We start from the raw sequence: 72,089 nt of genomic DNA on the forward strand, positions 1-72,089 counted from the left end.
TGGTAACCTTTACAAAATTCCTCTTTAGCTCTGAGAATGCTTTTCACCTGACATTGGTATTTTACAGTGGTTTATGTATACAATTTTTTTCAAAATGTCTTCTAATGATACAGGATTTTCTTTTTCTACTTTCAAATTTTCCATATTCTCGTCTCCATTTAGCCAGATTTTTAAAATCTAGAATAACAATCTTTGTCTTTTTGTTGACATATTTTATCTATTTACATTTAACAGAATTTTTATTTGACCTGTGTCTTCTATATTCCTTTTTCTATTCTTTTTTTTATTTTTTTCAGACTCTAGTATTCATTGAGCTAATCATACATTCAGATCAGTTGTGAGCAATGTTAAAATATAGAAGGTCCTTTATACACTTTGCCGTTTTCTCTAAAAACATACTGCAAAACTATAGTATAAATTTCACCACCAGCATATTGACATTGATATAATCCAATTTTATTCAAATTTCCATATTTGTGCTCATTTGTGTGTATGTGTATTAAGTTCTATATAACTTTATCATTCATGTCAGTTCATATATACACTACAATCCAGATAATGAACAGTTCCAAAACTACAAAGATCATCCATGTTGCTCCCACCTCCATCCTTAATTCCTAGAACCCATTAATCTGCTGTCCATTTCTAAACTCTTGTCATTTTATTTTTATTTTTTTTAATGTTTATTTTTGAGAGAGACAGAGACAGAATGCAAATGGGTTAAGGGCAGAGAGAGAGGGAGACACAGAAGCAGCAGCAGGTTTCAGGCTCCGAGCTGTCAGCGCAGAGTCCGATGCGGAGCTTGGACTACAGTACCACATAATAAGCCTTAACACTGGGTAAACCACCGCCCCCCAACACATACACACACTTCATTCTTATTTTTGTTAAAAAATAAATTGCTTTAGCTATCCTAGAGTCTGTTCCTTTCCGCACGAATTTTAAAATAAGTTTGTATTTATACAAAATGCTTGAAGGGGTTTTTAATAGGAACTACACTAAACCTACAGATCAATATGAAAGAATTAACATCTTTACTAGGTCCTCTACTCAATAAATAAGACAGGACTCCCCATTTATTTAGATCTTTGAGTTCTTCCAACAGAATTTTGTAATTTTTCAACAAATACTATACTTGTTTTATTGTATACCTATTTCATTTGTAGTGATTGTAAATGGTATTTTTTTAATTTCAGTCCCGCATGCTCATTGATAGCATATAGAAACAAGATTTTTTTTTAAATAGGATATAAAACTTGCACAGAAATCAATCTTAAGAATTTGCTGAACTCACTTATTAGTTCCTAGGTATTTGAATTCCTTGGTATTTCCTGCGAAGACAATCATGCCATCTGTAAAGATAGTTTCTTTTTTTTCTAATCTGTAAGCATTTCTTTCTATTTAATTGTTCTAGTCTTATATTGAGTAAGAACAGCAACAGTAGACACCCTTACTTATTTCCACTCCAGGGGAGGCCGCAGGGAGCATTAAACCTTTCATCAATAAGAATGATGTTAGCTGTAGGTTTTTTGTAAAGGCTTTTAATCAAGTTTGGATAATTCCTCTCTATTCTTGTAGAAAATATTGCCATGATTAAGTGATTTTGTCAAATTCCTTTTCTGCATCAACTGATAGAGGATTTTTATTCTTTAGCTTGTCAATCAAGGTAATCCACCATAATTGTAGAGTTTTTTCTCATTTCGGGTCTGTTAGTTTCTGATTCATGTATTTTTGAGGTTCTGTTGTTCAGTACATATTTAGAACCATTATGCTTTCCTGATAGGTTGATCCTTTTACCATTATGTCATATCTTTTTCTCTAGTAGTTTTCTTTGCTCTAAAGTCTATATTAATATAGCCACTTCTCTGTAGTTGGGTCATGTTTTCTTTATTTGCTCTGCCAATTTTTTTTTTTTTGGTAAGTAATCTTTACTTAAGCAGTTTGTCTTTTCATATATTTATGAAGCAATTTAATATAAATGTAAATATAAAACATTTACAAAGCAATATAAAACTTATAATTTATAAATAATTTTACTTAAGTTGGGAAAGATATTTTAATTTCTATTTCTGTAAATACTAGTGGTTTCGAGCATCCCTCATATACATATCTTTTCTGTGATTATTTATTGATATCTTATCTTTTCCTATTCGTAAGCAGGCATTTCTATACATTTTCAATCAGACTATCTTATCATTTTTAGACATTATATATCTTTCTGCAATCAGTCATTAGTTAACTTCATTCTTCATTGGACAGAAACCCTTCATATGTGTATTCATACCCATTGGCTTTTGAATTGTATGGATTGTACTTTTAAGGTCTTATTTAAGTAGTCCTTCACTCCTTAGTAACAAGCATGTTCTCCTACACCACCTTCTACTAACTTTACGATTTGATCTTCACCATTAGGTCATTCATCTGGATACTGTTAAATCAAAGACCAGATTCATCATCATTTATGTATTTAGATTACTTAGCTTTAAGGGTAATTATTGATAAATTAGCAACTGTATCTTTTTTATGTTCTACTCTTTTCTCTGATTCTTGTCCCTCCCAACCACCCCCCCTTTTGATTTCCTGTGGATCACTTGAACTTACCTGAGGATTTCACCTTAACTTATGGTGTTTTTAAGTGTATTTCACTGTAAACTTTTTAAGTGGTTACTCTGGATACTATAATAGCTATATGTTACACTATTCAAAAAACACTGGTTTGCACCTTAGTCTGGAAGGAAAGGAAATAACTGATTTTAAACCTTCAGTTAAACTTATTTTCTATTTTACAAATTGTCACAAATATCAGTCTACTGATACCAACATTTTACTACTTTGTGTGAAGTGTGGAAACTTGACTTCCATTTAGGGCTCGGTTTTCTTTGCTTTTAAATATCATTATCTTTGGCATACGATGATATTAGAATTTTTGGTTTAATCATCAAAGGGAATTTATAAAATTCACAAGAGAAAAGACAGTCTATATTTCACATATTTCTGTTATCCCTTCTTCCTTCATAGTGTTCCAAAATTTCTTCTTTTATCATTTCCTTTCTGTCCAAAGAACTTCCTTTAGCTAATCGTTAAGAATAGGTCTGTTAACAGATTCACTTACTTTCCTTTTGAAAATATTTTTTTCCTTTTCATTCCTAAAAGATAATTTTACCAGATATAGAATTCACGATTGAGAGTTCTTTTCTTTCAGCACTTGAAAAATGCTGTGGGTCTGGAAGCCAAGCCTAGAGGCCTTCAAGTCCAGCAGGTGAGTGAGACAGCCCCCTAGGGCAGGTGTGTGCCAGAGGTAGGGATCAAGACCGGGACCACTGAACTGCACCACACCCTCAAGACCTGGCCAGGCCCATCCTCCTTGCACAGTTGGGAAAACTGGCTTGGAAAGAGATGACCTTACCTGGGTCATTGTTGATGATGTGTGGAGCTGGGAGGGAGACTGGACCCCTGACTTCATACCTCAGTTCCTCCCAGGGTAGTGCTCAGGTGGACAGAGTCAAGATGATGAGTCTGTCTGACTGGGACAGTCCCTAGCTTCTAGTTGGGTAACCTCAGGCAAGTCACTTCTCCTGGAGCTCTTTTCCCTCCTTGCTTGTGTCTAAAGACATGGTACTTAACACGTATTCAACAAACACTGGGTTAGACCTTGGTCTGGAAGGAAAGGGAATAACTGATTTTAAATCTTCATTTAAACATATTTGTGACAAATTTGAAGGCTTTGGCATACTGAGCAAAGCCAAAGGAGAAATAAATCTCAAATCCAACACAACACAAAATGAGATCAACTCAAACACCTGCACATTAATATGGTCAAACTAGGGGCGCCTGGGTGGCGCAGTCGGTTAAGCGTCCAACTTCAGCCAGGTCACGATCTCGCGGTCCGTGAGTTCGAGCCCCGCGTCAGGCTCTGGGCTGATGACTCAGAGCCTGGAGCCTGTTTCCAATTCTGTGTCTCCCTCTCTCTCTGCCCCTCCCCCGTTCATGCTCTGTCTCTCTCTGTCCCAAAAATAAATAAACGTTGAAAAAAAAATTTAATATGGTCAAACTATATGTAATATTAATTTAGTCTCAATAAAAAAAGAAAAAGAACTATTTAAAACCACAGATCCAAGTACACCAACCAGAACTACAGAAGCTACACACACACACACACACACACACACACACACACACACACAGCCTCAGACAGATCATATTCAAAAAAAAGAAAATCTTGAATACAGCCAGAGGGGAGGAAAAAGATATTATAGAGGAACAAATATAAGAAAATCAACAGACTTCTCTCTAGAAACCATGCAAGCTAGAAGATAATAGAGTGACAGAGAACTTTTAAGTGCTAAAGGGAAAAGAAAAAAACCTTTCAGCCCAGAATTCCATACCCATTGAAAGCATCTTTCAAAAATGAAGAATAAAACTTTCTCAGAAAAACAAAAAATAAATAAATAAATAAAATAAAAAAATAAACTTATTTGTGACAATTTAAATACAAAAGAAAAAAAAATGCTGTGCCCCTTAAGACCTCCATGGTTGCAGATGTGAAATTGGCCATCATATAAATTGGTGTTATCTCCTAGGTAATGCACTGTTTCCTTCTGGCTGCTTCAAAAATTTTTTTAGTTTCTGGGGCGCCCTGGGTGGCTCAGTTAGTTAGGCATCCGACTTCAGCCTAAGTCATGATCTTTCCAGTCCCAAGTTTGAGCCTGCTTTGGGCTCTGTGTTGACAGCTCAGAGCCTAGAGCCTGCTTCAGATTCTGTGTCTCCCTCTCTCTCCGCTTCTCCCCTGCTCACACTCTTTCTCTCAAAAATAAACACTTAAAAAAAATGTTTAGTTTTCAAAAGTTTAAGTATGAAGGGTCTTAGCATCAATTTCTTTGGGATTACACTATTTGAGACTTACTAAGCTTCTTGGATCTACAGGTTTGTATCTTTCACCAAATTTTGAAAATTCTAGCTGTTATTTCTTCAAATACTCTTTCAGCCCCACTCTATCCATTTCCAAGATTGCAATGATACAAATATTGTATCTTTTGTCATTTTCTCACAGGTATTTCATCTCAGTGTTGGCATCAATTGACTTTTTCAAGTTGTAGTTGTTGGGTGGGGTTTTTTGCTTTTTTTTCTTGCTATGACAGGTAATTTTTTATTGTGTAATGGACATTTCGTCTAATGTGTTAGGAGACCCAAAATACTACTTACAGCACTTATTTTAGAAGGCAGTCACCCTATTTAGGTTTAGCATATGGGTCTTGGCCTACCTTTGGGTACTGTGATTCCAACGCCAGTTTAATTTTAAGGTCGTTTTCAGTGTGACCTTGGTTTCCCTGGTTTGTCTGAGGCTACTGGGGCATGCACTAGGGTCCGGTGGTACTGCCAGATCTGGCAGAAAGGGATTCTACACTCCAGGCTGCCAGGTGCCCCCTGGTGGACAAGAGATATACTGAGATCCCCCTTCTGGTGCCTGCCCCCGCATGCCCATAGAGGTAGATTGTTTTTTTTTCTTTTCTTGGCTTTTTAGGATCCCTTGGTTGCCAGTTACCCTAGAGATTACAAGATTCAACCTTCTCTGATTAATGTCTATAAATTAGTACTTTTATGACCTAAGAACCTTAAGACTCTTTCACTGCAGTCACCTTATGACTCCCATGCTTTTCCATTTTGTAATTCCAGATATGTGCTAACCCCTTAAGACAGTATTTGTACTTTTACAGTAAATATTTGTTTACATTTGCCAAAGTTTCACCTTTTTACTTTTATACAGCGCTTTTTGGTTTTGTTTTGTTTTTTTCTTTCTGAAGAACACACTTTATTATTTCCTTCAGTGTTAGGGTTACAGTGAATAATTCCCTCAGATTCTGTCTGTCTGAAAATGTCTTTATTCCACCTTTGCTTTTACAGAATATTTTTGCTAAATATAGCATTCTAGGTGGCATTATGTTTTCTTTCAGCACTCATAATGTACTATTCTATTGTCCTCCAGCTTCCATTAAGTCATTAGAGCACTGAAGTGTTATCCTTACTCCTTTGCACTTGGTGACAGTTGGTAACATTATCTCCCCAGTCATTACCAGATGCAGAGATTTATCATAATCTCAATGATCTTATTTTATATTTTGTCATTTTAATAGTATTCCATAGATTTTTATCTCTGGCTTATTTTTTCCAATTTCATCTTTTATTTAATGTTATATGTAATTTTTTATATGGTCTTTCAGATAATTCCAAAATCTGAAGCCCATACATACATTATTTACCCTACCCTAACTCATCACTTGTTTCTTTCTTTTTTTTTTTTTTTTTTTTGGTAATTCATTTTTTAAAGTATCTCTTTTGAGAGAGAAAGACAGTGCCAGGGACAGAGAGAGAAAGAGAGAATCCCAAGCAGGCTCAGAGCCATCAGCACAGAGCCCAATGCAGGGCTCAGACTCATGAACCATGAGATCATGACCTGAGCCAAAGTCCCACACTTAATAGACTGAACCACCCAGGCACCCCTGATTTTTTTATTTTAATTTGTAGAAATCTATACAAATCTGAGTCTAGGATGCTTTTCTGTAAAGAGGCTTGTGTTTGCTTCTATTAGATACCAGATTACCTTTTCTATCTGGAATGATCTTTATTCAGCATATTAGAGCCGGGGGTTTGTAAATTACACTGGTAATATAAATTTGGACTCCAGGACCATTGGAGAATAAGTAACAGATTCTCATAATTCTCCTGAGAGACTAGGTGGAGAAAAATCAGTTTAAATTTTGCCTTGAGCAAGCAGATTTTTTTTTAATAGCCACATTTTCCACTGAGGATTTAGATTTAGTCCCTTCAAGAGTCTCAAGATTATGTTAAGGTCTTAAATTCAGCTAATTTCCTTCCAGATCCACATGGCTTCTCCCATTCTCTCTCATGTCCATTAGTATCCCAGACTCTAAGTCCCCGATTTTGACTTTTTCTCCCAAAGTAGTTCAAGCTGCTGCTTCTACATACCACTCTTGTTGCAGCTAATTTATGCTTACTATATTTGCTTTCTTCTTTTTTGTGTGCTTTGGGGGTTTCTCTTCCTTGTGATGTTAGCAATAGATATAAAAGTATTTTTCTTTTAATGTTGCATATCCAGAACCTACATATTTCTCAGTGTGAAGATTTTTTAGAATATGTAACCCATCCATACTGCTGAAAGGAATAAGTTATATGTGACTTATAACTTATCGAATATCTCAACATCCCTTTAAATGACAAGTTTTAACTTGGTTCGTCTTGTCTTACTAATGCTTCAGAAAAACAATGGCATAGGGAAAATCCTTCTGCCCTCTAGGTTCGATTTAGAACACTAGGAAAGGAATCCAGCTTCAACTCTTCCAAGTGATACCATAAAGGACCTAATACAAAGTGAGGGGGAACAAATAGTATCCCCAAAATATCTCCATGTGAAGACACTCCTAATCTTTCTAAACACCTCCAAACCAGACTATTTCTAGGGCTTCCACTTCAGGTTCTTCAGATGGTGAAACAACATGCAAGGATTACTCATGTCAACTTCATGAGTGAAATTTCTGACTGACAGAATTTCTTTCCATTTGCTGGCCACATTGTTCTTTCCTCACTACTATTATAGATTCCACATGATGGACAAATATCCATTACACAGCTCATTTAGATACAAATTCTTGGCATTACCAATGATCCCTTTATAGATCATTGTTCTTGTTGTTTTTTCTCTCATTCTAATTGTCTTATTTGTTCCTTTCATAGACCCAATAATTTACTACCTATAACTACATACAGCTTACCAAAAGTCATTCCTAAAAACCAAGTAAATCTGGCTAGGATAACTTCTGTAACCGCTTATGAAGCAGGCAAAATAAAATGCAAAGCTTCTTTCTTGTGTGTCTTTTGCAATGACACAGAAGGAAAATATACAAACATCTGCTACAGTTAGAGAAGTTGGAAACCTCTAGAGATGAAGTGTATTAGACACCAACTTGGAAAAATATCAGTATGATATGTTTAGAAAAATGAAATCTTGAATTGCTACCCAGCTTCTCTGAGAAAATGTTTTGCCAATTCAAATATAAATACATGTGGTAATAATCAACGTCTATGGCTTTTCTAGATTACCATTAAATACTTATTCTAACATTAACGCATTTCTTTTTATTGGTGTACTTAAGTTAAAACTTCTATTGTTTAAAATTCTACTTGTTACAATATAGACTTTAAGGCACTACAAATAAAGAATATTAGCAGAATATAAAGAGTAAAGGTGAAGAGGAAGGTGCGAAAAAAGAGGAAGAGTAAAAATATGAAAGAAAGCATAAAATGGGAAAAAAGAATTGGGGGCAGAGAAGTGGTCTCAATAAGACAAAGTTGGAGGTTTAGAAACAATAGACATAGTTAAATTATGTTGGGAGTGCAAATTGGTAAACTATATATGTAAATCACCGTCAAATCTATTTCTAAAAATTATGCCTTTAATGTGAGCTCCATATTGACGTTTGTAATACTTCCTACACTGTCCCATTGGATAAATCAGGGAAATCTCAAAATCAACAGACTGAAAAAAATCAACCCACCATCTATCCCTAACTCACTCTCCTCCCCCAAACATATCTAAACCTGACGCATCCAGTATTTCTTATCAAAGTATAGAGTACGCCCTAGTCACCTCTGGGTCCATTGTGGCAAATCCCATTTTCTCTTTTTTTTTTTTTTTTTTGCAGTAAGGTATGGCCAGGTGACCAATTCTACCAACTGAACGAGAACTAAAATGACGTATGCCGCTGCCAAATCTTAGTCCTGCACATTCTCACTCTTCCTTAGTCTGACAGCCTGATGCACAGAACCCAGTGGAAGACTCAGAAGCTTTAGGATGGCAGAGGCACTAAAAGGAAGAAGCGTGGATCCCTGAATGACTGCTCAAAATAGAGTCCTTCCCTAGGGCAGACTCTTATTAAACTGACACATGAGCAAACACTAAACTTTTATTGTATTGAGGCATTGAGATTTGGGAGATTTTAATTACGCAGGCTTGCCTACCTGATTAAATTGACATCTTGAAGTGAGGAATTCTGATAAACGCCAAAAAGGCCTGGCATTGGCTTACCAGTTGGAAACCAACAGTATGAAAGAAATAGTTAGCATGGGTTCAAGAAAAGATGGTAACACACTGGATTACACGACTGGCAAAATAATGAAACTGTTGCCTATTTTCCACATGACAACAAAATCTCAAGATCTAGAAGTAGCCAGAAAGAATCAGAATGTTGTGTGCTAGCCACTACTGGCTTCCTTAGGCAAGGTTATTACAAGAAAGTCATGCACTTTAAAAAAAAGAATTGGATGGGGCGCCTGGGTGGCGCAGTCCGTTAAGCATCCGACTTCAGCCAGGTCACGATCTCGCGGTCCGTGAGTTCGAGCCCCGCGTCAGGCTCTGGGCTGATGGCTCGGAGCCTGGAGCCTGTTTCTGAATCTGTGTTTCCCTCTCTCTCTGCCCCTCCCCCGTTCATGCTCTGTCTCTCTCTGTCCCAAAAATAAAAAAATAAAATAAATTAAAAAAAAAAAAAAAAAAACGTTGAATAAAAAAAGAATTGGCCTGTTCTGAGCAGAGATAGAATAGAGTATAGCAGTTTAGAAAAGTCTGCTACTGCAACTAGACCCTTAATAAAAGATAGAGAAAAGCTTTAAGGAAAAAAAAAAAAAAAAGTCCAGTTAAAACTTCCCAGTTAAACAAAATAACTCTACCTTGTAGCAAAGATTAAGAGTCCTAACCTCCTATCCATGCTTACTGTCACAGATAGTCTCAGGTTGCTTCTATTATGTTCAGGGAGAAAAATGGGAGAAATCACTTTAAAAGGAAAAATAAAAGCAAATATGAGAACTAGTACAGAAAAGAACTAGGAAAGAGTATGGTTATTGGCACAGAAACTGACTGAAAACAACAAGATCAGTAGCCTACTACTTTGAGGGAGTTGTACTGACAGAGAAATTGCAAACCTGGTCTTAAAAAAAATGCATGTAAGTGTTCAGTGAGCCTTAAGACATCCTTCAAGTGAGAATGAGCTGTAAAAGCCGTATCTCCTTCAAGGCATACTCCCCAACATCAACTTCAGAGGTGGTCAAGGAAGATAAGGACAGGTGACCACAAACCAGAGGACAACCAGGGATCATGAGCCAGGGGGTTGTCTAAGAGAACAGAATTGGGATTCACCAAGGAATTTCCTCTACCTCCAGAACAGGGAACCTTTCATAATATCTATTCAGTGAATTTCAGAGTTGCAATATACCAGGGACTGTGTGTTAACCATTTTGACTCTTTATTAGTGAGAGTGCTTAAGGTGCTTACTTAATCTCTGTTACACCATTCAGGGGGCGGAGGGTAGAAAATTTGCTACTTTAAACCATAAGTCGCCAAACTATAAGGAGTCACATCTCTCACTATAAATCATCTGGGAGATTCTGCACTTAGCAGGATAATGGGACTTCAGGCTGTCTCACTTGCAAAAAGGAGGTCTTCTATACAAGAAAGGAATAGCAAAAAATACACCTGGTAGCCAGAAAAGCAGATTGTGCTGGTATCTTCAGCAGAGTTCACTTTCTTCTGGACACGAAGAGACTACGTTCCACAGGATCCTTTGCAAATAAGTGTGGCTATATGAATCTCTTTGGACCAATGAAGTATGACAGAAATGGGATACATACAATTTCCATTACTAGAATCTAAAAATCTCCTCATGATCCTCCACACACTCCTTCTGTTTCAAGCTGGATAGAGGATCAGAGGAGGATTCTGAGGCCCTTGGGGATTGTACAGCCATGAAATGAAGTAGACTGTATGGAACAGTTACACCGCAACCATTACCAAAATGCATTGCAAAACATAAACCCTTATTAGGTTCCCAACACTGAGATTTTGAAGTTGTTACAAGCAGTTAATCTACTTTGACTAAAATGGATTTCAAGCTGAACACTGAAAATTAGTGTCAATCTTTCATGTTCTCTCCCCGTTTACATAAGATAATTTATATAATAGGTCTATTTTGGTACCTAAATATCTTTCAAGTACTTCTCTTTCCCACTGTCCCTATTACCACTGCCTTCACATCCTCATAATCCTACATCAGAATTATTGATAGAGTATTCTAATTAACGCCCTTACATTCCACTTCATTGCCTAGATCCCTAATTCATTCTGGACACAGCCTCCAGAAAATTTTGTTAAATGCACATCTCTTTACTCATAATCTTTCAGTGTCTTCTAAATACCTGCAGAGAAATTTCAAACTACTTATCACAGACTAAAAGAACTTCACAGTTTTATCATGGTCTACCTCTCTGGCCACATTTCCCCTCCCAGCCAACACATGCTCTCAGAACTTCTTCCGTACAAAAATGTACTCAAGAGCTTCCAAGTATGCAGGTCCCTTACCTAACTACCTATAGCCTGCTTTCCTGTGTAGAGTATGAGTAAAAAAAAGATTCTTGCTCTGTCTTATTCTGAAATGCTCATGCTTTATCCACTGGAATCCTTATTCTCTGCCTCTTACTCCTCACTCTTCATCCATGACCCCAACTTCTCTCCGTTCATTGCTGAATCCGGGGCCCACTTCATTGATCTACTTTCTGTTAATGTCTAGTTTTACACTTACATTCAGAATAGTGAATAATCCTATTTTCCCCTCATACTAGCCTGACTCCACTTGACTTCATTCTTTAATTTTATATTCCCACGGATGTCTTTCAGGACAATTCCCTCCATCCACCAACATCTACTCTCCCTGCTACTTCCCAGGACAATTAAGCCTCCAACGTTTCTCCTATTTCCCCAACAATGGAAGCCTTATCCATATTCTCTTCCTTCAAGGGGTTGAAAATAAGACTGGAACACAGGCTTCTTCAAACTTCCATCCCAGTGTCCATACTCTTTACTCCATTTAGAGTACATCCTCCTATTTGGCCTGGAGATTCCAAGTCATCCTGAAATACCAGTTCAAATATTACCTCTTCTGTGAAATTGTCCTTGAAACTCAAAGCAGAGTTTTACCTTCTCTTTGCCATACTCCCATAACACCTTCTAATACCCCATTACTAATTTCACTGTATTTTAACATTTTGTTTACCGTTCATCCCTCTCTAGAGAGTAAGGTCACTGAGGCCAGAACTGTTAATTCGTGGATCCCTGATTCCTAACATAAGGCAGGTGTTTCCTTGATTAAACCCATAAAAATCACTGATACCCAAAACGTAGCTGAGGAGGAACAAAAACAGTAGCATTCAGCCTGGCAACGCGGATTGGTTAAAAACACACTAAGCTGGATCAAAAGACCTAATTCAGTAACTATTCCCAAGAGCAATGAACGAGGCATCTTAAATTCTCTACATCATGGACTCGCTAGATCAATAAGGATTTTCCATCTCCAAATTCTAGATATCGCCCAGACATATTCTTCCCATGCCAGAAGTGGGAGATGGGTGCACATAAGACAGATCGCCATGGGTAACACCAGACTCTGCACAGAACTTTAGAGCTTGGTGTGGTCTGTGACCGCCGTATTTTTTTTTTTTTTTTTTTTTTTAGAGCACACACACATGCAGGGGAAGGGCAGAGAGAGGGACAGAGAGAAACAGCACACAGGGGAGGGGCAGAGGGAGAAAGAGAATCTTAAGCAGGCTCCACGATCAGCGTGGAGCCTGACGCAGGGCTCAGTCTCACAGCCGTGAGATCATGAGCTGAGCTGAAATCAAGGGTCAGACGCTTAATCAAGTGAGCCACCCAGGGGCTCCGTGACCTTACTTTCTCACACAGTAGTAGCAATACTCTGTCAAATCAGAATTTTATCAACTATCATCTTTTCTCCCTAGTAAAATAAACTTCTTGGTTGCCTTCTCTAAACTACATTTTTTATGACCACATTTTTTATTTTGTCTGATTACTGTCCAGCTTCCAAGTTAGCAAGAGCATCTTCAAAGGTTTTGCCATTTCACTGAGAGTTGCCACCAAATATGTAAGCAGAAATACACTGTTTTTGAAATAATTATTTCGAAGTCAGAAGTTAGCGGCTTCATAAGAACGATCTTACTCATCGGAGAAAATTGCCAGTGATATCTGGCTTGGTTTAGGCCAACTTGGATAAAGGGCCAAATCTGTCATAACTGATACTTGCCCAAGCTCGCATTCAGGGAGCGAGGAACATATGCGTGTTATCAAGTCATTATCTCATTACTGCCATCAGCTCTGTGTGTGTGCTGGGCAGCGGTGCGTCTGTCTGCCCTGAGCCTGAGAACCAGACCCTAGTGCCAATAGTTATCAAGCTTCTGGGGAAATGGCAAAAGCTCGACTGTGGTAAGATTAAGATGCAATTGGCTATGCAAAGATGTTACGGTTTGAGGGAAAAAAATTGGCTTGGTGAACAAATTGCTTTTATGCTCTTTTAACATATTTAGAGGTTTTAGTAGTCACACACAAATAGAACAGGTTTTGGTTTTTTTTCTCCCCCAGAAACGGACATCTCGCAAACCTACTAAACAAAAACAAAAAACAAAACAAAACAAAAAAATTCATGTAGTTCTAATTACTGATGACAGTTAGACATAGATTTCAAAGTTCCCATTATAACTTTAAATGTGTCTTGAAGTTCTGGGAAAGAAACTTTATCTTGTTTCCTTTTTGTTTTTGGAAAAGTTTTAAGATCAAAACAAGGTCAGAAACATGTAGAAAGGGGATTTTGAATAGTTTTCTTTCTTTCCCAAAGGGTCTTCATTATCGGGGATCCTAGATCCTTTTTCGTCCTACATCAGCAGGGAGTTGCAGAAATGACACTAGCCAGACTGTGGGAACAAAGACCAAAGTGTGAGTTGTCCATGCATTTTTCTCTATTAAGCCAGAACCATATAAGACTATGATAGTTTCTGTGCTTTTTGGCTCCATTTCCCCACATACACGCTATCTGCGGTTTAAGATATAAACCCTGTATTTCTCTGAAATTCAGGAAAAGCCAGACACTCCGTAAAATTCATCAGCCAGCTGAGCAAATATCTCATGTCTTCATGCCTAGGAACATTCAGCAACAAATGTGATAATTGAATTTGGATATTCTGGTAACCCAATTTCCCTTCCTTTAAATTCAGTACCAGAGCAAAACTAATGAATACGTATATACATTTTGATAGCTTTAAAAACTCTACAGCAGTCTCTACCCCCTCATTGACCCCTCAAATTCCTGAAAGTAGGCTTTGCAACACAGCATAATAATGTACTCAAGGACAAGTGATAAAAGGTAAATATGGCCTGAATACCTTTAGCATAAATAAAATTCTAAAATCTGATTGACCACCCAAACCTCTCAACCCTTGAATTCTTGAGGTCTTCAACAGTGGCAGCAAATTCTTTGCTACTCTTCCCATTGAGAGGTCCAGTCTAATTCCCCTCTTTCTGAATCTGGGCTGGGCTTGGTATGTTGATTGATCAGGGCAGATGGGTTGTTCTGGCACTTCTGAGACTGGGTGACAGGAAGCCTTGCAACTTCTTCCCAGACCTCTCAGAACACTCCATGTGGGAGCCCCCAATCTACCACGTAAGAAGTCAGACCATCAGGATCTAAGGAGATCAAGCCGTATGAAGAAGTCCTGGAGACAGCACACGGAAAGCAAGAGACACCAAAAAGCAATCGAATACGTGACTGAAGAAGCCATCTTATTAAGTGGCTTCTCTGATTCTAAATGCCTCAGATGATGCCACAAGAGATCAGAAACAAACATCCCACTGAGCCTTGCTCAGATTCCCAGATCAGAAAATCCCCAGCAAAATGAAATGGTTGTTCTAAGTCATCACGTTGTGTAGTGATAAATGAACTAGAATGGAATTTGGTACCCGAAATGGGATGTCATTATAAACAAAAACCTAAAATGTGTAACACTGGCTTGTGGACCCAGCAGTGAGCAAAAGTTGGAAGGGGCTCACTGGACTTGAAGGACTATGAGGAAATAGGAACCAGAGCCTGGGGGAAAGGCCACCTCTATTCTGTAGTGGTAGGAGATTTGGCAACATTATGCCGCCCCACCCTCCACCCCCCATAATTTGCAACAAACAAAAAAACCTGATGAAATGATTTATTTATCCAAAGAGATTTCCAGATACAATGCTGAAAGTGTCAATTAGCTCATTATAGCTGGGTAGGATAATGTTCAAGAGAATTTAAAAACAAAAACAAAAACAAAAACTGTTCAGCTTTCAAACAAAATTGAGAAGTATAAAAGAACCAGGAGTTGCTGGATTTAAAAATAAAACTTTTTAAATCCTAGTTTCTCTAATTAGCAAAAGGCTCTGAAAATAAGAAATGGCCTCCAGGCAAATACTAAACCTCCAGCGCTACCAGTAAAGCATCCTTAGGGTAACCATATCAGAGTACAGCGAAGAATGACTGAAGGATGTGTACACTAGGGCTTCTAAAAATCTTAGGGTCCTGTGCCCTTCAGATCCTCTCTCCTAGACAAAAGTGCCTCTAAAAATCTTAGGGATATTTTCTGTAAGCATCCAGACTCCCGGTTGTAGGTTTAAAAACAAACAAAGCACCTATTTCAGAAAGAAGGGTGGTCTGGCTTTGAACCAACGGAGTAGATTATAATTTGATACACAAACCCACAAAGTTTTTAAAGGAATCATATTAGTTTGAACTGAAATTACAAAATGAAAAGAAGCCTTTGAACGTTTGAATGTCTTTGCAAAGACAGCAGGGCTAAGTAAACTAGTTAGCTGGAAACAAGGACCATTTCTCAAGGAGAAGGAAGCATGACTCAGTGACAGAACCAAGAGTCCAGAGGGCAAATAGCCAGGGAGAAGCATTCTCATGGGGCAGGATTGGGCCCTAATCAAGGAAGTGGCATCACATGCCCAACTAGATTTCACCGCTGCTACAAACCAATGACTGCTCAGAGATGACTTCTGTTTCCCCCTTTTTGCACCGGTGTCCATTGTGGTTCTCCCGTCCAGTTCCACCATTTTATGTTGTGTGTTGGGGAAAAGGGAAAACTCATCTCTGGCTCACAAGTCTTCAGAACTATACTCAAACTTCATCTGAGAAGCTTACATCTGGACCTGATGTAACTGATCAGATCCCAGACTTCAAGCCAATGTTGAAAAAAAAGAGGAGACTGGGGGGGCTTTGGAATATGTGAATGTCTTGTGTGCTTTGGGGAAATGGAAGTAACTTTTGGCCAAAAGGCAGACTGTAAGGTTAAATGTGCCTACAAATTCCTAGCTACTTTTTCCATTGAATCTTGACTGGCGTTAGTGATTTGCTTGACCTGTATATAGAACACAGTATAGGTGACATACTAGGACTTCTGAGGCCAGATTATGGAAAGCCTTCCAGTTTCTGTCAGGGTCCCTTGGAACATGATCTGAGAGCCCTAAGCCACCAAGTAAGATATCTGAGCTTCTTAAAACCACCAAGCTGTGAGAAGACTAAGTCCTCAGCAGAGGCCCTATCGGATGAGACGCGGTATGGAGAGAAAGGCCGAGGAGCACGGAGGCGCCAAATATGTGTGTAAAGAAGCCATCTTGGAAGTGGATGCTGCAGCCTGAGCTGCCCTTGATCACACCATCTGGAGCCATTCCCAAATTCCTGATCTGTGTTATTGGCAGGGTGGGGGCAGGGGATGGTTCCTTTAAACCACTAAGTTTTGAGAGTTTGCTGCACACCGGTAGAGAACCAGAACATTTTCTCTGCTTATTTTCCCCAACATGTTTCCTCCCAAGTTGAAATCTATTTTAGAATCTCTCCCATGGGTTTAAGCTTTTAGGCTACAATAGGAGATGACATATATTTCTAGAACTACCCTAATTGTGGAACTCATTTTATAAATAATGTTTCTCCTTTCACATTAGATACCCATTTATAGAACATTATACCGCCAACATAAATGCTCCTTATTATTTTATTCTTTCAAAACATGCTGCCAAAACTGAACTTATAATTCCAGAGTGCTCTGCTTTTTAACCACAGCATATGTTGATGTTACCCATTAGCTGGCAAACGCCACTTTGCTCCTATCCTTTTCGATAAGGCATAAAGCAGATAAAATTTCAGTAGACTATCAAGCTGCCCCAGTTGATACTAAGTAGGAGAGACACAAACTATCTCCTTTGAGCTCTACCCAAATCACAAATTCATGAGCAAATGTTATCAGTGTTTTAAGTCCCTAAGTTTTGAGAAATAATGGACTTTGGATCCTATCAAGAAGAGACTTGTTCTTCCTCCCATTCCAGAAACACAAATATCCCTGGTGCAACCTATGTTTATAGGAAGTTTCTCATACTTGAAGAAAAATTAAAATTTTCTAAGGATCACCTACTCCAGACAATCTCCCAATCCTTGCTGGAACTGAAAAGAATACTGCTGTTTTAGAAAACAGATGCTCTCATTTATTAAATGTAACAGGGTTTCTGGCCAGGTTGCAACGGAGACTCAGAATGCCACAGTGTGAGGTCAGTCCCAAATACAACTCATTGTATCCTATCCACAATAGTGAATGCATTTGTTTAATTTATCTACAAAATATTTACCAAGTGCCTGGGGTGTGCTAAGTACCGTTCTACAACCTGAACTTATATCAGTAACAAAGTAACCGATTAAAAAAAAATATTCTGCTTTCTTAGACCTTACATTCTCTTCAGGAGAGAGAAAATCAGCAGGTGAATGAGACCGTGTGTTAGTGAGGAAGGGGAGCAAACAATTTTAAATACAAGAAGTCATAAGATAGGAAAGATAAGAAGGAGCTCTGGGGATATTGGGCAGGGGGAGGGAAGTGTTTGAGTGCACAAGGACCAGAAGGAAGAGGCATATGTCTGGTGTTTTCCAGCACACATAGATGAAGAATCTTGGTGGAAGGCAGAGAGTAACCAGGAACCTAAAATAATCAGAACGGCTCAGACTTAACATCATGGTGTGGAGAAGTACAAAAGCACTGATTCAAGGCACAGGAGGTGATTGTACTTGAACCTACGCTGGCCCAGCCTCCTGAAGTCCTGTGTACTACAGGAAGGTGAAGGTTGTGTGGTGAAACAAAGCCCTGAATCTAAGGGGCTCTAGGAGACACTCCCCGGCCTCAAAAAGTGGGTGGTAAATAAGAATAATACTGCTAGCAACCTAAGCAAGTCCGTGTGGCATCTCCTTTCCTTTCCTGCACACCAGCCGTCTTTACCCCCACGTCATTTCACAAAAACCCACTTTTTAAATCACTATTTTGAAATGATCTCAACTTAATGAAATGTTGCAAAAAAAAAAAAAAAAAGTACCCAAGTCATTTTTCAAATGATTTAAAAGTAATTTGTCCACGGAGGCCTCATGACCCTTGGATACATTAGTGTCTATTTCCTATAAACAAGGACACTCTCCTATGTAATCTCAGTATCATAAGAGATCCATATCTACATCTAATTCTTAGATCCTACTCAAGTTTCACAAATTAATAAAGGGACTGTATGCTCTTTCATTATTGACTATCTATTGTTCTTTTCTAGGCACTGTTCTGGCCACCATTTTAGGCAGATGCAATACATTAATGAATACAACAGATAAAGATCTCTGCCTTTGTGGAGCTCATATTCCAGTGGATGGAGAGAGAAGAACAGATTTTAAAAAGGAAAACATAAAAAATTATATAGCACATTACAATTATAGAGAGAACTGCTGGGGGATGGGGGTGGAACAAGGTAAGGGAATCAGGGAATCAAGGGAAGAGAAGTTTGCAATTCAAACAGGGTAGCCAGGGTTGGCCCCGTTTTCTCCTAAATCTCCAGAGGACTTGAAAGACCTAAGGCATTTTGCCATGTCTGGAGTATTCTAGGGAAATGTGAGTAAAGTGCGATGAGTGAAGCAGGAGACACAGGAGGTGAGGTAGCAGAGAACTTTAAGTCTTTATAAGGACTTTGTCTTTAAGAGTGAAATTAGGAGTCATTGCTGAATTTTCACTTAAGGGGGAACATGAATGGACCATCAGGATTACCAGCTGCAATGTTGAAAAACAGACTGTAGGGGGAGCTATGGTAGATGCATGATTACTTGTTAAAAGGCAATTCTAGAAATCCAGTTAAGATACTATGGAGGCTTGTCAATGGTGGTAGCACTGGGTAGGTGAATATAGCACTGGTTAGTCTCTGAATATATTATGAAGCCATGAAAAGGAAAACGCATCTCTGTACTGGGATGAGTCATAAGTGATAAACACCTTTAAGGTACCAAAAGGCAATGTAGACAACCCAAAGAGGTAAGTGCCACCTATGAGTGACCTCAATAGACATAAAACGCGCAGTAGCCCAATGTGGCAAAGACCTGGACTGGGAATTCCCAAGAATTCCAGGGAGCAGTAAAAGTGAATCCAGGAACACACAGCCTTTAAGAATCTTTGCCTGAGTGCTTATTTGCTGAAATTAACTACATAATTTAGAAGGTCTGGCATGACACATATAATTCTGTATCAAAACTACTGATGCAGATTCCCTGGCAGCAAAACCTCAAAACTTCATTGCATTTATTGTAGTATTTTGCCTTTTCCACTTTCAACCCAACCAAAATAGGGGGAGTACAACTGACCCTTGAACAACACAGATTTGAACAACACGGGTCCACTTATACGTGGATTTTTTTTTTAAATACAGTAATGTAAATGTATTCTCTATTCCTTATGATTTTGATAATTTTCTTTTATCTAGCTTCCTTTACCGTAAGGATACACTGTATAACACACATAATATATGCACTACATTGGGATCTCCCTTCTCAGATATATTTGGCAGGGATTTGTGTTTAGGGGAAATCTTTCCACTTAATACCCTTATTAATAAGGTGAGGTTGCATGCTTCAGGAAGTAATGTGGGCATGCATAGTAACACGAAGCTCTTCTGAGGTAATATCTTCCCCCAACACAGTTTTCCACTGGCTTGCCCTGCATCCAGAGAGATAGAGTCGGGCCTTCTTTCTCCAAACACCTACCATTTTAATGGACAAAAAAACAAAAGACTATATAACAAAGAAGGGGGAGACAACATATTTGCCTTACTCTAATTCCTTTTCTCTTTCAAGAAAAGAGGCCAACTGACAACTCCTTCCAAAATCTCCAGAAACTACCAGGAATTGAAATGTCTAGTATTCCAAAAATCCTCTTTTGATAGATGAAAAATTGTAGAATATCCTCAATTTAAAAAATTCACTAAAATGAAATGGATGATAAGGGGACGAATGTAGCTAACTGCTTTATTTTGATTTTCAGAATTAACATTCTCCAAGTAGAAGATTGTTTTCTATTTTCTTTCTCCATATCCACTTAGTCATGTGGTCCTGAGTTTAATTCAGAATGAACATTCTAGGTGCGCCTGGGTGGCTCAATCGGTTAAGCGTCCAACCCTTGATTTTGGCTCAGGTCATGGTCCCAGGGTCGCGGGACTGAGCCTTATATCAGGTTCCACACTAGTGTGGACTCCGCTTAAGACTCTCTCTCCTTCCCCCTCTGCCCTTCTCCCTGGCGCACATACTCTCTAATTAAAAAAAGAACAAACATTCTGGAAATCCTTCTCCATTCCTAGTCTCTACCTTGATGCCATTGCTGCCCTTCTTTTCTTCAAATTACAGTGGTAGTCCCCGACCAGACTTTCTGGGACACTTCTTTCCCCTTCACCCTGGCTATCAAATTAATCTTCCCAACACACACTTTCACTAGGTCACTCCCCTGCTCTGAAACCTTCCATAATTCCCCAGTGCCTACAGAATTAAACCCAAAAGCTGTACATAGCTGCCCCCTGGTGGCCACCTGCTGACTCACTGAATTCAGACATGACTTGGGCCACAGAGAATAATGGTTTTCATGCAAGATGGAACACCTTTTTAGGTTCTAAAGAGGGACAAATGTGGAGAATGAAGAAGGCATGAAGAGGTCTGCTTTCACACTTATGGGAAAGAGAACTCAACAGCAATAACTTTATGCTCCCAAGGAGACAGTAGTCCTTCATGAACTGCTCCTTTAGAAGGAACTCCATATATTGAGGTGTATTCTTCTCTACTGTTTCTACCTTTGAGTACTATACCAACGTTGGAATTTTCTAGGAAAAAAAATAACAATTTAATTAGTCCCCTGGCCTTATTCCTAAAAGCACACCACTATAAATATAGATTCCATTCTTGGAACGAAGCAAAAAAAAACACCTAAATTAATCAGAAAATAAACTTAAAAACACAATTTGTTTTTGTACACATTAAAAATGTAAGACTAATTATTTAACATAATATCATCTCTTAAGGGTTCCTTTGGGGGGATGTTTTTCTTTTTGTGGTCTGGACAAGCTAACGCGTCTTACAATGTAAATGTAAGAGTTTTACCATGGAACTATTCCAGTCTCAGTTTCAGCTAAGGTCTTCATATTAGTAAGTGCCAACTATTTTGACATTCAAAAATGTAATCCCATATCAGAATTAGCAAAATAAGTGGCTAAAAAACTGGTTATGACATTGACCCCTCAAGCCCACTATAAGGCATAAAAATAGTTGAAATTGAAGATCTGAAAGGATTTGGAAATTAGAGGGAGAATTTCTTTAGACACCATTGTAGTTGATCTTCATCCACCCCCATTTTGAGAATGGAGTGGGACGATGGTATGGTCTTCTAACCTCAGGCCTAACTATAAGACTTTGAGAAGACCATTCAGAGAGCATGAAATGTGTCACCTGAAGACACACCAGTCTGACTCAACTGAGTAATCGGAAGGACAAGAGGTTGATTAGGGCAGCAGAGTACAAGCCATCATTTCAAAAATAGTATCATTCCTATGGACAGAGTCTCAAATGTATATTTTCATATACTAAATGTGGGTCATGAGCAAGCAGGTGGCAAAGTCATCTTAGATCCTGTGTGTAAGACAGCTTCCTGGATGGGCAAAAAAACAGCAGCAGAAAGCTACTGGAGGAACTGCTAGAATTATCAGAGAATGATAACTGAACTTTAGGTGACCATGACAGAAGACGCATTCATCCACATCAATGAAACTCATGAAGAAGATCCAGTGTGACAATGGGGAACGGAGACAGGTCCTCAAAGAGCCCAAGTATCATGAGATCTGCCACGGTCAAGGTAAGCCTCGGTCATGTCAAAGACATTTGAGAAAGATCTCTTCTGCCCTGTCTAGCTCTTCTTCACCCCTCCTCCACTAATTAACACTAGAGAAGTCAGTCCAGTGACCAAGGGAGAGAAGTAAAGGCACTAGACATGGAAACAGAGAATGAGGGAACCATGCCCTCAATCCCACTGCATGTGACTAGACATTTTTTAACTTGGATTCTTAGTAATTAAAATTGTCTAGAAGGGTTTGTATTACTGATAAAGTGACCAAAAAGTCATGAGCCAACTCTATATTTCATTTGGAAGCAGGAAAATAACATTCCACCTGCACTCAAAATTAGGACAAATGGTCTTGAAACTTTATCGTCAACACTCAAAAATGGTAAATACTGGTGGAGGGACAGTTTTCATATCATTTCATCATTTTTTTCTACTTTAAAAATTCCTTATTCTCCTGTTTGAATAAGACCTACTTATTTCAAGAACAAACATTTTATGGTTGCTTGTTAAGTTATAATTCCAGTTATTTTAAAACACAAGTATTTATATACCATAAAATTAAGAAAAAAATTCTGGTCAACTAAAGAATTATTTTAAGATATCTCAATTATGATTCGTGTAAAGAATTTAAGGTTCGGAATTTTACAAAAAGTTATTTTTCATTGTTCTTAAATAGATACCCCCCCCCCCCCCAGTGTGTGTCTGAACATGCATGAACCAAATCTGCTTGATTTATCTGTACTTTAGGAGAATTCTCCTTGAGTCTGGAAATGTAAACCTCAGAAACTGGATCATTATTACCTTAAGCCCCCATTTAACTGTAGAACTAAGAATGGATCTTAAGTCTTATAATACAACTTACTGTGAGTTATGGGTAATTCAACATCTCTTGTAAGAAACTTCAGTCACCATTAGGACTGGAAGATACCCATATATCAAATACTCAGAAGGCCAAAAGGGGGTCTACAATCATTCCCTTTGCTCTTCAGGTTGGTATATTTAGCAAGCATCTACTGCTAAATGAGGGAGTGGGTGGGATGTGGGAAGATGGTAGGTGAGTACTAAAGAGAACTATGTGTAGCAGTTTTGTTTTCACTCAGCATCTATCACTCACTTTACCAAGTGAAGAGATCAAATTAGTTTCAGGCTACATTTTAGGGGTTTTTTTTTTAACGTTTACTCATTTTTGAGAGACAGACTGCAAGCAGTGGGGAAGCAGACAGAGAGGGAGACAGAATCCGAAACAGGCCCCAGGCTCTGAGCTGTCAGCACAGAGCCCAATGTGGGGATCAAACTCACAAGCCATGAGATCATGACCTGAGCTGAAGTCGGACGCTTAACCAGCTGAGCCACCCAGGCACCCCATGCCACATTTTAAAGGGAAAAATGCTTGGCCACCTGGGAAGCTCAGACAGTTAAGCATCTGTCTGACTTTGGCTCAGGTCATGATCTCAAGGTTCATGAGTTTGAGCCCCACATCTGCTGTCAGTGAAGAGCCTACTTCAGATCCTCTGTTTTCCTTGCTCTCTGCCCCTCCTGCCCCTCAAAAATAAATAAAAATTTTAAAAAAGATAAAGGACAAATATGCTTTTTCAAGCATGAATACTATGTCTAGAATTTGTATAGCACTTGTGCATATGGTACACTATAATAGATGTAAGACAAAAAAGAAAATTCTTAAACATTTTTTTAAGTTTATTTATTTTAGAGAGAGAGCACAAGTGGGGGAGGGTCAGAGAGAAGGAGAGACAGAGCAGACTCCATCACATCAATGCAGAGCCCGATGCGGGGCTTGGACTCACGAACTATGAGATCATGACTCGAGCCAAGATCAAGAGTTGGATGCTTAACCAACTGTGCTACCCAGGCGCCCCAAGATGGACATTTTTTAAGCATTCAAAGATGTGGAAGGTTGATCATGCTATGCATGAATAATCAACTAAAAGATAATTCAAACTGAAAAATAGTAGATAAGGATAGCTAGGTAAAATGTGGCCTCATCATAGAGATATTGATTTCTACTTCTGGTCATCTAGTCATGACAGTAACAGGATCTGTGTTTTCCCACCTGATCTACTTGTAAAAAGGAAAAAAAAAGTAAAAAGCTGACAAAAATCCATGAAACACTTTTCAGACTTCAGACTATAGGACAATGGATCTTTGAGAGAAGGTCAACAAGGTAAGGTCCACAAGTGACCCAGCTCACTCCTGTCTCAAGTGTAGAGCTTTCCAGTGCAACCAAGAGTGAGAGGGAATACAAATGGAGCTTGACAGTCTCCCTGAGTAGACGACAGAGTTGAAAGTCATGGGAACTAGAATGAGAGTACACAGAGGAGAGGAACACAGAAAGCCAGCTCAGAAGTCTACAGAGGACTCCTTTGCTTCTTTGAGTATGGAACAGCATGCAAGGAAACTACTGAAGCCAGAGAATGAACTAAAAGGAGGAGCAAGAATTTTCAGAGCTCACACAGGACTAGGAAGAGTTCCTACCCCCGCCAGACTAGCCAGACTAGCAAGACCTCATGTACAATACAAGGAGCCTTGAGGAGAATACAGAAAGGCATTGCCTTAGTAGTGGTGCCAAATTAGACACAGACTACAGGCCACTCAGGACCTGCCTAAGAATGCTTAAAAGCAAGCCTCAAAAGGATCAAACTGATGCCAACCAACTTAATTGCACCCCAGAGCAACACCCAGAAATAGTTAAAGCACAAAAAAAGAAAAAAAATCTAGCACCCAACATTATAAAATTCACAATATTTGGCACTTAATCAAAATCATCAAGCATACAAAGAATAGGATGACCTGTAACCAAAGGGGGAAAAACAATCTTAAGCATCATTGGGATAGTGTGTATTTGTTTTCCAAAGGGGAGAGTGTGAGGGTCAGGGATAAGAAACATATAAAGAATTATAATGAAAGAAACAGACGATAAAAAAAAAAATAGAACCTCAGTTATAAGGCTTAGGTAGAAACCTAGAAATTAGCTCATATCCTGCTTAAGAGCTGCTGCTCTTAGGAGTGACTGGGTGGTACAGTCAGTTAAGTGTCCGACCCTTGATCTCAGCTCAGGTCATGATCTCACAGTTCGTGACTTCGAGCCCCACATTGATGGTGTGGAGACTGCTTGGGATTCTGTCTCTCCTCTCTGTCCCTCCCCCACTTAGGCTCTCTCTCACTCTCTCTCAACATAATTTAAAAAAAAAAAAAAAAAGGTGCTGCTCTTAAGGAAGATAGGAGATGTTTTAAACGTATGAAGTGTTTTTGTACTGTGTACTGCATTATGGCAAAGCATGAAGAAAAAGTTTAAAAGCTCCATTGTTTTTTTAATTAATGTAGCTTAGAAAAGAATGTTATCCTAAAGCAACAAAGGAAAGGCAGCAGATCTGATCAGCCTTGGATATGTGGAGTGTGGGGCCATTGTGGGGCACATCCAGTTGAAGACAGGCCACATGGGACTAGGAAAAGGATGGAAAAAGCAGAGTAGATGGTGCCAGCCAATCCGCCACCAGCTCTTACTGCTTTCTGAGAATCAGAAGCCTCAAGGCATGTAGCTTTGTTGCTATCCTATGCATTGTTGAGTCACCTAAGTTAAATCCAAAGAGGAAACCCTATTCAACAGCTTACCTTTATGGAAAAAACTAGACTGGTTTCTGAATGACCTGTGAATTCACAGGGAATTCCCCTAAACTTGGGCTTCCAGGAAAGCCTAGAGACCAGTCTTGCATCCTTCACTACAGCCTGTGGAACCTTGTAGTGAACCCTCGCTCCTCTGCTCTGGGCCCTCATAGTACTTTCTGCTCACCTGTCCCTGGCCCCTCAGAGTTGGCTCTCTGGAGACTAGCTCTAGGCAAGCTCCATCCTGCCTCATGGCTTCCTTCCTTCCCAACCTGTGTCATTGTAATTTTCCAATAAGGTGATTACCCTCCCAGGTGTGTACCTCATGCTTTAACCTAGCACACCCCATAGTCCTGACTAGAATACCAGACCAGTGAATTGGCATTAACTTTCTGAACCACTGTCTCCCTAGCTATAGGACTAGTATCCAACTTCACCTGATAGGTAAATCCAAAAGAATAATTGGATTATTCTTTTCCCCAGAATGTCAGAAGTAGCTCGCTTTAGTCACTGTGCTCATTTTGTCAGTATTGCAGAAATAAGGAGAACCGTAGTGTCCAAAGCTTAGTTTTCCCTTCACATTACTTGTTATGAAGAATACATACGTGGTCTCTCAGTGATCATCAGCTGGGAATCAGAGAACCGTAGACTGCAGTGATTTTGTTGTCTGCATATTTTAAAGTTATTATTCTGAGGAGGTACCTAAGGGCTTCAAGGTACCTAGATCACCCAACAAAATTTAAGAAACCCAACAGAACCAAATGTCTTGGATTATTTGAGGGTTTTCTTAAACGTTAAATTATATAAATTATTTATATATTTTGGATATTAACACCTTATCAATTGTATCATTTGCAAGTATCTTCTCCCATTTAGTAGGTTGCCTTTTCATCTTGGTTTCCTTCACTGTGCAAAAGCTTTTTATTTTGATGTAGTCTCAATAGTTTATTTTCACTCGTATTTCCCTTCCTCAAGGAGACCTATCTAGAAAAATGCTGCTCAGGATGATGTCAAGAAATCATTGCCTAAGTTTTCTTCTAGGAGTTTTAGGGTTTCAGGTCTTATCATTTAGGTTTTCAATCCATTATAAGTTTATTTTTGTGTATGGTGTAAGAACGTGGTCCAGTTTCATTCTTTTACATGTAGCTATCAAAAACAACCAACTCAAAGACAGAAGACCTTAAGACATTTTTCCAAAGATATAGATGACACGGGAAGAGATGTTCAACATCACTAAACAGGGAAACACAAATCAAAACCACAATGAGATTACACCTGTCAGAATGGCTAGAATCAAAAAGACAAGAAATAAGAAGTGTTGGCGAGGATGTGGAGAAAAGGCAACCCTCATGCACTGTTGGTAGGAATATAAACTGGTGCAGCCACTGTGGAAAACAGTATGAAGGTTCCTCAAAACGTTAAAAATAGAACTGCCATATGATCCATTATTTCCACTACTGAGTATTTTCTCAAAGAAAACAAAAACATGAATTCAAAAATCGATGCATCCCTAGGTTTATTGAAGCATTATTTACAATAGCCAAGATATGAAAGCAACCCAAGTGTCCACCAGTAGATGGATAAAGAAGATGTGATATAGATGGACTGATACACACACACACACACACACACACACACACACACACACGCATATGTCTACACACGAGGGAATATAAAAAAAGAATGAGATCTTGCCATTTGCAATACCATAGATGGACTTAGAGGGGATTATGCTAAATGAAAGAAGTCAGAGAAAGACAAATACCATATGATTTCACTTATATGTGGAATCTGAAAAACAAAAAACAAAAAAATAAACCAAAAAACAGGCTCTTAAATACAGAGAACAAAACGGTCATTGCCAGAGGGGAGGTAAGTGAGGGATGAATGAAATAAAGGAGATTAAGAGGTACAAACTTCCAACTGTAAGATAAGTCACAGAGAGGAAAAGTACAGCATAGGGAATATAGTCAACATTGTAATAAAAACACAGTTGTCTCATTATAGAACTCTATTCTTAGATTAATATATTTGAACTATTGACTATCTACAAAGGCAGAAGGTACTCTGTGAGAACAATGGAGGATATCAAGATGTGAAGGCATAGTCCTGGGAAGTTCACAACTACTTTGGGATAACCCACATAAAAGCTGGACAAAATTACTTTCCAAATTCCCCTATTCGATTTTCTTCATAGATCTAATAATATTTGACATTATCTCCTCTGTCTCTACCTTATATTTTCCGTCTCTCCACCAGAATATCAGTCTTATTTGCCAAATCTCCAGACCTAGAACAGTGCCTGGTTCATAAAAGTTACTCAATAAATATATAAGGAATATATACATGAACAACAAATGAAACAGGAAGACTAGAGCAATCCTAAGATTAAGCTAGATGCCATGGACTTTTTATGTAGTAGTACTTCACCAAAAAACAAATGCTTTCCTGAATATTTTTGGATATATCCACTTGTTTCTCTACCTGGAAAGCCAATGGTGAGAGGAACCACTTACACTCTCTCCCAGCAGGGAGTTCCCCTCACCCCACACTGCGTTCCTGGTCTTCCTCCCTTGTCATCTTGGAGCCTTTACACCCCACCCCCTCTATGAGTGACCGACCTCACCAGGCAGCCACTGGAAAGGTCATTCTCCCAAACAGTAGCAGTGCCCAGAAGTTCTGGTGAACAGAATTCTCCATCCTGCTATACATACACGAAAAGTTAAATTAATAGTGCAACACCAAAAAGCTCACATGAGTTCAAAGAAGGGCAGGACCAGGAGTTGTCAAGAAAAACTTCAGGCAGGCTTGTGCCTGGAGCTGGTGCTTGAAGGATTGGGTTGCAAGGCGTTGGCACCATGCTCTGTCCCAGGACAGGGCCCCATGCAGCACAGATCAGCATTTGTAGCACTCACTGGCTGCCATGCAAAACTGCTCAAGAAGGGAACTGGAGTGACTATTTAAACAGGCCCAGAAGGATCCTCAGCACTGAAGGTCCATTCACAGCTTTAGTTCAAATAAAACTGAACTCTAAGTTCTCTGAGTAAACTTCATCACCTCTCAAACACTTATCCCTTCAGCAAACCATTGCATATTCCCTGATTTATGAAATCTTTAGAAGGTGCTAAAGGGCCTGGAGGAGGATATTCGGTTGCAAATTCCTCAGTGCCTCCCTGCTCTGGGTCCCTGGGACTCTATAATGACAGGAATGCTAATATTTGGCATTTGACTAGGACTTTCCATGCAAGGTACCCAGAAACCCTTCACACATATTATAATTCTTAATTAGAATTTCACATTTTAAAAATGGTTCAATACGGCCTCCTGTCCTTCCAACACTTCCCCGGATTCTGGTCCCATGGGACCCACCTATATAATTTCATGATACCTGAGCCCACAATCATAGAGTCACTCTTAGTTCCAATGGGCCAGGTTTCAAATAACAATGTATTTTCTGGGATAGGTAACATCGCAAAGTGATGGAGAACTTTGTCAGACCCATGCTGCACTCTTAAAAAGAAGGAACGAGGGTCCTATAGAGACGGAAATGAAGTGAATTAACTTAGACTGTGGGTAGAGAACAGGAAAAAAAAGAGGATGAAAGTTCCAGACCATGAAAAGGGGCGAGTAGGAGACTGACAGGCAACAAGGTAGCTAAATGAAGTCAGTGGAAGCAATGGGGTAAAAGAAGTGGTCCCCAAACCCAGGTTGCTTACTGGACACAGGTGGAGTAGAAGCAACCTAACTGCTCAGAGCAGCTGTCTGAGAAGCGATTGAGCCAGAAGTTGCCCCAGAAATTACATTGTTGGTGACCATCTTAGAAAATCTAGAAGAATTTTAGCTGTCAAGGAGACTGAAAAATTAACCCTCATTCTACCACCTCAAAGCTCTGCTAAACATCCAGTAGAAAGTACAGCAAGTTTCTACTCTCCAGATCTATTCTTCCAGAAGCATGCACAATCCAGTTTCCAATCCCGTCTTCCTCACTGTTGGAAGCAGATTAGCGGGTCTTCTTTCAGCTCAAAGCAACTCAGACCTTCTTCTGGGGTCTCTGCTTGGTCCCTCCCACCACCTCCAGCCCCAGCATGGATCCCCATGGCTCCCTTCTCCTCCCTGGCCTCCTCAGAGCAGCAGCTGGTCCCCGATATAAATTCACCATTCCTTTCTCTTCTCTATCGACAGCTGCGCTAATGGTGTGAAATTCATCATTCTCCCAAATGTGTGTGCTTTAATCTTTCATTCCTTAAATCTGCCTCTCAGATATAGTCTAGATTTCTGCCTTCTGCCATAGAATCTATATGTTTATTTGCTTATTTTGAGAGAGAGAGAGAGTGAGGGAGCGCAAGTGAGGGAGGGCAGAGAGAGGGGGAGAGAGAATCCCAAGCAGGCTCCACATTGTCAGTGAGGACCTCCACACAGGGCTCGAACTCACAAACCATGAGATCCTGACCCAAGCCAAAATCAAGAGTCAGACGCTTAATTGACTGAGCTACCCAGGCACCTTAATATCTTTCTCAATTTAGTAAGGTGAGGTAGACACAGTCTGTGTTAATACACTCTAATGAGTAATTATTTCACTACCAAATTACTTTGATTCAGAGTAAAAACAACTACAAATGAAACACCCTAAATTCTATCTTTTCCACTCCACAATGTGTACCCCAACTCTGGCCATCTCCTTTTGACAATAAAGTATTAATTCTGGTTCTCCTTCCCAGACTTTTAGTTCTGTGTATTCAAAATTTTTATGAAAATATAAACAAAACTGAATATTTTCAATCAAGTCACTTGCCTCTAACAGGGAACCCAGAATAATGAAACATGTGTTTGGCTCTCTTTCAAAAGAAATACTCCTTTTCCTGTTCCTCTCACTGCCAGTCCCTCAGCCAAGCACTGATCCCTGGGGATCTGTGAAGTTTCCACATTCACTTACTTTAGAGTGTAAGGGAAGGAATCTTTCTCCACTAACCAACACCAACCGATGAGTTTAGGCAAAGTACTGTCATTTTTCCATTAGAATCATTTCTCTAGGCCTGGAATTCTTGCTTTTTTTGTTTTTTTTTTTTTTTTGAGTTTATTTATTTTGAGAGAGAGAGAGCGTGTGTGCACTCACGCAAGTTGGGAATAGGCAGAGAGAGGGAGACAGAGAGGATCCCAAGCAGGCTCCACACCGCCAGTGCAGATCCCGATGCAGCGCTCAAAACCACAAACCGGAAGATCATGACCTGAGCTGAAGTCGGGCACTTAAGCAATTGATCCACCCAGGTGCCCTCCTTGCTCCCTTTCAGTCATCTTCATACTTTTCTGCCTTGGATAAAAAGTTAAGAGAATAGGATAACCTCTATGAAATACAACAAATTTTTCTTTTTCCACCAATAAATCTCCTTGTCTTACTGAGTTACATTTTGTCACTGAAACTAAAGATTCTTTCCTTAGAAATCTGTCAAATTAATTTTGCCATGCTGTATAGTGGAAGGAGCATTAAACTAAGCCAAGACACCTTGGTTCTATTCCAGAATCTGCCTTAAATTATGCAATTCCCCAAATTCCACTGGGTCTCAAGTTTCTTGATGGTAAAAATGAGCAACGCAAGCTATATGATTACCACCGTCTTTGAAAACTTCGTTATTCATTTATCAAAAACCTCCTGTATGCCAGGCACTATGTCAGACACTGGGTATATAAAATTCCATGGCCTCCAGGAGCCCACGTAGTGACTGAGATTGAGATAGAAACCATATCCACAGGGGAAAGGGAACTGGAGAGACATAGAAGAAACTCTAACTTTTCCTAGGAATGGGAGCAGTGGTGGTAAAAAGAGATAACAGCTGCACAGGGACTTGAATGAGAAGTAGTTGTTTTTACTCTGCCAAACAAAAAGGGCAGGATGAGGAGAATTCTAAACCTGGAGAACAGAAGGTGCAACAGGATAGTACATTGTTAGTTTCGCAGTCTTTCCAAAAGCATGGACTTATGAAAAGGAGTGGCATTTGGGAAACAGGAGGGATGTTTGGATTAGCTGGAACTCAGCGCCTGGTGAGGAAGGGCACAGACGAGTCACAATGAGAACGTGCCACAAACACTGTGAAGAATCCTACATATATCAGGATTTAGGCTTTATCCTGTGCAGGAGGAAGCAGCAAGGGTTTTGAAGCGGGCGAGCACACGGTAACAGGGTGGGGAGGGACAGATGGCAGCAAGTCTGGCAGTGGGGAGATCAGTTGGAATACTCCTACAAGAATCTAAGCAAAGAGAAGGAGGACCCAAAATAAGGGAGTGACAATGGAGATGGAGAGGAGGAACTATACAGGACAGATATTTCTGAGGTATAATTAACTGACCTCACCGGCCATTAAATGTTGTTAAAGCGTGAGAGGAAGGAATTGGGCAATTATTTGGGTGTCATTTCCACTAAGATGGTGCGTGCAGAAGAAGCAGCACCTTGGAGAGACAAGATGTTCAACCGGGGCATTTAGTGCACACAGCTTCTTTCTATACCACATGCAGATGGAGCTGTCCATTAGGTAGCTGTACAGTCAGCTCTGGAGTTTGGGAAACAGGTCAACGCTTGAAGATTAATATGGACATCAGTAATAGCGTACAGATGGTTGAAGTGTGTGTTGACTTAGTTTCTTCTCCCTTAAATGTTTTTCTTACATTCCCTGCACAGAACTGTTAAAACTAGGGGCTCCAGAAATGCTTTTTGGTTGACTGAATCAGTGGTCATGCTATTCCTACTTCTCAGAAAACTCACAGGACTGAAGGCTGCTTTCTGTTGTAACCTGAGGAAGGTACCAGATCTTCCAAATGGAAAGTAATTCTTTTCCAAGTTCACCACTAAAGATCCCTAAACAAAGCATCCTTGTCTAATGCCATATCACAAGACCATTTTTCCGGGAAGGATCCTTTAAAAAAAATATCCACAGTTAAGAGTTTTGTGGATTGAGAAAAATGATAGTGATATAGGTAGATCCAAGAAAAATACCAGTGAATGTGTTATGTGACAATAGGGATTCATCTCTCTACTAGAATACCCAACTGTGCATTTAGAATTGGTGTCATTTAAATTGGACAACACAGAAAACAGTGGACAAATTCCTGGAAACCTATAACCTTCCAAAACTTAAGAAGAAATAAAAAATTCAAATAGACCAATTACTAACAATGAAATTAAATCAGTAATCAAAAAAACTCCCAACAAACAAAAGTCCAGGACCAGACAGTATGCTTCTCAAAGTATTCCAAACAACCGAAGAAGGGAAGCTTCCAAATTCATTCTATGAGGCTAGCATGACCCTGATACCAAAACCAGAGAGAGAAATCCAAAAAAAGATCTATAGTCCAATATCTCTGATGAACATAGATGCAAAAATCACCAACAAAAATCCTTAACAAAATATTAGCACATCGAATCCAACAATATATTTTTAAAAAATCATTCACCACAATCAAGTGGGATTTATTCACAGGATGCAAGGGTGTTTCAATATTTGCACATGAATTAACATGACAGGTCATATTAACGAGAATAAAAGCCATATGATTACTTCAACAGATGCAGAAAAAACATTTGACAAAGTACAACATCCATTCATGATAAAAACCCTCAACAAAGTAGGATTAGAGTGAACATCCCTCAACATAATAAACCCCACAGACAACATCACACTCAATAAAGAAACAGAGCTTTTCCCCTAAGGTCAGGAAAAAGACCAGGATGTCCACTCTCACCACTTTTATTCAACATGGTATTGGAAGTCCTAGCCAGAGCAATCAGACAAGAAAAAGAAATAAAGGTCATCTGAATTGCTAAGGAAGAAGTGAACCTTCCACTATTTGCAAAGGACATGATACTATATATAAAAAACCCCAAAGACCCCCACCAAAAATCTACTAGAACTGATAAATGAATTCATAAAGTCACAGGATACAAAAATCAATATATAGAAATCTGTTGTATTACTATACACTAATAATGAAGCAGAAAATAAATTAAGAAAACAATCCTATTTACAATTACACAAAAAGTCATAATACACCTAGGAATAAACTTAACCAAGGAGGTGAAAAATCTGTACTCTAAAAACTATAAAACACTGATGAAAGAAAATTGAAGACAACACAAAGAAATAGATAGTCCACGCTCATGGACTGGAAAAACCAATATTGTTAAAATGTCCATAGTACCCAAAGCAATCTACACATTTAATGCAATCTCTATCAAAATACCAACAGCATTTTTCCATAGAACAAATCATTCTAAAACTGTATGGAACCACAAAAGACCCCAGATAGCCAAACTACTCTTGAAAAGAAGAACAGGAGCATCTAGGTGGCTCATTCAGTTAAGCGCCTGACTCTTGGTTTTGTCTCAGGTCATGATCTCACGATTGCACTTTCTCTCTCAAAATAAACGAAAAGAAAAAAAAAAACAACAGAACTGGAGGTATCACAATCCCAGATTTCAGGATATAATACAAACCTGAGGTAATCAAAACAGTATAGCATTGGCACAAAAACAGACATACAGATGAATGGAACAGAATAGAGAGCCCAGGAATAAACCCATAATTATGTAGTTAACTCATATTTGACAAAGGAAGAATATACAATGTGAGAAGTCTCTTCAATGACCTCTTCAATAAAACTGGACAGCTATATGCAAAGTAAAACTGGACCACTTTCTCACATAGTACGTACACACACACACACACACACACACACACACACACAGAAAACAATCGAAATGGACTAAAGATGTAAATATGAGCCCCGAAGCCATAAAAATCCTAAAAGAACACAGACAGTAATTTCTTGACATCAGCCATAGCAACATTTTTCTAGATAGGTCTCCTGAGGCAAGGAAACAAAAACAAAAATTAAACTATTGGGAATATATTGAAATAAAAAACTTCTGCACAGCAAAGCAAATAGTCAACAGAACAGACAACCTACTGAATGGGAGAAGATAATCTGCAAATGACATATCCAATAAAGAGTTAGTATCCAAAGTATATGAAGAACACAAAAACAATCTAAAAATTGACAAAAGATGTGGACAGACATTTCTCCAAAAGACATAAAAATGGCCAGATACTGAATATTATTCAGCCACAAAATATACAAAGAAATCTTGCCATTTGCAACAACATGAATGGAACAAGAGAGTAGAATGCTAAGTGAAAGAAGTAAGAGAAAGACAAATACCATATGATTTCACTCATTTGTGGAATTTAATAAAAGAAAAGAGAGACAAACCAAAAAATAGATTCAACTATAGAGAATGACCAGATGTTTACCAGAGGGGAGGTGTGTGAGGGGATGGATGAAATAAGTGAAGGGGATTAAAAGTACACTTATTGTGATGAGCACTGAGTAATGTATAGAATTATTTAATCAGTGTACTGTATACCTGTTAGTATAACACTATGTTAACTACACTAGAATTAAATTTAAAAAAAAATAACGGGATAATTTACTATAAATGCATGCGGGCATGTGTTGGGGAAGGTGCAGGGGTTTCCAGACTCAGTAGGACAGATGTAAATGATGAAAGGTGATAGAGTTCCAGAGAAAAAATGTCAAGACAAATTTCCAGCTTGCCTATCCTTTTAAGGTGGGAAAACTTAAGGTTGAAGACAGAGTGATAAGGTAAATAAGGAATATAAGATACAGAACCCAAACCTCCAGTTTATGCTTAGAAAAGGATGGCCTCCTTGTACTTCAAAATACACTTAGAACTGCCATAATTTAGGATAAGAAAAATAAGTTTCTATCCAGGCTGTTCCAAGAAGCCTATCTGCTGGTTGCTGAAGTCATGAAGTCACGAAGTCATGAGAGTAAATGTTTTCCAAAGATGAAGGAAAATGGGTCAAGGATGGAACCAAATAGAACACTAAGATTGGATCTTGAGTTGTTTTAGGTTAACAGACCATTTGAGAATCTGATTATAGCTATAGACGGTCTTTCTAAAAAAAATTATATAAATATATATATATATATATACACACACATATATATGACATACTCGCGCATATATTCACATATATATATGATATATATTCACACAAATTTTAAGCATGGAATTTAAAGAAATTCTTTGGCTCCATGATTCAAGGATTCAAAGTCAAGGGGTGGGGGGGGGGGGGAAGGATACAAATAACCAATTTCAATTTAGCTATTACAAATCCTAATCTTTCCAAGGATGCAAGCAGTCAGTAAGTGAGACCCTCAGGGTTTTTTGTTTTGTTTTCCTGCCGTTAAGAAGCCACTGTAATATTTCTATGAATGAAGAGAGAGACGCTGAGAATTGGAAAAGGTAACAAAATATGTCAGTTATACCTCAATTAAAAAATGTATATACATCCCTTACATGAAATTCAATACATATAGAACTCTATTAAATGGAATACTAAAAGCAAAAACGAGCTACCAATACATGTTATCTAGAACATGAATGGCTCCCCAGAATATTATACTATGTTAAAGAAGGTAGGCACGCAAGACTACACATTGTAGGATTCCATTTCTATGATAGGTACAGGAAAGGCAAATTTAGAGAGACAGAAAGTACATCACTAGTTGCCTAGAACTGAGAATAGGAATGGGTTCTACAAACAGACGCGAGGGAACTTTTGGAGGTGACAGAAATGTACTAAAACTGGATTGTGGTGATGGTTGCACAATCCTGTAAATTTACTGAAAGTTATTCAATTGTATACTTATAATGGGTGAAAATTTTGTTTGTAAAATATACCTTGATAAGGCTATTTTTTTTAAAAAAGATGTCTCTGGAAGCAAATCAGCACCTCAGGATTGTAAAATACTGCATTGATATTTATATGCAATGTCTCATGATATTTGAAATTTGCATTATAAAATCCTTCTGTATCAAATTATAGACAATCAGATAGGACTCCTTGAAAAGAACCAATTACATTAACCCACTGAAATGCCTTTATAATTCTAAAGATTATTCAAATAACTATTTTCCATTAACTACTCTAGAAATCATTGTAGTAACTTCCTGTGGTCAGGAAGGAATGTAGGACTATGTGGGGTTGATACATTCAGATATTCCATGAGGATCATTCCATTGTGCTACTACCCCTTGGATAGTTGGAGTGATTTGGCTTAACAATTTTTTTGTCCTTAGTAAGTATTCACTTAAGTAGAACCATCATCATTATGCCATTAGGTTTAATTTTAGGACTTAAGCTTGTTTTGCTGGGTTTTAGTACATTTATATTTGGCTTTCTTAGGAATTAACCACAGACCATTAGTGAAAACAATACAGAGGCCTGGAGAACCATACAGAAAGTCTTGGCAAAAATAGCTGAGGAGGTTCTTAACAGTTTCCCAGACTTTTGCCCTGAATTTGCCAAATACAATGACAAAGATCTCTATTTAAAAAAAAACCAAAAACAAACAAAAAAAACATTAAAAAGGAAAACTGTCTGGAACTATTTCTGCAGGAATCCTTGGAACTCTCCTCCACTTCTCCCCTCTCCCACTATCTGCTCCATGACACAACAGCCCACTAAATGCACATGGCAAGACACCAAAACTATACTATTTTTAAAAAGGAAAAAAGACCAGTTCCATTGTCTATGAATAAAGAAGATCTGGATTTTTTAAAATTTAAGTATATCTGAAATCTACTACCCTCAAGATTCAGAGGAGTGAAGTAGAGAGGGATGTTCTCATATATTGGCAATGGGAAGGCTGTCTTTGAAAGATTCTGACTTAACCCTCATGTGGGAGAGGGTAGATGTGGGGATTATGGGTGGGAATGAAGGTAGTGAGCATCCTTTGAAGAATCTACCTATGGGGTGCCTAGGTGGCTCAATAAGTTAAGCATCGACTTCAGCTCGGGTCATGATCTAATGGCTCGTGGCTTCAAGCCCCACTTCGGGCTCCATGCTGACAGCTCAGAGCCTGGAACCTGCTATGGATTCCGTGTCTCTCTCTCTCTCTGCCCTTTCCCTGCTCATGCTCTGTCTAAATAAATAAATAAATAAATAAATAAATAAATAATTTAAAAAAATTTTTTTGAAAAATCTACCTAGGTTAGTTTGCCTATGGGAGTTAGAGGTTTCCTCCTTAATATTCCCATATCACTTTAAATTGAATGTAACTCAATTTTGGTGTTTATCGTAATATAATGTCTTTCTCCAAAACTAGATTAAAGGCCTCAAAGATACAACTGTATCTGATACATTTTTCTATCCACAGTTCTTGGCATGCTGCCTTTCACATGGTTTGTGTTCAGTGGAGATCTATGGAATTAATGTATCTAAAAAACTGTAAAAAGCAATTATGGAAGTATTATAAATAAAAGTAATTATGTAGTGAAATGAGTTTATCGGAACAATTACATTGATTAACAACACATTTTACCTAGAGAAAGAATGGTCTCATTTGAAGGGTTTATCAGATTGTGTGCTCAACAGCCACATATTTCTGTAAGTTAGCTGTTTGTGCTAATGTGCAGCTTACTACGTGCCTTTAGCAGCACAATGTCCTGTTATCACGAGATGTTTGTGCAATTAATGCCATGTCAATGAAACTTTCAAGCATGTCTTAGTAATGCTTATGCAAAATTTCTCCCTGGGTCATTATATGATGTCAAGTCTAAATACAGGACTTGCTGTTTGTGGTGCTTCTAATTCTTTGTACTATTCCTTTTATCTATAACTATTGCCACTGGTTTTTACAAACGAGCCAACCTGGTATAGTGAGGTCAATATTTGTCAAAACTATTTAATAGTTTCTCTTTAAAAATTAAAGGCACCTTGCCAATATATAAGACGTTTAGATCTGACAGAACCCTCTAGAGTTAGAAGCAATGTGCTTTTGGGAAAAGTCTAACAAAATGTACCCAGTGAAGAATGTGATAAAGCAAGGCTATGAGACCATCTCTTAACTCAGGATCATGATTTTTCACAGTAGACTAGAACTCTGATGACTACAAGGTCATTACTAAGAATGGAGGGGAATACACCAAAATCAATTCCAAATATAATTTTGAGGCTACCTTCTGTTACACTTAAAGTATATTAAGAAAGTAATTTATTGATTAAATAAGTTACCACACGTTATTTTGTCACTGTGGAACACCAGGAAAGCTAGACTGAAAATCAACTGACATAGATCTGCCGATGAATACATAGCAGGGGAAATGGCTGCATTCCAGCAACTGCCATTTGGTCACACTTTATTGAAAACCAGAGATAAGGAACAAAAGAAATTATTGTGAACTTTCTTTATCCTGGATAGTTAAAGGGGATGTTTACTTCCACTCACCTTAATGGCCACATATCAGAAGTTCAATATCTGACCTAAAGTCAACAGACCTTCTTAGGATTTATTTCACTGCATTTCAGTTTTTCATGAAGATTCCATGGGGTCTGAAGCCTGGAAAGATGTGAATGGTCCTACGCAACACAGGAGCTCAAATGCTCAAGTAGAAAGATAGCACGGCTCCTTGTTCAAACACATTTTTCCTAAGTAATCCACAGCAGCAGCAGGAGGAGGAGAGAAAATGATGTCCCTTGGAAAATAAGGACTTGGCTAACGTTAAACTAGCTTTGATAAAGAGTCTAAAAGAGAGAAACACAAAAGAACACTTGAAAACTGTCTTAGAGAAACTCAACAACCAACTCTACTCATCTGTTAGGTGACTCAGAAGCAAAAAGTGGGGAATACACGTTTGGGAGTCCCTTTACACCTTCTAAAATAAAAGGTAAATAAGCTGACTATAACCTGAATAGTTTAATTGAATTTTTAAATCCATATTCCAAGGTATCTTTACATGCTTTTCCTAAATTCAATTTTTGAAGAATTATTTGATATCAAAGGGATATAAGAAGTTTTTTTTAACCAAACTTTTTTTTTCCTCTAAGGCTAATAGATGTTTTGACTGAAAAAGATGAGCCTAAACTTATTCTCAACTTAGAATAAATTCAATTAAGTAAAACTGAATTTTGCCCATGGTCAAACTATTTCCCCACCGCTTGAGACCAAGCTTGGGGTCTGTTACACGGATCTGAAGAAGAACCCAGACTTTTGTCACCTACTCATGGTGGGACCTGGGGAAACAGCTTAACTTTTCTTAAACTCTATTACCTCATCTGTAAGAAGAGGAGAATAAGAAGTACCCCCTAAGAGGTCATTATAAAGATTATATGAGAAAACCTATTTAGAGTGTCTGGCACATAGATATTTGGTAAGTATCACTTTTCTTTCCTTTTTGTAATATTGAAAATAATACATTTTAATATATCTAATGGGTTTTTTAAGCCCAGGATTTTACTAATACTATAGGAGACAGTAGACAAAGAGGAAGTACTTATCTTCAAGGAGCTTAAACTTCTATGTAGGTAAGGAGTTATGAGAGATAAGGCAAGATTTTACTCTCCCCCGCTCACCCCCTCATTTTTTTCCCATCCCCTCCACACACTTCCATAGGAAACGGACTTACAACTTCTACAATTATTGTGAATCTTAAAAGAATGCCAATATTAGCAAGAGAGAAAGTTTGGATTTATAATCATCTACTCTACGGAATCAGAAACAAAACAAAAGCCAGCCTCTTAGGAGTACAGTGAGGGTCTACAACAGAATTAGAAGGGGCCTTTCTATTTTTATATGAAAACTGCAATAATTGGGTGCCCTCTAAGAGTAGTGGTTTTGAAAGAATTGGAATACAGCATATTTAGCATGGACACTGGGATTCTTATGATGGATACCAGTCACTACTAACAGTACTGATGCTTAGAGCCATCTTAAGAGTAGAGGACATCAACTGAAGAAAGGCAGAGTGACACAGAAGGAATATGGTCGATTCTACTCATAGACTAGAATCAACAGACTGGAGGATTCCCCCATGGAGACTTCAGGAATACTTGAGTGCAGACGAAATTTTCAAAAAGGACTTCAGTTCTGCAAAGCACAGGTAGTGGCTGAAACAGGTCATGTTTGTAACAATAGGAAGTGCTGTCTTCCAGGCATCATTTCATGTGTGTCACTCACATGAACTCAGGTAAACCTCACAACTACCTTGAGAGTTAGGCACTGTTATTATCCCCATCATACACAACAAGGCACTGAAATGCAGAGGGGTTAAGTGATTTGACCAAGGGTTCATAGCTAGTAAGTTGTAGAGCTGGCCTCTGTAGAGAGGCAGTGAGGGCTCCAGGGTCAACATTGTTAATCACCACGCTACACAGTGAAGTTGGTTAAGCTTAGGACTGGAAGTTAAGGGCACAGGAAACATACTTCCAATTCTGTGAAACTATATATATAGTATAAAGCAAAGATGAAAAACTACAACCAAATGATTATAACATTTACCTCTGAGAGATGTCTTACAGGGTGGTCTTGCGATTTATGTATTTTTTCGGGTATTACTCAACATTACTGTCAATTAAGATAATTAGATTAGAAGTCATTTTTTTAAAGAAATTTTATAGTAATTATTTACTTTACCTTACACAGTTTTCTTTGTGACACCTTATGAAAATAATCCCCAAATCTTAATTTTTTAGATGCCATGATGTAAGAAAGTACAAATTCCATTTCATAGGCCAGGAAATTGTGACAAAGTAAACAAAGACATTATTTACTATTGGGTAAATCATGTCCTGATGGGTAAATATTTGGGATGTGGCCACTCGTGTTTGTCAAATATTTGTCAGATTTTTAAACTACGTACCTAAAAAGAAGAGACAGAAAAAGTGAAATAAATATCTAAAACACTATAAGGAAACTTAATTCAGAATTCTAAATAAAACCTAAGCTTTAGGAGTTTAGTAGCTTTTAGTAGTAAAACCTAAGCTTCCTAGTTTAGTAGGAGTACTAAACTAATGATCATGAGGAAATCTCAGCTCACTGCTGATTGAAGCCCTGCGTGATACAATGAGGTCTCACATTTGCACTAGGCCAGTCCTGAGTTTCAGTGGACTATCCATGCAGACTCTTGAAAAAGAGGAGACTGTGTTCTAGGTTCTCCTATGAGGGAAAACAGTGGGGATGTTGTGAAGTAGGGTACCACACCACCTAACACCTGGAGCAGAGCTTTCCAATGGAAGGTTCTGTATCTGCCCCATCCATCAATTACATGAGCCTACTAGGCACGTGAAATGTGGCTAGTGGGACCAAAAAACTGAACTTAAATGGATTCGATAATAATTAGTTCCAACTTAAATACCTTTGACTAGAGGCTGCCATCTTCAACAGCAAAGACAAACAGCTTTCTCACATATTTTCAGCTTTTTGGCTCATTTCTCACTTTAGATACATAAATATTTATAGTATCAATTCTACCATATTACCAGTTGTCATAATTGATACTCTCTCTCTCCCCCATTGCCTAAGCTACAACAGTTTACTCCTTAAAATACTTGGGTAAGTTTCTCCTATGGAGAAACTAAGTTTATCAGAGATTCAGAAGGAAGATTGCCTGCTGAAGGAACACTCAGTTTAGGTTCCTACCTCACCTTAATCAAGCTTGAAACCATGCCTTTTTTATTTTTATTTTTTATTTTAGAGAGAGCTGCATGCACATGTGAGTAGGGGAGAGGGGCAGAGGGACAGAGAATCTTAAGCAGGCTCCACACTCAGCACAGAGCCAGTTCCCACGACCCTGGGATCATGCCCTAAGCCAAAAATGCTCAGCTGACTGAGCCACCCAGGCGCCCCACAGTGCCCTTTTTAAGTAACAGCTTTGAGATATAATTCATATGCCATAAATTTGACCCTTTTCGAGTACACAATTCAGTAGGTTTCAGTATATTCAGAGTTGTGCAGCCATGACAATCTAATTTTATAACATTTTTGTCACCTCAAAAAGAAACCCTAGCCCATTAACAGTGGCACCCATCCTCGACTACTGCCAGCCACTAATCTGCTTTTGGTCTCGGCACTCTTGTCAAACAAACTCAATCTGTGAACAAACCTATACTAAGTAATCTTTGTTTGTCTTCCTTCTTTTCATGTGTATTTTTTCACCATTTTAAATTTCTACTTTGCCCTGAATTTTTCCACCTCAGCCACACTCATGTGCCTGAGTTCTCCAATCCATCTACATTCTGTGTTTTAATGCTTTTAACTCCAAGGCTCAGAAAACCACAACCAGCTCATCGAAATATGACCAGGGAGGAAATTAGTATATGCTTAAGAATCTAGGACTTTAAGAGCCCAGGATTGGTAGGGAGAATCCAGGTAGAAGGAGAGGGTCTCTCAATTTCAGTGTGCCATCTGAATAGCGTCTTTGTGATCCCCGCCTCCTTTGCTACCGTTCCAGTTCTCAGCACCCAGAACAACATCTGGCATACGGCGCACCCCTGCCATGAATCACTGGGAGAAGGAAGGAATAAACGTTTTCCTCTAGGATATGTGTTTATAGGTTGATGCCTCCCATAGAACCACCTGGCTACAGCCTTATATTTATTTTCCTTTAAAAACTGTCTGATAAATGGCATCCCAGTGCCCGGAATACTGTATATGTAATGTGAAGAGATGTCAACTTGGAAGGTTTTTCCTAGATTCCTGGATCCAAGAAACTCTGAATTCTTCTCTTTGGTGAATACCAGATTATGAGGAAGGCTCTCATTTAAACACCAGAAAATACCTGCCTTATATTTTTATGTTTTGGGGGGGTAAGGGGTAAAAACTTTCATTTGCAACTCACATTAGTGCTTTTGATAATGTTTCTTGGGCACCGTTCTCCTAGTTTACCTCCAGACCAGTCTTTTTCAGCATATGCAGAGGATTTTAGAGTCTCTGTGATATTCTTAACATGTAGACAGGTGAGGGGAAGGGAGAGGTACACGAGGCGGTAAGCTACAAGTCTCCACACAAACCTTTCTTTCAGTTCAAGTATGAAAATGGAGATAAAAAGCCCAACTGCAGACATACTGTACTCAGCAGGAGCCAAGAGCTACCGTCAAGATTGGCAGTTCCAAAAGGCATCAACAGGAATCCTTTTGGTAATTACCAGTTGGGAAATGTCATCCCATTGATTGTGACAGACATGAAGCAGCTGTGCTTTGTTGAGGGAGCACAGAGGCTGGGCCTGAGCAGTAACAAACAGCGGGCCAGCCGCAGCCTGCTCTCCGACTTCCGCCCCACAAAACTCTCCCGTTTAGTACTTGCCAAACATTGAGGCAATTAATCACACAGCAGAAGTGCATCTACAACATCTGAAATTGCCTGTTGAAGATTCAGTTAATCTACCCTATTTCTAGCCATACTTGAGGGTTGGGGGTGGGCAGCAAAGAGGGTCTTTTTATTGTGGAGAGATTCTCAAATTAATTGCAAAGATTGCAGGCCAGTCGTTCCTATTCTGACTGGAATGTCTGGCCAGAAATTCTGATTCTCAAGTGAGAGACAGAGAAAGGACATAGATCTCTGTGTTTATGAATCCCTGGTTTGGAATCAAACGTGCACAGCTCAAGCCAACACAGGCGTCCCTGTAGCTTAAGCAGCCATTTGAAGAGCAATTTTTTGCATGTTACTTGTATAGTATGCTATATTCTTTGTGTGTGTGCGTGCATGTGTGTGGGGGGGGGTGTGTGTGTGTGTGCATGCGTCTATTTTTTAAGTAAGGTCTATGCCCAATGTGGGGCTTGAACTCACAACCCTGAGATCAGGAGTCATATGCTCCACTAAACTGAACCAGCTGGGCACTCCTTTTCATTTAATTCTAGTTAATGAATGTGCAGCATAATATTCATTTCAATTGTACAAGAGCGATCTTTAGTTTACTCTGCCTACTGTTTGTGTAACAGCTTCTCTGCACAAAGACGCAGCCCCCCTTCCTCGAGACTTCCAGTCTCTGTCAGTGGGCACAGGCCACCACCCGCACCCGCAGGGGAGAGTGGGCCTCTCAGCTGGGCCTATGGCCCTGCTCCCAGCCCTCCGTAACAACCACTGCCTCCAAAAGTCACACTGCCTTGGGCCGGGGAACTGCTCAGGCCCCGTGCTGCAAAGCCAGCTGTTACCCAGCAGCTGTGTGGAACAAGTCCCCAAAGGCTTCCCGGCCTCCAGCCCTGGCACAAGAACGAGGGGCACTACGCACCCCCTGGCGTCTTCACTCACGACCCTCAGCAGTGGATCTTGGGCAAACCCCAGGGCATCCTTACATCTATCTAGTCATCATCCTTCAGTAGCTCAGACCCCAGCCTCTATGGAACTGCATGGGACTATCATTTCAGAGAGACAAAGATCTCTGTTCTAACCCCTCCAGAGTGTCTCATTTGACTCTGCTTGCTCATTCCTTCAAAGTGCCATCACGACATGATCTAGAAGTTAACTTCTATTTTAAACTATTCATTTATATAACACTGAATCCTGCCAAAAAATGCTATTTTTATTTTTAAATTTTGTTTATATAAATTTCTTAACATAAAAACTTAATGCATCTATGAACTAGCCTTAAAATAGAATGAAAGACCATAGGTTCTTACATGGGGGAAGGAAGCTCAAAACATACTGGAAAGTGAAAAAAGCAAGAACAAAATGTTTTGAATGAGTTCATTTCCTGAAAGATAGCCATACATAGAAAGAAAATAATTTGGAAGAATATGCATTAGATTGTTGACGGCAGCTGTCTCTAGGAGGAATGTTATTGAGAATTTTTGCTTCCTACAGCTTTTATTTCTGTACTGTCTGAAATCTTTGTAACAGATCTTGGTAACTGGGAAAAAAATATCAAGATTCAATCACCAGGCAAAGCTACTCATTGGTTGTGATTTGAGAACAGAGAAAGCCTAAGCCCCTAGGGCCCCACACTCAAAATACGGCCCCCAGAATACCAACATCAGCATCACCTTGGTGTTTCGTGGAAATACAGGATGTTAGGCCCAAGTCTATTTCCATATTCATATTCATGTCAAAGTGGGACAAGTACTGACTACCCATATTAACTATTACTTCTTTTCCCTGGTACGTTTAATTCCTTTAAAAAAAGAAATAGGGGTGCCTGCGTGGCTCAGTCGGTTAAGCAACTGACACTTGGATTTCTGCTCAGGTCATGATGGCACAATCATGAGATCCAGCCCCGCATCAGGCTCCACACTAACAGTCTGGAGCCTGCTTATGATTCTCTCTCTCCCTCTGCCCTTCCCTCTGCTTGTACACACATGCTCTCTCAAAAAAAAAAATAATAATAATAATAAAAATAAGGTTTTAAAACTTAGAAAAATATCTAAAATACTACAGCTACTCGGCTTCCACTAAGAAAGAGGCACTGCTCTGTTAACTGAGGTAGAAAATCAAAACTGAGTCCGTGCTTTCCAGGAGACACAGTCAAGTAAAAGACAAATAAGCAGGGAGATGGAAAAATATGGAAAAGTGGTAGGACTACAGGGTAAAAAGTCTGTTAGTTGTGTTATTTGGCTAAATAAAGAATCCCCAATAATGTCTTCGTCTACCGTGCTGACTCTCTAACCACTCAGAAGTAGAGGAGAGACGTGGAAGCAACTACCTGTGCCCTTAGTTGTGACCATGAGGGATGAAGGAACAATGATAAAAAGGAATTGGGGGTAGGAAAGTAGCACGGTCATACTGAGCCTCTGTAACTAACCATAACAAAACAATGGGTACAGCTAGACTTTAGAGAAGCCACATGGACCTGAGTCTAAAATGAATACAGTTCAACTGCAGTGTTAATGTCCTGAAGACGAGTCATTTTGTCTATATGTCCAGATTGGAGGAGAAACACTTGTAAAGAAATGTGAAGAAAGCTCCAATGCAAGCTTTCTGGTGATTTACAATTTTAAAAGGTCATTTACAAACAATGAATGGACAGGGCAGATGATCAAGGGTTTATGACACTTCCCTTTAATATACTTACATTTGATATGGGGCCGTGAATGTGGAAATATTTCAATTTTATTCATAAATCCAATTTATAGGAGGTTGGACTAGCTAGTTGAAGATGTAAAACTCTTTGGGAGAGATTGATCTGTGTGCTCCCTTGGGAACTAAGACTTGCAAACTGCCAATAAGAGAAAATGACACACTATGCCAGTCATTTTCTGAAGGAGGAAAATAAAAGACTGGATAAGAAAGGTGCTTTGAAGTGACATTACATGCATGACTTTGGTGGACAGGACTAGAGGCTGGGGAAAGAGGATGCACTGACCATTTAAGAATCAGAGGCCAGTCGTGCCTACAATCCTAGAGCCTGCCACACATCTGGAACATTTCAATAAAGGCCTTGGAGAGAAGATTGACAGCTTCGTGTCAGACACAATTAGACGAACCAGGGTTTCAATCCCTGATACGTGAGATGAAAGTGAAGCAGGACAAAAGCAGAAATAATAGCAACTCTTTAGATAGAAGTGAATAGGACAGAGATATTTGTGAAATAAATAAGAGCAATCCACCAAAGCCACTCTCCTTTGAACCCAGAAATGTCCTGACAACGCTCACTGACATTCCAGCACTGCAGTCTGAAGAAACAGTTTAGCAGGGTCTTCCATCCAGGATTTTTAGTCCTTCTTATTACTTGTCATTTCTAAAGAGCATTATTATAGCTTAGCTGATCTTTATAATACTTAAATGAAAATATATGGAGATCATGTTTAACATACATTCCTAACACATGGCTCTTTCCCCGGACCAAAAAAAACCAGTGTCTGACTTAATGAACTAAAGGTGCCTCATCATCAGTATTATTCAATATATGGTCTATTTCACTTGGATTTAACTTTCAACCTAAAAATCTCTGAATTTTTTTGAAACCAGTGGTATCTGAAACAATGGAATGAAATGCATTGGCTTCTATTTCACCTCGGGTAAAGATTTGAGGTGACTTTACAAGCCAAGAATGTGAAAATCAACAGAAATTTAAAGAAAAATTGGAACCCAAGAAGAAGACCACAGAAAATATAACCACTCTGTGCTTTAGGGCTTGCAAGGTTGCCATAAATGGAGTTGTAAGCCCTGCCCTGGTCGTCTTGGTAGAGAATAATTGTCCTCACCAGCATGAAAAAATATTAAATCTCTACCTACAAAATAGCACAGAAAAAGCTCATGTAGTTTGCTTTCTTGCTTTTGTTACTATCTATTAGTATTATGGACAAGTCAGGGTCAACATTAGTCTCCGCTCTTTGAAATCCTGCAGGACTGACCATGCTACTCAAAGTGTGTACCCAGGACCAGCAGCATTGATGTTACCTGGGAGCTTGGTAAAAAAGCAGACTCCCAGGACCCACTCCAGACTTGAATTAGGAGCTGCATTTTAACCAGATCTCCTAGAGATGCACATGTACAGGAAGGCTTGAGAAGCATTTTGTTTTTGCTTAACTGTCTGGGATGGATATACCCAATCTTGTAGCAAATTATCAATTCCTCAGGGCAGAAACTAGCTTATTCCTTTTTGCCCCAGGACACTAGACATACCAAAAACACTGCAAGAGTTGAATAAAAGCATGGATAATTTTTTTTTTTTTAATTTTTTTTTCAACGTTTTTTATTTATTTTTGGGACAGAGAGAAACAGAGCATGAACGGGGGAGGGGCAGAGAGAGAGGGAGACACAGCATCGGAAACAGGCTCCAGGCTCCGAGCCATCAGCCCAGAGCCCGACGCGGGGCTCGAACTCCCGGACCGCGAGATCGTGACCTGGCTGAAGTCGGACGCTTAACCGACTGCGCCACCCAGGCGCCCCAAGCATGGATAATTTTAAAATGAATGATTATAAAAGAAAAAATTAGACCAAGATGATCAGAATTTATACAATGCAAAAATCATAGTATAGATCATATATTTTAATAACTTGATATTTTAAATAATGACTAATGTTTACCACTTATTTGTGGCAGGTATGAAGAAGTACTTTTTCTTATTTTCTTCACAGCTCTCTGAGATAGTGTTACCCCATTTTATCAATGGAGAAACTGCGAGTCAAGATTAAACTGTCCAACTCGACTGCTTGAAAGTCTTAGGACTATAAATACAGGTTGTCTGATTATGAAACATCATATTCTTAGCCACAACTGTCTAATAAGAGCTTCTGATCCCCAGGTTTCTGAAGGAAACCTGTTTTTACCTATGACATCTCAGCCCAGCTTATGATTTTTCAGATGTTTAGACCACGAAGAACCAGGAGCTGACTGCTGACTGAGTGAGAGATCCAGGACCATGACCTGACCCTTGCCTGGGGGTTGACTGGGTCTAGTCCTCCTTATTCACAGTTTACAAAAGAAGGTTTTTTGTTTATTTGTTTATTTTAAATAAGGTATTGAGTTGTCTGGGTGCCTTTGTCAATCAGAAAGCATCTCCTCCAGACTGTTACACACCTCTAATGGGTGAGTGGGATTCCCACAGAAGCAATGAGGAAGATCCTATGGTGGAGTTCTGACCACAAAGGGCAAACTAACCCCCCTTCGTTTCTGAAGAATAACTATTTATACCACTTCCACTGCTTAGGTAAGCCACTTAACCATTTGTACTATGGGAAATCACTCAAATCAACTTCCCCCAAATCCAGATTTCCTGGAGACTTGGTATCTTTGAATTCTTTATCTACCTTTACTCAGACCTTAAGAGGACAGATCTCATACACAGATTGCCTGGGAAATTATGCCTAGTGTTGCATAATGTTACAGATGATGAAAACAAGAGGAAATGGATCAATGTGTCAAAGGAAGAATTAAGCCCTATAGAATGGCAGAGTTTGTTTAGGGCATTCTGAGTGTGACCATTATGATGCTAGGAGGCAATATAGCATAGTGATCTGCACGGGTTGGAGCACTATAACCTGTCAGCCAAATCCAGCTTGTATCCTGTTTTCATATGTCCGCCAAGCAAAGACTGGATTTTACCTTTTCTTTTTTACAACTCTCTTAAAAAAAGAAGCAACAGAGAACATAAGTGGTACAAAGTCTAGACTATTAAACATCTGCCCGTTTACAGAAATAGTTTGCAGATCTCTGGTTAGACTTTAATGCCATATGCTGTCTGAGATCAAGTCACATTAAAACATCTCACTAGTCCAATGACCTTGGGGAAGTCATAACTATGCCATAATTCAGTTTCATCTTTAAACTGACAACATAGTTTTTATTTGTGTCCAGCAGCACAATAGAAGCCCTTTTCATTATTTATATTGAGATAAAGGAAGGCAGAAAAGGGAGACTGGTTTAACTGTGACTTCCTATTCATCTGCTACTCTTATTCATCAGTATATTCCCACCACTTGGCATACTTGGCACCAGCAGACAATAAGCATTTATTGAGTTAAAATGCATTCAAGTCTTTGATTTTGGAATGTATTTTATTTTAGTAAGTCCATGTTCCAAATTTAAAATATTGGGTACCTGTTGAATAGACAAAAGATTTTTAAAAAATTTTTTTTAATATTTATTTTTGAGAGAGAGAGACACGGAGTGTGAGCGGGGGAGGGGCAGAGAGAGAGGGAGACGCACAAAATCTGAAGCAGGCTCCAGGCTCCAGGCTCCAAGCTGTCAGCACAAAGCCTGAAGTGGGGCTCGAACTCACAGACTGCGAGATCATGATCCGAGCTAAAGTTGGACACTTAACTGACTGAGCCACCGAGGCTCCCCAAAAGATTTTTAAAATAAAGGAGTTTAACAGATTTTTGTAAATATTGAAATATTTACAGGAGAATACATGTCTGAAATTTGCTTCAAAATAACATGGCTATAATAATTGAATCAATTATTAATTGGGAAAGAGACATCTCCCATACAGAAAAATTTCCAATAATTTATACAGATACTTCCTTAAGGAGGAGTATAATTCCCTTCTCCTTAGTCATGAGCTGTGCATAATGTCATTCCCAGCACAGAAGTGGGGGCAAAGGATCAGGTAAACTTTATAGTGGAGATATCGGACAAACATTACCTCAGCTAAGGGATCAAGGCCAACATCAAACAAGATTTCTGTTGATAGTATGTTTCCCAAATATGATATAATGAAAATGGCACTTGACCTCTGTGGTCTTCCTCTTAGAACCCATACCCCAGTCTATCAGGAGAAAAACATGAGACAAATTCCAATTAAGGGCCATTCTACAAAATATCCTAAGTATTCCTCAAAACTGTCAAGGCCATCAAAAACAATGGAAGCCCAAAAAATATCACAGGCAAGTTTTATCACTGTTCTAAAAAATATATTTTTAAAAAATATGGGGAGGGGAAAATAATGAGGGAATAGATAACACAAGATTTGATTCAGAGGGACACCTGGATGGCTCACTCAGTTAAGTGACTTCGGCTCAGGTCATGATCTTAGGGTTCATGAGTTCAAGACCCATGTAGGGCTTTGCACTGACAGACGGGAGCCTGCTTTGGATTCTGTCTCCCCCTCTCTCTTCGCCCCTACCCCGCTTACACACACGCTCTCCCTCAAAAATAAACATTTAGAAAAAAAATTTGTTTAAAGATTTGCTTCAGAATTACTGAATTTGGGTTATGGGTCAAGAGGTTCACTACACTGTGCTGTCTACTAAATATGCTTAAAATTTCCACTGAAAATGTCCTAAAAAAGAACTACCTTTCAATGAGAAAAGAAGGTTAAAAAAAAATACTGCCTTAGACTACATTTTCCCCCAATAGTTCTATTTAAACCTCAGTAAAATTACCAGTTACTGAGAAATTTATTTCTAAAGTTTGGTTTGATATACCAAAAATCAATATAAAACATCATTTACTGCATAAGAGACTCTTAAAAACTGAGACCTGAGGGTTGATGGGGGGTGGGAGGGAGGGGAGGGGAGGTGATGGGTATTGAAGAGGGCATCTTTTGGGATGAGCACTGGGTGTTGTATGGAAACCAATTTGACAATAAGTTTCAGATATTAAAACAAATAAATAAATAAATAAAAATAAAACATCACTTACTAAATAAAGTCCTCTCGTGATATTTACAGCTACTGCAGACAGCAGACAGTGAAATAGATTTGTATGCATATATAAGTTTACAGAGGATGTGCGTTGATGTCTAATTAAACTTCCTCATTAGTATTCTTCAGTAGATTTATTCTCTATCTTTAATATTTTGCTAACTTCATGCACGGGGGTTGGGGTCAAGCCTGTGTCAATAAGCTGCTGAGTATCTATAATTCAATATTCACCACAGTATCCCCGACTCTTACTGCACATATTTTCCTACAGAATGGATAATATGGAATGTTTTTGTTAAAGCTGAGTACATATCGCCATTTGCAACTACTTGGATGGAACGGGCAGGTATTATGTTAAGTGAAATTAGTCAGAGAAAGATAAAAATCATATGACTTCACTCATGTGAGTACTTTAAGACACAAAACAGATGAACATAAGGGAAGGGAAATAAAAATAATATAAAAACAGGGAGAGGGACAAAACAGAAGAGACTCATAAATATGGAGAACAAACTGAGGGTTACTGGAGGGGTTGTGGGACAGGGGATGGGCTAAATGGGTGAGGGGAACTAAGCAATCTACTCCTGAAATCATTGTTCCACTATAAGCTAACTAATTTGGATATAAATTTTAAAAAATACAATTAAAAAAAAAAAGAGAAAAAGTGGAGTACATATCAAAATAATGGTACCAGATAGGTTAAAATACCTTTAGAAATGATCATGAAACAGAAACTACTCTCATACTCACTTCCTAAGATCACTTACTCTCAAAAAACGAGTCAAACTACCTAATTAAATGCGATAAAATAATGATTAGAAGAGTACCTTACAGTGATGGTAAAAGTAATCCATTTCAACATTTATTTATTTTTGGGACAGAGAGAGACAGAGCATGAACGGGGGAGGGGCAGAGAGAGAGGGAGACACAGAATCGGAAACAGGCTCCAGGCTCTGAGCCATCAGCCCAGAGCCCGACGCGGGGCTCGAACTCACGGACCACGAGATCGTGACCTGGCTGAAGTCGGACGCTTAACCGACTGCGCCACCCAGGCGCCCCAAAAGTAATCCATTTCATAAATAAGCAAACTGCACCAATGAGAGGTTAAATCCAAACCCAAACTCACAGAACTTGTGAGTGATGAAGCCAGATACACAAACACAAGTCTGAAAGAAGTTAAAGCCCATGGTTTTTCAATTCTATCAGATGCCTTTCTTCTGAAATATTCTGTCCAGGGCTTAAACTGAGAAATCTAAGTCACACCATTTAATTATAGGCAGCCCCCTGTCTTTTCCAGCATACAGCCAGGGGGTCAACCATCATGTTCTGGTAACTATGCCATCAAGTTAGAAGACACAGATATAGCCTAGGTTTTGTTCTTGTCCCTCAGTTTCCCTGTGTGACTCACTTGTGTTTATATTTGTCAAAGTATTACAATCCTTCTTGCTAGATCATTTGATCCCCCAACAACTATTTTCACTTTTTTTTTTTTTTTTTTTTGCCATTGGCATAGTTGTGGGGGCTTCTAGGCTCATTGAGTTCCCTTCTCACAACACAAGGGAGTTTTGCTATTATTTATCAGCTGTGCTAGACCAATGGCACACAAGACAGTTATATTTGAAAGGTTGACCCTACTTAAGAAATCGCCTGCAATAAGAATCATGTAGGAGTTGCACACTCTGCTTTCTTAACGCTGACAAGGTCTTGACATTCATACAGCATGCTCCCAAATTCAGTCATTTCAAACCTCGTCTCTTTGATTCATACATTTGGTCATTTATTTATTTGCAAATATTTATGAGATTTACTTCAGGCTCAATAACACTAGAAGTGGCTAAGGGACTAACATACAAGTGTAATGCCTGACTCCAGTTTACATGGTTCACTCGAGTAAAAGAGACACAGCTCCACGAAAGTGAAAGAAAACATCACAGGTGAATGACACCTTCAGCAAACTACTTTGTCTCCACCGCCTTTATGAAGGGATGCTCATACTTCACACCTGCTCCATGAATGGCTTGATGAAAGAATGAATGAGACAATACCAATAAACCCTGGAAGCTTTCCCGAACTAAGGTTACCATATAGAGACATCACCAAGGTAACATTGCAACAAGCTGCGTTATTTCTGTGGGCAACCAAGAAGACTCTTTTGCCCTGAAATTATTAGTGTAGCTTCCAAGTGACAAGGGCCATATCTTCAGGGGCCTCAATAATGTATAGAGTCCTCAGGAACTCTGAATTCTAATGCTGTTGTTAATCCTCAGCAATTTTTTTTTTTTTTGAAACTCTGCATGCTTTAGCTTCACCTACAAAAGACCCAACAGATTTTCTACAGAACAAACATTAGCAGAGAGAATCATTGTAAGGGCCTTTACAAAAACAACTGTTAGGACTATTTAGAGAGAGCCAGCAATGTACAAACTTGTCCCCACTTGCTGAGAAACCCAGGAGCTGTTCTGTTGAACCACCCTTACTCACACAGTAGACAAGCCTCCCAGCCTGCCTCATGATGGGTCTTGTCATAATTCAGCTGGAGCCACTGGTAAGTATCCACCTGTCTATTACTCATTAATAGAGAGAGACAGGATGTCAGCTGTTTCCGTGAGTTGGTGAAACACAAGCTTTTACCACCTTCTGGCTTACTCTCAAAGTAATGTGAGAAACAATAGGGCAGACAAAGATAAAAAAAAAAAAAAAAAGGAAGATGTAATGTCAAAAATAAAAATAAATCATCGTTGTCTGACGGACACAAAGATTACAGCCTTTAACTTGCTTTACAGGTTTTCAAAATTCAACCTCGGCAATTTGGTCATTTTAGAAAATGCAGAAAAATAAAAGTCTCCCAACTGATTTATGTATTAGGTAATTGTACTCTGCTAACGGCTGCTCAGTATTTCATCTTTGGTGGTTGTTAACCATGTCACTGATATTTACGTTGTATAACTAGGGCGAACTTCTGTTTGAGCACTAGATAATTGTTCATAATAGGTTTAGTTATAAGATGAGAGATCTTCCAATTTGAATATTAAGCAGAATTGCTTCAGGTCTTCCATTTTAATCCCAGAAAACACCCCCTGTGTTCATTACAACACTAGTGGTTACACCAAATCCATGCAAAAATCAACAGAGGTTGATTTCTGTCTCATCTAATAGTGTAAAGAGGGAGAGCAGAGCCCTTTCCACCACACAGGGAGTCAAGGACACCGGCTCCGTTCTCGCTCTGGCTCTCCCATTCCTTAGAACCATGTCATCTGCACTCAGCACTGGGAGGGGACAGGGAACATGAAGAAGGCACAGCACTGATCAGATGCCTTGACCTAGAAGTGACACACATCACACGTGAGGCCCGACCTAGAAGCAAGGGGACTCATACACGCAGTCCTGGCTAGGCAGACATTTCCTAAAGCATCTATACCTTGGAAGGAAGGGCATGAATTCTAAGACACAGTGAGCTACTCCCACCACAAGCACAAATGTATAGAGAGGAGTTGTACAAAGCAGATTATTCCCAAATGCCTCCCCAGTTCATCAGGGAACGCCTGAGTTGTTGTTTTGTTTTGTTTAATGTTTGTTTCTTTTTGAGAAAGAGACAGAACATGAGTGGGGGAGGGAAGACAGAGAGGAAGACACAGAATCCGAAGCATGCTCCAGGCTCTGAGCTGTCAGCACAGAGCCCGATATGGGGCTGGAACCCAAGAACCGTGAGATCATGACCTGAGCTGAAGTCCAACACTCAACCGACTGAGCCACCCAGGCGCCCCTATTTTTTTTTTTTTTTAATTTTTGGGAATGCCTGAGATTTTACAAAATTCTGATTATTTAGGTTAAGACTACGACTGCCTGTTAGAAGGCAAACATTCTTCCAACTATTCAGTTATTTACGTCGTTGTGAATGCCTTTCTGCTCTTTGCTTTATAGAGGAAATCGATAGGGTGAGAGAAATGGGAGAAGATAGGAGCCTGAAGACATGGAGGGGAGAGGAAAAACCAAGAGGCAAGCTATGGAATCGCTTCCTTGGCAGCCTTCTCAAGCCTACAGCCAGAGCCCTGAGGCCCGCACAGACACGTTCATCCCCCCCACAAAACTATGGGACACTTTCTGATCCTGGTAGCGGAGAACTACGGATCCTGAGATCAGTGGAAACTTACTGTCTGTCACACCCATACCAGTCAGGCTCTGGTCCTGTACCTGAGACTAGGCCTTGGCCTTTTGTCAGCTGCTGTGACAAAGTCCCCACCTTAAACAGTTCCTATAATTTGTTCCTTGCCTCTATATCTGAATAATGACTTCACTTCACAGGACAATTTCATGAACATCGGTCTCATATAATCTTTGTAATAATTAATGAGTAGGCATCATTATTCCCTTTACAAAGAACCAGAATTATAGTCAGGTCAAATACTCACTCAAGTTAATGCAGCTATTATGTGCAGAACCAAGACCAGAAATCAGGCCTCTCATTCCCATCTAATATTCTTTCCACTAAGAAATACTGCCCTACTAGATAGGCTTCTTCCTCGAGGTCTGGGGCTCGGGGTTCTGGCTGCTGGCACAGTTCTCTAGCCCTGTGCCTACAGTCCTGTTCTTTGAGGCACTTATCCCACAAATAATTATGTAGCACCATGAGGTTCTGAGCCCTTAAGTGACCAAGCAAGCAGGCTTCTTCCCCTTAGAGAGGTTGGTCTATTTACCAACACATCCATGTGCAATTTCACATGAGGAGTGCTACGAAAGAAAGTAGTAGGAAAATCGCAGATGGTGGAGGTGCAGAAGTGGGGAGAGGAAGCCTACTTAACCAGGGCTGGCAGGAGAGCCTCTCTGAGGAGTTGCCATTCAAGTCAAGACCTGAAAAGCGGCGAGTCAGCACGGAGAAGAGAGTGGGGGGGGGGGGGGGCGGGGGGGCCCCCGCACTATCGAAGAGTTTGACAGGTACAAGGAACAACTGGAAGGAGGCCTGGATGGGGAACACAAAGAGGAGTTTGGAATAGAAGGCAAGTGCCTTCAGAGAGGAGTTAGGATTTCACTCAATGCGCACCTAGGATCCACTGAAGGGTTGTTAACACGAAACGGATGTGAGTACAGGTGTTGAAATGTGTCCCTGTGCCATGGAGGGCAGGGAAGAGGAGAGAACGGATGGAGGCAGAGGCAGTGCCCAGCAGCCCTGGGACGGAGAGGATGGGGTCATGAAACGTGATAGCAGCAGATGGATGGAGCCCAGCACGCACCACAAAGATGGACTTTAGAGGCAGAATGATAAAACTTGCTGTGAGAAAAAATGAACTGAATGCTTCCCGTTTAGGCCTTTGGCTCAACAAGCCTCTAAAGGCTGTGTTTTTCAGGTGCTCGCCTACCCTGATGGTACAACTTGGCTAAGCTTTTGAAGTGAGGAGGGATGGGACTTGGCTCATTTTGCAATGACTGCGTTTCTCAATTCTAAGATGCATTTTTGTCCATATTTTAAGATTTCTGAAGTCAGGATAGGTCGTAACATCCCTGTCAAAGGAGAGCTCCAGAGAAGCGAACTGCGACGACATGGTCATCACTCAAATACATGAACTTAACCTAGAAGGCATCTGCTCATCAGGCTGTCCTGTCACCCAGATTATTTGCGCTGATTGTACTACAAATGGTGCATTTTAACATGGTTTATTTAACATGTGGGCACTGAGATTATACTATAAAGCAGTCTGGAAAGATTGTGGCTTCAGAAGAAATAAAGCTGGAGGACACACACTTACTGTAGATGAACCACAGACTTGACTCTGGAAAATTGCTTATTTTAACATAAAACAACGAGCTAGCATTTTCTAGGCTCTAAAACCTAAAAAGAGCCACAAGAAGATAAACTGGGACTAAGGAGGTAGGAGAAGTGGCTGGAAGAGTGGTTATTGAGATATGTACAAATGTACTGCCTGCCACAAAGCAGGTAATGTATTAAAGGCAGTATAAATTGCTCAATCCTAAGGATTTCATCATAGAATTTTCAATTCAAGGAAAGGTTAATTTGAGTCATTCGGATCCTGAGTATCTATCGGACTAAAATGTCCAACTGACTTTCAAAGAAACTATTTGAATTCTAGTGAGATGAAATTCAGTTAATTATTGTAAGATAAGCCAGACATTTCATGCATACTTTGATTTTTCACTTTCCTAGCAAGAGAAAAAAAAGGGTCTTGACTGCTTTGTTGCAGAAAAGGCAGACCCCCAAAGAAAGCTAAATAGAATAGACAAGGGGTGTCTACCATATAAATCCTGCCCAATAGGCTATCAAGCATGACAATGAGAGAAAGAACCGACCCTCTGTATTCAGAGGACTAATTCGTCCTGATCTCCAGGTAGGTGACCAGAGCTGGTAAAGAGCAGCCATCATATAAATCATAACCACACCATAATTCAGGCAAAACTTGGCACAGAGAACTGGCATCTTTGTTCAGGCCTAACACTGCTGTAAGGACCAACCTCAAAAAACCATACTTACCTGTGCCAGGAACTGGGTGTGGAAATAAAGGCCAACCAAATGAGAACAAAGGCTATTTATTCAGAGCTTCCTACAACAAGTGAGTCAGCCACTGTCACTTGCACTTGAGCTGAGACTCAAAGGCAGGCTGAGGGGGTGGGAAAGCTTTATAGTGGAAAAAAAGGAAGACTTCCAGGTATGCCCTGACTGGGGGCTGTTGGCATGAGGAGCTGGAGATAGGCTAACTAGAAGCTGGGCATCATATGTTGTTGGTTACGGATGTATATTTAGCACTCTCTGGTTGGTCCTAGGCTGGAGGCAGAAACAAATTAGGAAAGCTGTCAGTTACTGATCAAGTCCTGACCCTAGGAGGCTGATTGTCATTTTGGGAGTTTTCTGGGCTGGTCACTAGAGATAGTGGTCTGATCTCCTGGAAGTCTAACTTATAGATAGTAGGCTGGCTTCTGGGCTGGTTAACGGAGAGGAGGTGGCTTCCTGGGCTGTTTGCTACAGACTGTGGATCAGAGCTCGATTTGATGTATGGTCTTAGCCATCATCTAATTGCACATTTCGAGATCTCAGGGTCCTGGACACCTTGCCCCAGTGGCGACTGCTAGGAGCTTAGGCAGAGGAGGACCATGTTTGGCAGCAGTGCCACTTGGCATGCAGAGCAGGTGTTCTAGCAGCCCAGTTAGTGCAGAAGGACACAGTATGGTACTGATGTGCGAGTAGGAGATGACCTGTGGTGTGGGACTGAGCCAGGTGAGTATAGAGTAAGAAGTTATTTCCGAAGTATTGAAGAAGCCTAGAAATGGAATGCAATTAAATACGGATCTGAGCTGGACTGGAGGCTGGATGGGTGTGTAGAGAATGTAATTCAGCAAAGCAACCAGAATTTTGATAGAACAAAACCCCTATGAAACATCATCCTTTCTATCAAGTTCATGCTGCTCATCATCACCTATGATCTATTTATGGATATAAGCAAGAGTTCGTTATCCCTAAAAAAAGCGACTCAGACTAGATTTAAAGTTGGTATATCAAGGATAGCTCACATGCAGTGTTCTTGGACATAGCCATGGCTCCCAATAAAAGTAGCATAGGATTATATATACACCTCATCATAAGAAAATTACAAAAATCCAATTTCAAAGAAAAAAAAAACGGCATCAATACATCTATGAAAAGTGCCAACAGGCACTGAATGTACAGCTAATGCAGACAGGATTGAGGATTTCCTTGAGAAAGATCTACTCTTGCTTAACATATTTTAGTTGAAGACAACATCAATGAAAAGTAATATATCATAAGTTAAAGAAATTTGAAGAGGGGCGCCTGAGTGGCTCAGTCGGTTAAGCGGCTGACTTCGGCTCAGGTCATGATCTCGTGGTCCGTGAGTTCGAGCCCCGCATCAGGCTCTGTGCTGACAGCTCAGAGCCTGGAGCCTGTTTCAGATCCTGTGTCTCCCTCTCTCTGACCCTCCCCGTTCATGCTTTGTCTCTCTCTGTCTCAAAAATAAATAAACGTTTAAAAAAATTTTTTTAAGAAATTTGAAGATACACAGTAATTTTTCTGTGTTGACCTCACATATGAATTCACTGTTTGCCTATTCTGAGTAAGGCGTGGTCATTCTTCCTAAGAATTAGAATTCCATCTGTTACAAACACCATGTTATCTCATGAAATGTTTCTTGTATTTTTGTGGGGTTTAAGTTTATTTGAGAGAGAGAGAGAGAGAGAGAGAGAGAGAGAGAGAGAGAATGAGAATGAAGAGGGGAGGAGCAGACAGAGAGGGAGAGACACACAATGCCAAGCAGGCTTTGTGCTATGAGCACAGAGCCTGATGCAGGGCTCGAACTCACAAACCCAAGAGATCATGACCTGAGCAGAAATCAAGATTTGGATGCTTAACCAACTGAACTACCCCTCATGAAGTGTTTTCTAATAAATATTAAAACAACCCACACAACAGAGGATATTATTCCCATTTTATAGATATGGATACAGAGGCTTAGAGAGGCACTGAGACTAAACCAGTCACCCAGCTAACAAGCGTGAGAGCAAACAGTTTTATCTTTGTCTTTTTCTTCAAAACTCTTCCTACTGTTTATTTCCACCTGGCAATCTTCCTTAGAAGGAAAATATTTTAATGGGGTTCTTATCAGATATACCAGAACGTATACAAAATAGGTATTATATTTCAAAACATTTACTTGGAGATTTTTTGGAAAGTAAATAATTTGAAATACAGTTGTATTTGGAAACTGTCTTCAGAGCCTGTTTACAAGCTGAAAAAAAATCAGTCTCAAGCTTATAATCACCCCGCACAATGGGAGTGAGCAGTTCTCTCCTTCGTGTGAGTTTGGGGGCATGAAAACACTTCAATGCCCTTCCAGATAACATTCATTCTCGCCCACTGGGTGAAGCATGAAATTCTCCCAATAAGAACTTTAATCCCTTTAATTTAAAAATCTGATCCTGTGTTAGCACAGGAAACCCTGCAAGAAGAGGAACAAAGGATTTAAAAGCAAAGTACCTGGCTGGATCACTTTCACAGCAACTTGTACTAATTCTCTCTTATCTGGTTGTAGAATGCGCTCTTAATCATGTTTTTCTCACTTTTGCTGCCTCATTTAAGAAACAAATCCATGCTGGAATGTTAATATAGATGCCTGTACAGGTCTTATTTGTCCTTACTTTTATTTTATCAGTAGTCTGGAAATATACTCTGATTGGTAAAAATTTCAAGCCAATAGAAAATATTCTTTCAATCTCTTCAATGACACTTTTATGGATTAGCATATGGCTTTGGAGAACCAAAGTTTAATATGGAAACTTCCTAGGAAATTTTAAGCTATACCCATCTTTTTCTACAAGCAGAACTACTGTGACTTTTTTTTTTTACTTAGCACCAATACACATCTTCCAAAATGTAACGGATACAATATGCTATACCTTTTAGTAACCACGCAGATTTGTTTTACTAGCTATAAATGAAACACCAAAAACAAACAAACAAAAAAGACAAAACAAAAAACCAAAAAACCTTACTTCCAAATCACAGAATGTGTTGTTTTAGAAGTTAGAACATGAAGGTTTTAAATCCTCTTACGTGACCAAAGTCACGAGCCCAACCATTTGATTTAGTACATAAAAAATCCTAAATACTCTTATATACCTCCTTCCCTTTGTGCTGCATAGAAATGTATGCAGGTATGAATAGAAGACAACCACGTCTGTGTTTGTGGGACCAGGACCTCACACATCAAAACGGACCTTATTACGTTCCCATTTTGTTGTTTCTCCAAATACTGTCATTTATTTAACACTGACTTAATATTTGCAAAAGATAATCAATAGAAAAGTTTTCCATCAAGGGGGTACAATTTAGGTTACATATTTTGCTCAAGCTAAGTCTTCACGCAAGTGGCAGTGAAAACCAATTATTCTCCCACCCGGCCTGCATTAATCAGTATTTGAAGCAAAAGGGGAAAAAAAAATCCATAATCACCCCCACTTAATCTTTAACCTTGACTTTGTCCCTAACTCAATCGATATTAAGGGTATTTTAAAATTTAAGGGATAAAGCAAAGGCAGAAGAAGGGGAAAGGGGAACAAAGTAGAACAGGTATTCCACACAGGATTGCATCTGCTTACAGAAAGCAAAAAGTAAAATGAAAAATAAAAAATTAAAGGTGGATCCTCTTTGCCTCTCCTCCTTCAAGCACAGGGTTAAATCATTTGCAAAAATGGTGGGCCAAAGCAGGTTTGCTGTCCTCAGACATCCTCCATCTTTGATGTCTCTTCAGTGAGGTTTTTGGTTCATCAAATCCCCTCTTCATATTCTATTTACATGCATGAACATTTGCCCACTGGGAACAGGACTGAGATGATCAACTTACTTAACAAGGAGTATGAAATTTGAGACCGACTGTGGGGAAATGTCAGCTCAATGGATAGTGCTAGATTTCTGTTTCTCTTTTCTGGGCCAGAATGGAGACAGAGAAGTCTCTGAATTCACACGCGTTGCTTTCCCAACCCTGCCTGCACACTGCACAGCAGATGGCCGAGTAAGGACTAATGTTCTTTAGTAACTTAAGTGTGGGATGGAACCGGAGCCAATTTATGATGTTCACTTTTGCTTTTTTTTCCTTCATCAGAAAAACAGCCTTGAAACTCATGACCCCATTCTTAAACAGTGAAATGTCTTTTAAAAAAGAAATCTGGGGTCATTTGAAGTAACAAACCAGGGAGAAACTATTCTAGGTGTTTATTTTTAAGCTGCAAAGAACATTCAATAAGAGCAGAGGTTTTTGATAAATAGGTATTTTCCAGGCAATATTTTTCTTCTCTTGAAGAATGTTTTCCTTTTATAATACTACTTGGTATGTATGAGATATAACATTCTTTTATGTTTTATATAGACTATATGTAGAGAAACAGACATTACTAATATATCAACGGACTCCTGGATGTGTCTCTCCATCACCTCTCCCTTCCCTCCAAGGGCAATCACCATCCTGAAATCATTCCTTTCTTTTTATAGTTTTGCTTTTTAAGTGTGAATCACTGAACAGTTTCATTTTGCCAGTTTTCTGAGCTTTGTGTGAATAAAATCACAAAGTATGCATTGCTTCTCTCACATATTTAGGACTCATCTAGACTGACATTGTAGCTTTCATTCCTTTATATATACTGCCATAGATTACAAATACACCAATTTATTTATATATTCTATAGTTAGCGACCATTTGGACTTTTTCTGATTGACTCCTCAGAATCATGCTACCATGAACATTCTTACACATATTCCAAGATGTTCCTGTGCAGAAATTCTTCTAGGAGTTATATCAAGTCCGAAACACAAATTCTACCTTTAATGGATAGAGCCAGACTTTTTGCAAAGAGACTCTACCAGTTAATACTCCCACCAGCAGGGAAAAATGTTTCCATTAATCCCTATCCTCTCGCACGCTCTAGTATTTAACTTTTTTTTTTCCCCAAGTTTGAGAAGTGTTAAAATGAGCTTTCTATCATTTTACTGATTACTAATGAAATTAAAACTCTTCATATGTTTATGAGCCATTCATGTATCCTTTTCTAAGATATTCAGGTCTTTTACCTACTTCACTATTTAGTGGGATTTCTGTTTCATTTCTTGATTAGTAGTAACTCTTTATATATGCTTTATAGATTGATAATACAATTCTTTCCTGGCAGTAGATCTGCAACATCTTCTAAGTTTTTGTTCATCTTTGTTTTCTTTGTAGTATCAAAAGTTGTTAACTTTAATGTGAGGTTTCATCGGTTATTCTATTTATGGTTTAAATTTTGGGGGTCTTAAGAAACCCTTCTTACTCAAAGGCCATATGGCTTCAATATTGTCTTCTAGAAGTTTTATGGTTCTGCCTTACATATTGAAATTTTTAGTCCACTGAAATGAATTCATCCAGTTTCCTCTCATGTTATTTACATAGAGTATAGTTATCAAAGCCAGAAAACTAACATTGAAAGACTACACAACACTACTAACTACAAGCCTTATCAGAATCTCAACAATTTTGCCCCCACTAAGATCCCTTTCATGTTCAAGCATCCAATCCACAATCAGACATCTCATTTAGTTGTGTTGTTCTTAGCCCTAAACTGTGACAGCTCCTCAGTCTTCCCTTACCTCAATACTTTCAATGAGTACTGGTCACTTATTTTGTAAAATATAGCTCAGTTGTGGCCTTTCTGGTGTTTTCAGGAGATTATAAATTCTCGCTTAGAATATCCTAGACGTGATGTTGTGGCCATCGTTTTTCACGTCAAAGGGTTATAAAGTCAATAGCTTAATCGTGATCACTCTGTAAAAGTGTTTTCCATGTGTGTCCACTGTAGTATTTTCCCTCTATAGTGGATAAATATTTGGGAAGTTACTTTAGACTAGGTTAATGTCCTATTTTTCTTCAAACTTTTGCCCACTGATTTTAGCATCCACTGGAAGATTTGGCTTGTAATAATTATTAGTAAGGTTTTTGCCTAATGCGGTGCTTGTATCATTCCTTCTATATTCATTTGAATTCTTCCATAAGAAAAGGCTATTTTTTATCCCCATTTCAGCAGTATGGACTCAATATCTAGTCTATGGGCTATAATTCAACACTATTTGCTGTTTTGTTCTTCCACTTGGTCCAGTTTTGGACACTGGAGCTTCTTCAGTTTAGTTCCTGGATCCTTTTAACATGCTCCAATCTTTTTAGCATTTACTTTTTCACTTTTTAATATGCCCTCTTATTGCCTTTTCTTTGTAGGAGTTAACAAAAGTCTGATGTCAATCTAATAGTTTTGCCTTTGAAAGTTGAATGTTTTACCTGAAGGCTTTGACAAGTTTATATTATCTTTGAAATCTAAGAATTTGATTTATATGTAAAACCTAAAATAACTTATCACATCTTCTGAAAGAAGTTATCTTTTTCTTGCTTCCTTTTTTAATACCTTCTTTCTCTCCTTCCTTCCTTTTTCTCCATCTGCCACTCTGGTCCTAGCATAGGCTAGAACCACTTTCTTGATCACAGTCCAGTCTCACCCCCTGTGAATAATTTTCTAGAACTCCTGGCTCTCTGCTGTTGGTTCTGCCCTCTGAGTCATTCTTCCTTTTTCATAAAAAATTGCCTGAGGTCATGGCAGAGTAGATTTCTAAGCTTGTTCCTGTTGGCAGGAAGTTAGAAATCCGAAGTCCTCTCTTCACTTTGTGCTGGTTCTGCCCCCTTGAGTCCAAGCTAGTATAAGCAGATCTTTAACTTACTAATATAAAATGCTAAGACAGATAGCAATAAATTACAAGTACACTAACCACTTAGATAAGGGGGTAATTAAGAAATAAGCAGTTTTAGGGGTGCCTGGGTGGCTCAGTTGGTTAAGCCTCTGACTTCAGCTCAGGTCAGGATCTCACAGCTTGTGGGTTTGATCCCTGCATCGGGCTCTCTGCTCTCAGCAAAGAACCTGCTTCGGATCTTCTGTCTCTCTCTCATACACACAAATAAACATTTAGGAAGTAAGTAGTTTTAGACTCTGATGTCAGATTTCAGTCAAATGCATAACCTGCCACTTGCTAGCTATGATAATATGGGCTCACAAGAGTTCCAATTTATTTCTATCATTCTGAAATGTAAACACAGGATATAAATGAGTAAATGTTTAAAATACATTCAGGACTTGCTACACACTGAAAACGAAGTATATTTTGGCTATTGCCAAATGGTTGTTATTCCTTTCCACATAGCCTTTATATTCAGCATGGGCAAATTAACAGAAGATGGACAGCAAGACTGAGCAAAGAAAAAAAAGAACTATAAGCTATTTAGCTGTTGACCAACATTTTTAATATATGTGGTGGTAGAATTTCTTTGGTTATATTGTTTCATTTTATTTTTTAGGTGAAAGTGGCACCATTTAATGGAGAAAAAAAAAAAAAAAGCCCTGAGCAAAGTTAGGTCTTAGTTTTTTATTCCGGCTCTTCCTCTAACCAATAGCTACTTGATGTGAGTAACTCAACTCTCCTGAGGCTTAAGGTCTGTATCTGCAGGATAGGAATTCTCTCCCTGCCCCATTCTCTGTCCATGGTTATGGTCAGTATCAAATGAGACAATGAAGCTGTCAAAAGTAGAGAACCATCACAGAGTACCTCCTGTGAGTCACTTGCCAGATATACATCATCCCATTTAGACCTCTCAAAAACCTGGAGATGGATTTTGAGCAGCTTACGTATAATGAAACAGACTCAAAAAGTGTAAGTAACTTGTTTTTGGTTACTTGCTACAAATGGTACAGTTAGGTTTGAATTTGGATGTGTCTCCAGTCCACACACTTTCTCATGACGTTGAACTTGGGAAAACTTATCAACCTCTTATTATATCCCAGATCATGTTAATCATGCTGAATGGCACAGACTCAGGGAGCCAGACCTGGAAGCAGATGTGCTGAGTTGGGGAGTGGGGAGAATGTGAGGGCAAAGCCAGTGCTGGAAGAACCATCAGGGAGCCAGAGCTAGGTGGACGGCACTCAGATAAATGTAGGAAATCTAAATGGAAGGAATAAAACATCAGGATGAAGGGTCATCCACAAGGGGCCCAGAGGTGAGGCTTTGCAGCCAAGACAGATAAATGTGGTTCAGCAGAAGGAAGCCAGCAGCAGAGAGTGGGACCTCCATCTTGGGTCAGAGATCACAGAACAGGAAATATTTTTATCTACTTCTGCATTCCCTCTGCCTGGTAGATAGTAGATGCTCACAAATAATTATCAAATAAATGTGGAGGTCCAAGAAGACAGTTCTAGAAAGTTACTGAGGTAGTAAACTCAGTTATCAGAACTAAAAGGTCACTTCCTCCTAACTGGCAGTAAGTCGAATTGCTGAGTCAATTAACAATATCCTAAGGGACCTCTTACTGACAGTCCAAAATGGACCTTAGAATTCAGGTAAGGTTTGACCTGCGGGTGGCAGTCAACCTCACTACCAGAGAGAAAGAACTAGGAAGCGGGGGAGGGAGACCAACTTCAAGCCCACACCTTCTTTCAGTTTTACCTTCATAAATGTGTCCACCAATCCTAACCCCATTCCAGCTGCCTGTAATGCTTTTCTACCTGCAACCTCAGTCCCCAATCGGTGAGTGTTGGGCACCTGGTACATTCAGAAATGAGCTGTGAAACCATTTTCTCCAGGTATCCAGAGCCTGGTTCTCGTTAAGTTCACTGTGGAATCGGGACTCTAGCTTATAATTCCAGCCTATTCTCCAGAATTTAACCTGTGCTCCTAAGGGCTCAAGTTTTGGGTGGCCCTGTAGTTGATACAAAACCCAAATTCATAACCTGATTGCCTTTTGATACAAAGGATTGCTATCACTGAAAACGAATGTATCCAGATGCACCATTACCTCTCCCTGGCCAGTAAGAACTCCTCACCGAGATTGGATCTAAATGTATTCCTTGATTTGTGAATTTATGAGGAATAATTTTGCCTCACACTGTCCCATCTTCAATTTTCACTCTCTCTCCTCCATCACCTCCATGTCCTGGATCTCTCGCTCTCCACATTCCATTCTCTAGAGCCTTGTGGGACTTACCCTCTTGTTTCACAGCCAGTTTCATGACTACTGAGGAGATGCAGGTGATAGGCCTTTATCTTGATGACTATTTCTAAATACAAGTTCTCGAAAGTTGCTTTACTTCCAAATCTCTTAATTCAGGATAAGACAGGAGTCCTACAAACCATTAGAAAGCTTTGGGCTTTGATTTATGGAAATTACTCATAATCTGCTCTAGGTATTAAAAATATGTATATTTGCTATCTCCAAATATGGGCAAAATGATGGATCAGCTGAAGAGGACAAAGGTCAACAGTGTTCTGAAAGGAAAGAACGACTAACCAGCAATCAGTGCAATAGGTAAAGAGCTAGGATTAGTATAGAGGATTTGTATTTATTTCTGTTATGATCTGAACTTAAAACATCTACTAGTCATATTTAGATCTATCCAACACAAGAGTAAAGAAAGCATTACCTTCATTTTAACACCTGTTACAGAATGCAAGTACTCCTAATATACTGAAGTTTAATGATCATCGCAATCCCCCATATTAGCTTAGAATATGTCAGAGCACACAGAATACTTTGTTCACTTTTTAGAATATAGTTAAGGGAAATACTAAATAGGTTTATCTGGAGACAGCATAAAAGGTCATCAGGAAGGTTAGACTTTGAATTTTGCTTTATGTAGGACCAAAAGAAAACAAAAACAAACAAAACTTTCATCCTATATTTTTTCCATAGAGGACATGGTCCATGGACACATTTTTGCCCTTAGAAAATTACTGAATATGAAAATAGAAACACTAATAAAAACCTTTCGGCTTCTTTTCAGCTCTTCACACATAGTCTAGAGTTCACACTACGCTTATCAGGAGAAATCTATGGAAAAGAAAGCTGAACAGAACTGTAAATCATCAACTGGCTTAACCTTGTCAAGCAGGGATAAAACCAGAAGTGCCATAGAACATGGACTGACAGCAGTGAAAACTGAAGAAAACACTGAGAAGATAGTGAAAAAGTTATTGAGGTCTGTACTCCTCCATGGCCAAGATCAGAAAAAATTGATCTACGTATTTTAGGTTTTAGCAAACGGGTAAGTTCCAACAGCCTTTTTAACCTTTCTAAACCTGTTTACACAATCTTGATGACGGGCAATGAGGGTCATCTGGAGAGATAACATTTCAAATTGTACAAATTACATTCCTGATGTCCTAATACCGAGGTTATTCCAGTTCAAAAACTGTATAGTGGACCATGTAAGGTCATAAGTTAGAGACAAAAGATTGAGACTCTAGTAAAATTCTTGTTTGTTTTTTTTTAACTTTAGTCTTTAAAATTTTTACTATCGTCTTTAAAATTATGGTAAAGTATGCATAAAATTTGCCATTTTAACCATTTTCAAATGTACACTTTAGTATTAAGTACATTCACACTGATGTATACCCAACCCAGAACTCTTTTCATCTTGCAAAACTGAAACTCCATTGCTATTCCCGTTACACAACTCTTCATTTCTCCTTCCCCTCAACCCCTGACAACTACCATTCTCATCTCTATTAATTTGACCACACTAGGTACTTGGTATAAGTAGAATCATACAATAGTTGTTTTTTTGTGCATGGCTTATTTCATTCAGCATGATGTTCTCAGTGTTCATGTGCCACATGTGTCAATTTCCTTCCTTTCTAAGGCTGAATATTCTGTTGTATACATATACTACCTTCTGTTCATCGATTCATCTATAGAGGGACACTTGGATTGCTTCCACCCTTGAATAGTGCTGCTATGAACTAGTCTTTGTTTTAAAATCCATTTCACTGTGCCTCAAACCCACATTCGTGAAAATATGGCAACATCAAGTCCCTCACATTCCTGCTGAATGGAAAGACTAACCACAAAAAAAGTGGTATGGCCTCTAAAACGGTAAAGAAAGGCAGAGTCCCCAAACACGGTCCGTGCTCAGAAATGCTTATTTTGGGTTTTGGGGTTTTTTTGTTTTTTTTTTGTTTTTTGGTTTTTTTTTTAGATCTTCCATTGTATCATTCCAAAATATTTTAAGTCAACATACACTTAATACATATTAGTTAGGTCTTGTCTGCATGTGAGCCCTTGGTTGTTAAGAAGGGGAGACTGCTAACTATATGTTTCTCTGAGAGAAGACAAACACCATAACAATTATCATGATACACTAAGGCTTTTGAGAACAGGTAGATACAATGATCTTTTTGAATATAAGGACATACGGGAAATAGAATTGAAAAATTCTACTCGCTAGTCATTCAAAGAAAAATGTAACCATATCAGAACAGATATGCATTTTTAAAAGGCAGACTTCTATAAAACGGTACTCCTATTACAGTAAATCACTAAAACAATTGTTGGAATAGCGTAGTTTCTGTTTTCTATGTGGATCCATGAAAAGACCTGCCAGAAACTGTCAGCACTCAAACCTCTACATGATTCAGGACGGTAGGCCCTGACTATAACCTTCAAATTAGCTTTAAAATGAGTCAAATTTAATCAATCTCAGCACATTTTTGTGGGCTTAAGATCAACCTAAAAAGGTTAAGAACAGTTATTAAAGTTTAAATCAAATGATTAGGTTTGGAGTCAAGAAACCACTTTCTGAAATATAGTCTTGGTATATCAGAAGTAGAAATCTGACATTGCTACCTTTTGTTCAAGGGTGTGTGGACTCTAAGTTGAAGTATAGTTGACACACAATGTTACATCAGCTTCAAGTATACAACAGTGATCAGACAACGATGTACATTATTGCTATGCTCACCACGAACGTAGCTACCCTGTCACCATCCATCCCTATTATAATGCCATTGACTATATTCCCTATGCTGTACCTTTCATCCATAACTGAAGCCTGTACTTTCCACTCCCCTTCATCCATTTTGCCCATCCCCCTTAGCACCCTCCCCTCTGGCAACCACCAGTTTGTTCTCTGTATTTATGGGGTTTTTTTGTTTGTTTAGATTCCACATGTAAGTGAAATCATACGGTATTGTGGTATTTGTTTTATCTCACTGGACTTCCCAATTATTTCAGTAGAAGTGTCTAGTCAACAGACAAACATGTACAAATCTGAAATCTCAAAAGGTCACTAAAGGAAAGGAAGAGAAACCCCTATTTACAATTTTTCTATACTAGGGACAAGATTAGATGTCTTTATAGGCTTTCTTATTTAATCCTGTAACAACACTACAAAATGAGATTAGCTCCATTTTACAGATGAAGAAACTGGGGTTTAGAGAAATCACTTAATTTGCCCAGGGTCACATAGCTGGCAACTGAAGAGGGAGAGACAAACACTCTGTTCTATCTGAATCTGAAACCCACACTCCTCCCTTAACAGGATCTTCAGGTTTTACAAAGTCTTCCTCCAATATTACTGCAGTAGATGGTTATATGTCAAGTAGCTTTATTCTTAGCTACACCTTTTTTCCAAATACTTCAAAGTTTGACCAATAAGAATCAAATAATGATGTGCTAAAAAACAAATGTGAGATTAAACTATGTTTGTATGATTTTCTGGCATCATTCTAAATCATTAATTATTCTAGAATGTACTTGGAGATTTCTGGTATATGTACCACTTGTCCTATAGAATCACAGATAGTGGTATACGAAAGGATGTGTTAATCTTCTCACTATGTGATCATCTACACTTAACAATCCTCTATGGAAGTAGTCAGGAGTCCCTTATTATGACACACATGCAGGATCTAGGGAACACAAAATATTCTGTAGATTCTCTCGATTTTTGAAGCACAGAAAATCCAAGAAACAGTCAAGCAAAAATTACAGCCTTTCTTGAAAGTTCAGTAGTTTAGCAGGTTTCTGCCCACTGAAAGTTTGCCTAAATCTTAATGTCAAATGTCTATTATCTTAATCTGCCATATTTCAGGCCAAGCAGATGGCCTCCATATTTGAATTGTTCCCAATTAATCTATAGGCACTTCTCATGTATTATTAGCACCTCTATTTCCTAAATTCTCAACCTCCTGGTCCCTCAAATCTACTTGTAAAACTCACAAACTAACACTATGTAGAGAGTAATTATTCTCAAGCTAGAGTTGAATGGGTGAAATATCAATGTCCTATGAGATTTTTTTTTTTTTTGAACTTCTACAACTCCACCCACATCTTCTGGTTTTGATGTCCAACTATAAGACACTTGGAAAAATCTCAGGAGAAAGAAATAACACATGAACTTTGAAAAATTATATCCCAGCCTGCGAGAAGGGGGATAGCTCCGAATCTGGAGCAAGGGGCCAACGTACATGGCATGAAAAAGCCCCAAAGTTATCCTGAAGCATGTAACCTCTTGAAACCTGTACCACTGGTCCTTGGCTCTTCGATTCTGCTGACCAATCAAATGCACAAAATATTCCTGGAATAAAAACATTCAAATTTCAAGCAGTTTGGAACTGAAGATCTTTAAAAAATTTAACTGGATGAAAAACTCACTTGTTAGCTAGAACAAACGAAAACTTTCTCAAGCACATCACACAGGAACCATTTCACCCATATGGTCTACAATATGTAATTAGCACCTCACTAGTTACAAACCAAGCTTCCTTCCTTCCTTCCTGCCACAATCTTCACCGTGCCCAGAGAGAAAGAACAGAAATTATTATATCCATTTTAGAAATAAGAAAACTCATGCTCTGGGTGAGTAAATGTGCTGCCAGAGGCAACACGATCAGGAAACAGCAGAGTCAAGAGTAGAACCCTAGACAGACTTTCCTATGGAGCACAGAACTGAGAAGGATTTAGTGACTTCTGTAACAATTTCCAAAGTGAATTTTGTCAGCAAAAATCTAAAAGTAAGTTAGCATTTGTACTTTGCAGGTCTTCAGAGTTTTTTATTTCCTTTACCTGAGTAATTTTACTGGATTCTAGAAAGTATCGGTCCACAAGATCTTGAAAAAGAAATTGATCCGTCAACACAGA

Source organism: Herpailurus yagouaroundi, unplaced genomic scaffold, assembly GCF_014898765.1.
Source record: "Herpailurus yagouaroundi ecotype Mexico unplaced genomic scaffold, PumYag 164, whole genome shotgun sequence".
Classification (NCBI taxonomy): domain Eukaryota; kingdom Metazoa; phylum Chordata; class Mammalia; order Carnivora; family Felidae; genus Herpailurus; species Herpailurus yagouaroundi.